This window comes from Lytechinus pictus, chromosome 19 (assembly GCF_037042905.1).
Source record: "Lytechinus pictus isolate F3 Inbred chromosome 19, Lp3.0, whole genome shotgun sequence".
NCBI classification, from domain to species: domain Eukaryota; kingdom Metazoa; phylum Echinodermata; class Echinoidea; order Temnopleuroida; family Toxopneustidae; genus Lytechinus; species Lytechinus pictus.
The window spans coordinates 9,915,279-9,987,367 of record NC_087263.1 but is presented as its reverse complement, the minus strand read 5'-3'; the positions used below and the strand labels follow the sequence as shown (position 1 = coordinate 9,987,367).

Sequence of the window (72,089 nt, the reverse complement as noted above, 5' to 3'; positions counted from 1 at the left end):
AAAATGGCTGACAAGTGTAAATTATGGTTTAGCCACTCATTCTGACTGTGGCTGACTGCTGCATAGCGTCCATAATACACCACTACAATAAATCAATGTGACTTATAACTGCATAGCGTCCATACACAGATTTTCATACCTGGGACTGTAGATAGATATGGCACTGACTGTATCACACAAAATTGTTTCACAATCCAAAATTGTAATCCATCCACATCCACTATTTTCCTGGGGCTCAGGCAAAATTATTCAATACAGTTGATCCCTAGCATATCCCGCATCTCGTCGCCAAATTTTGTTATGTTTTGAGGTTTATCCAGCCGAATAATGACACATTAAAGTCTCAAGTTTTGCTTAAATCAAAATGTCTGTTGACTCTTTATTGCTCCTTCATTGTACAGTCTCCCTGTGTGTGTTGTGCAATGTCCACTTATGCATGTGTATACATCATACAGATTCATACATGTTGCTAGTCTGTACATGCAGACCTTATTACACATTTATGTTATTCTTTACATTCAAACCTTCATATATAACACACAGGTAATAATCAATGTCAGATATATAATGATTACAAGATGATGGATAGTCTTTGAAATATGGGTTGCAGAATGAATATCAGTAAAACCCATCATGATGTGCAGTCTGAATTAACCCTAAAAGAGCGGTGGGCGGGGGGCAGCATTTTTTCGCGATAAATCCACAATGTGAAACATGGTGCCGCGTCATGTTTTTTTTTTTCAAGTTTCATGAGTTTTCAGACAAATTTGTGACACCGCGGTACCCGGTTGTGAAATTACGCAACGTTATGTAAGTACATGTCATAATTGCTTAAAAATGTGATTTCATGAACAAATCCAATGCAAATTCTATTTCTAGCCAAAATTCATAATTGTATCATACCGGTTAATATTTATTTTTACTGATTGAAATCAATTAATTTCATGTTGCTTATGATCAGAAAATCTTGTCAACAATATAAAAAAAGTATAAAAAACAACAAAATCTACAGATGAAAGGGATTTGATATCAATTAATTTTTACATGTCTGAAAAAATTACACTTCAATTGCTTGTTTATAGATTTCCAGCCAAATTCTGATTTTATGCATGAATAAGTAAAATTGGTTAATTAGAAATAAATTTAAATAATTTTAGAACACTCAAATTTACATTTTTTTCATCTGTGACAGGCATGTTGCATTTTGTCACAATTGCGCAATTAACGATCAAGATCTTGAGGGCCCCCACCCCCCTTCCGCCCATCTTTCCTGCCTCCAAAATACCCTGACAGTCTTATAAGGGTTAGATTAATTTTACATTAAGCAACCATAAAATTCTTACAATGGATTTCAGTGGCGTAATGAGCCAAATATTTAAGGGAGCTAAATATGGCTGATGGAACAAAAGTTCTCAAAAGATGCGAGGGAGCCAGCAAAATTGTTGAATTTTTAATACAGAAATTAAATTTTTGGAAAGATTTTTGACGTAATATTCAGAAAAAGATATACTATTTAGTCCTTTCCCGTTCTTTTTCTCTTTTTTTCTTGGTCGTGAAACATTGGGGGAGGGGGGGGGGCACAGCCCCCATCTATTTGGCAGTGATGGATTTAATACTTTTTGCATGTACAATGACAGTGCTCTCTCTCTCTCTCCCTCACACATCCTCACTACGTGTACATGTGTGTGCAAGATAAATTATGAGGAATGATTGCATAGCATATGAAGTGACATTTCTCAACCAGAGATACCTTTTATATTATTTACTGTTGCATGTTTGCATTTTTGTTTATTAACCCATCTTGACCACTTTACCCCCCCCCCCCCCCATGATAAAAACCTAGAAGTCAAACCATGTTTCCTTTTATTTTCGTTTGATATACATGCAATGTATACATGTGAGAAGAAAAATTACAGTGCCAAACATTTTTTGAAAATTTCAATCTAATTTATTCCTTCAGGTGAGGCTTTTTCCGCATTTCCTGAAAGACACAAGATAGTATCAGAAAGCCATGCCAAATTCAATGACTGAAGGGTTTGGAGAGCCAGACAAAGAGCCTAGAAATGTGATTTAACCCGTAAGTTAAACTTATTTATAATTCTGATTCACTTTGGCATGGAAAGTAAGTCACATAATAACAATTGAATGATTTTTGTCTTCTTGATTTGCTCTTTGTCAAGAATCCAGTCAAAATTTTAGAATTAAACTCTAAGTTTGAGGTGTTGATGATTTTTTTTTTCAGCTGCAAAAATAACAAACCAATATCAGTCATTGGTAGATTATTAATATTAATAAATAATTGGTGTGACTTGCTTTCTCTTGCCAAATTGGTACACGAATATTCTGCATTTCTATAATTATTGACCCCCACCACTACCACCTAAGATGCAACATGTCAAATTACTGTCAAATTCACTTCATCATGTTTTTAATTATTAATTTGTCAGTAAAGGAGTAAAATGACTCAGAAAGATTACCCGAAGAAGCTCACATAATTTTTTTTTACTGGTAGACCCTTTACATTCATTTGATGAATTGAGTTCATGCAAAATGAACTGAATGTAATGAGTACAAAATCCTGTTAATACACCTTACTAGATGAGGCTATTCTGGTAGATCATCCCAGGGGGTGCCTGAGGATCTTGTCCATTTGGAGAAATCTTGCAAAGTATCAAAAGGTGCCTCCACCCCTCCCCCCCCCCCGTCTATTAAGGGATAACAATGACAGTGAAATTAGGAATAACTTTGGTATCTTGCTTATATGCATTATAAATTAATTTCTTTTTCAGGTACTTCAATCACATGAACAGCAGCAGGAGCAAAAACAGCATCAACCACACAGGAGATGTAACGACAGCATTGACCAACAGCAACAACAACAGCAGTATCAACAAGTTCTGCAGGAGGTGCAAAAACCACACCGGCACCCTCAACAATATCAAGATGTCCAACAACCACTCTGGAAACGTTAACAGCAACCACAACTTCAGCAAGAGTTTCAACAAACACATCAGCAAAACTAACAGCAGCAGCAACAACAGCACTTATGAAATGAATCTAATTGAAACTCAAAAGCCAATGAGGCAACATCTTTTACAAAATAAGACATCATTTATTCATTCTTTTACAGGATAAAGAAAAGCTTTTTTGAAAGTGTAAATTTGCAGGAACACAATGTATGTTCCCTATGTATCTATTTATTAAAATAAATTTGACTTTAAAAAGAATGAATGATGATTCAATAAATATCTACTTTTTATTTGTCAATGAGTAAATATACATGTATTTTCTATTTAGAATGACGAAAAGCAATTTATCAAATCAAAATCATAAAAAAAATTGACTAATATGGCTCTTAGGGCCTCAAAATTGTTGGTATTTTGATGAAAAAGCTGTTTCTGCGTCAAATTTGCCGCAGAAATTGTCATTTGACGCAGCTCCTTGAGCTGCGTCAAATATTGCCGCTGAAATTGTCATTTGCCGCAGAAAGTATCTGCGGCAAAGTTTTATGAAACGGAAACTTGCCGCTGTTTTGAGATTTGCCACAGAAACACAGATTTGCCGCAGAAAATGGGAGTTGCCGCTGCGGCAAATGTTTTATGAAACGGGCCCCTGCTGTGTGTTCTGCGGAGCGAGAGCTGATTTTGTGAAATAGTGTAGTCTTATTCCAGGAACGAATAAATAACTAAGACAACAAAAAAAAGTAAAATTTTGATTTTTTTTTTTGTAGTTGAATAATATGGTTCCAAGATTAATCACCAAAATATTTGTTCATTCAATTCAATTTGGATTACATCCAATTAAGTGTACTGAGGCCTAGATTTGTAGGGTTTCCAGGGCTGCAGTTACCCCATATTTTCTCCAAAACGTAAACTGAAAGTTTGTGTGTGTCCATGTGCCTGTGTGTCTGTCTATGTGTATGTGTTTGTGTCTGTGTGTGTATGTGTTTGTGTATACATCTGTGTGTGTGCCATTATTGAGTGTGTGTGTGTGTTGGGGGTGTTTGTTCTGTTTGTATTATAAAGACGTGTGTTAAAATGAGATGTACTTATTTTCATGCTTTTAATGCTAACTTAATGGATTTTTATGTTTAGATAACATTACCTCATCCCATACCCTGTCTATGACTTTTTTTTTTCCAGCGGGGGGGGGGGGGGAATTGATATCATGATTTTGCATAAAACTGTTAATAAAACAACCTCAGTCGTGTGATTATATTCTTTCATGTAACTGACTAAAAGTGATGACCTGTTTTTTTATTAGATGACTTGAGGGTTTTGTGGGTAGTATTAACTTTACTTGAAGTTTTGGGTCACTTTATGGTTTTCATGTGTGTACATTGTCTAGATACATTTAATTTATCCCGGCATGTCCGACATCCACGTATCATACCTACTCATACTATTTTTTCCCATTTATTCATTTATTTATTTATTTATTTTTTATTCGGGGGGGGGGGGGGAGTTGATATTCAAAGACGCACATTCCTCGCCAGTAGTTCTGCAGCATGGAGACTTAACGCAGCAATGCCCACGCGATTTCGTGCGAATGGGACTGTGTGTTGTTATGACTCTCTTTGTGGATTTTCAGGAATAGATTACATTACCTTATATCCCTTAATATAATCGACTCAAAGTGATATGTTTTACTTAGCTGATTTGAGGTCAATAATGGTGGTGTTCATCTTACCTCAAGTTGTTATGACGCTCTTTGTGGATTTTCAGGAATAGATAACATTACGTTATTCCCATATTTTTTTTTTTTTTTTTTTGCAGGAGTTTCTGCATTTTATTCATAAATCAATGATAAATTAACATGTTCACATAATTGAATGAATACAATTTAAATGTGACAATTAAAGAGATACATTGTAAATAATACAGAAAAGACTGATAATTAAATCATACCTAAGCATGTGATAAAGTTCGGTAAAATACAGGGGCCAGCTATTATAAGCACAGAGGTGCTTGAAGCAATAGCAGCCAGGAGAGGGGGCTACATGAAAACCATCATAAATCATATTTGATAAATTGATCGTCACGAAATATAAGATTAAAAAATATATATATATTGGTAGAAAAAAATGGTAAAAAGAAGTGCAAGTGTGTGCATGTGGGCGAGTGCAGGTGAATCAAATTAGGTATACTTAGAAATAAGAAATTTTTTCAACGAAGCTTTAAACGAATAGAGAGATGTACATTGTTTAATATTCTGTGGCAATGCATTCCAAATATCTGGGCCATGGTGGCGTATTGTCTTATGAGCGAGTAATATTCTTGGGTTGGTTAAGTGAAGATCTATTGAATGTCGTGTTGGATATTTGTGAATGTCTTTGTTGTAAACAAAAAAATTGCGAAATGGAATCGGGATAATATTGGATGAAAATTTAAACATAAATATGGCCGTTTGATAAATGTTAATATCTTCAATTTTCAATGTCTTTAAGTTGTGAAATATTGGATCAGTATGTGCAATGAAATGTGAATGAGTACATATGCGGAGTGCTTTCTTTTGGAGACGGAAAATTGTTTCTATTTTTACCTTACTACTATACCCCCATACTAAGTTGCAGTAAGATAAGTGGGATAAAACGAACGAATTATAAAGCATAAATAATGATTTTTTGGAGAGATGATATTTTAATCTAAACAAAATTCCTATTCCTCTGGATGCCATCATGCAAATATTGTGAATGTGACTGTTCCACGTTAAATTTGAGTCAATCCATACACCTAAAAATTTGGTTTCTTGTTTTTCAATGATAGGTATGTCATCTATGTATATATTAAGGAACATATGTTTAGTTTGAATGTGTTTAAAATACATAAAATTTGTTTTGCTTATATTTAGGGAGAGTTTATTAGCTTTAAACCATTTTGATAATTTCTTTAATTCGAAATTAAGTGTCGGGACGAGTATATTTAAGTCTTTGTGGGAATAAAAGACATTTGTATCGTCTGCAAATAAAACGTAAGTTAATTCTCGAGATGCATTTACAATATCATTCATATAAATCAAAAATAGCAATGGACCTAAAATCGATCCTTGTGGTACTCCACATTTCATTGTACAAATATTGGATGTTTTTGATTTGAAAGAAACATAATGGCGTCGATTACTTAAGTAATCTTTGAACCAAGTGAAAACCACCCCCCTGATTCCATATCTCTTTAATTTACAAAGTAAAATGCGGTGATCCATTGTATCGAATGCTTTCGATAGATCCATAAAAATCCCAACAGTGTGTTCTTTTTTAGAGAGAGAATCAGATATTTTGTCGAATAATTGTAAAATAGCATAATCGGTTGAATGATTCTCTCTAAAACCATATTGATTTGGAATTAATATATTATTATTGTTAAAAAAGGAATACAATCGCTTGTAAACTATTTTTTCAAGAATTTTAGAGATACTTGGTAATAAAGATATTGGTCGGTAGTTGGAAGTAAGACATGGATCATCTTTCTTATATATTGGTATTATTTTTGCAATCTTAAGTGGATCGGGAACAATGCCATGATACAGAGAAAGGTTAAAAATATGCATGAGCGGTGAAGCTATAAAGTGAATTATTTGTTTTAATAAATAGACACTTATTCCATCATGCCCTGAAGATTTAGTCGGTTTCAAAAACCTAACAATTTCTAAGATCTCATGAGTATTAGTCGGATTAAAAAATAAAGAATTTTCCGGAAAGTCGTTTAAGTACTCAGAAAAGTCATTATCATTAGATACTATTTTTGAAGCTAAATTTGGACCGATATTATTGAAGAAATTATTAAAGGCATTAGCAACATCACTTGGGTTTCGCAAGTGTTGACCATTTTCTACGAAATTAATGTTATCATAGCTTTCTTTTTTCTTACCTAATATCTCATTTACAGATTTCCATAATGAATTTTTATTATCTTTGTTATTTTCAATTTTATCAGAAAAGTAAGATTTGCGAGCTAGGCGGATAACTGAAGTTAATTTGTTGCGAAATTTTTTATATTTATTTATGTTTTGAATTGTAGGCGATTTAATGGATATTTTATAAAGTCTATTCCGAGTAAATATGGATTTAATTATACCTTGTGTAACCCACGGTTGTTTGTTCTTCTTTTTGCTCGATTTAACTCTTAGTAATGGCACGTTTTTATCATAATAATAAAGAAGTTTATTTAAGAATATTACATAAGAGTCATTTGCATTTTGTTCTAGGTAAATATCATGCCAATCTTCTTCAGCCAAGTCTACCTTCAGGGATTCTATATTACGTTGGGTTTCATTTCGTCTGGTTATGTTTTCTTTGTCCCTAGGTTGGTGAGGGCGTTTATCATTTGGATACATTGCAAAAATAGGCAGATGGTCTGAAATATCATAGTATATTATTCCATTATCATTTTTATCATGTCCATATCTTAATATAATAGTTTTTTTCTTTATTTTTTTTTTTTTTGGGGGGGGGTGGAGCAGTTGGTATCTTACTTTAGCGTGAAACTGACCTAAAATATATAAAGTATATAAAGTAGGATATCCCTCATTAAAATCGACTCAAAGTGATGATATGTTTTAGTTTGATGACTTGAGGTCAATAATGGTGGTGTTCATCTTACCTCAAGTTATTATGGCTCACTTTGTGGATTTTCAGGACTAGATAAGATTACCTTATTCCAATATCCTGTCCATATCTTAATACAATTTTTTTTTGGGGGGGTAGAGCAGTTGGTATCTTACTTTAGCAGGAAGCTGAAAATAAAACAACCTCTGCCGTGTGACTATATACCTTATTAAAATAGAATCAAAGTAATGATATGTTTTATGTTGCCTACCTGAGGTCAATAAAGGTGGTATTTACCTTACCTGAAGTTATTATGGCTCACTTTGTGGATTTTCAGGACTAGATAAGATTACCTTGTTCCAATATCCTGTCCATATCTTAATATAATTTTTTTTTTGGGGGGTAGAGCAGTTGGTATCTTACTTAAGCAGGAAGCTGAAAATAAAACAACCTCTGCCGTGTGACTATATACCTTATTAAAATTGTATCAAAGTAATGATATGTTTTATGTTGCTTACCTGAGGTCAATAAAGGTGGTATTTACCTTACCTGAAGTTATTATGGCTCACTTTGTGGATTTTCAGGACTAGATAAGATTACCTTATTCCAATATCCTGTCCATATCTTAATATAATTTTTTTTTTTGGGGGGTAGAGCAGTTGGTATCTTACTTTAGCAGGAAGCTGAAAATAAAACAACCTCTGCCGTGTGACTATATACCTTATTAAAATGTGGTATTTACCTTACCTGAAGTTATTATGGCTCATTTTGTGGATTTTCAGGACTAGATAAGATTACCTTATTCTAATATCCTGTCCATACATACAAAAATGTATACATTAAGACATCCTGTCCATGTCTTAATGTATACATTTTTGTATGTATGGACAGGATATTAGAATAAGGTAATCTTATCTAGTCCTGAAAATTCACAAAGTGAGCCATAATAACTTCAGGTAAGGTAAATACCACCTTTATTGACCTCAGGTAAGCAACATAAAACATATCATAACTTTGATTCGATTTTAATAAGGTATATAGTCACACGGCAGAGGTTGTTTTATTTTCAGCTTCCTGCTTAAGTAAGATACCAACTGCTCTACCCCCAAAAAAAAATTATATTAAGATATGGACAGGATATTTGAATAAGGTAATCTTATCTAGTCCTGAAAATCCACAAAGTGAGCCATAATAACTTCAGGTAAGGTAAATACCACCTTTATTGACCTCAGGTAAGCAACATAAAACATATCATTACTTTGATTCAATTTTAATAAGGTATATAGTCACACGGAAGAGGTTGTTTTATTTTCAGCTTCCTGCTTAAGTAAGATACCAACTGCTCTACCCCCCCCCCAAAAAAAAAAAATATATTAAGATATGGACAGGATATTGGAATAAGGTAATCTTATCTAGTCCTGAAAATCCACAAAGTGAGCCATAATAACTTCAGGTAAGGTAAATACCACCTTTATTGACCTCAGGTAGGCAACATAAAACATATCATTACTTTGATTCAATTTTAATAAGGTATATAGTCACACGGCAGAGGTTGTTTTATTTTCAGCTTCCTGCTAAAGTAAGATACCAACTGCTCTACCCCCCCAAAAAAATTATATTAAGATATGGACAGGATATTGGAATAAGGTAATCTTATCTAGTCCTGAAAATCCACAAAGTGAGCCATAATAACTTCAGGTAAGGTAAATACCACCTTTATTGACCTCAGGTAAGCAACATAAAACATATCATTACTTTGATACAATTTTAATAAGGTATATAGTCACACGGCAGAGGTTGTTTTATTTTCAGCTTCCTGCTTAAGTAAGATACCAACTGCTCGACCCCCCCCCCCAAAAAAAAAAATATATATTAAGATATGGACAGGATATTGGAATAAGGTAATCTTATCTAGTCCTGAAAATCCACAAAGTGAGCCATAATAACTTCAGGTAAGGTAAATACCACCTTTATTGACCTCAGGTAAGCAACATAAAACATATCATTACTTTGATTCAATTTTAATAAGGTATATAGTCACACGGCAGAGGTTGTTTTATTTTCAGCTTCCTGCTAAAGTAAGAAACCAACTGCTCTACCCCCCCCAAAAAAAAAAAAACTATTATATTAAGATATGGACAGGATATTGGAATAAGGTAATCTTATCTAGTCCTGAAAATCCACAAAGTGAGCCATAATAACTTCAGGTAAGATGAACACCACCATTATTGACCTCAAGTCATCAAACTAAAACATATCATCACTTTGAGTCGATTTTAATGAGGGATATCTTACTTTAGATACTTTATATATTTTAGGTCAGTTTCACGCTAAAGTAAGATACCACCTGCTCCACCCCCCCCAAAAAAAATAAAAAAAATATATATATATATTATATCAAGATATGGACAGGATATGGGAATAACGTAATGTTATCTATTCCTGAAAATCCACAAAGAGAGTCATAACAACTTGAGGTAAGATGAACACCACCATTATTGACCTCAAATCAGCTAAGTAAAACATATCACTTTGAGTCGATTATATTAAGGGATATAAGGTAATGTAATCTATTCCTGAAAATCCACAAAGAGAGTCATAACAACACACAGTCCCATTCGCACGAAATCGCGTGGGCATTGCTGCGTTAAGTCTCCATGCTGCAGAACTACTGGCGAGGAATGTGCGTCTTTAATTATCTACCCCCCCCCCAAAAAAAAAAAAAAAAATGAATAAATAAATAAATGAATAAATGGGAAAAATAGTATGAGTAGGTATGATACGTGGATGTCGAACATGCCGGGATAAATGAAATGTCTCTAGACAATGTACACACATGAAAACCATAAAGTGACCCAAAACTTCAAGTAAAGTTAATACTACCCACAAAACCCTCAAGTCATCTAATAAAAAAACATGTCATCACTTTTAGTCAGTTACATGAAAGAATATAATCACACGACTGAGGTTGTTTTATTAACAGTTTTATGCAAAATCATGATATCAATTCCCCCAAACCCCCCCCCCCCCCCCCCCCCGCTGGAAAAAAAATAGTCATAGACAGGGTATGGGATGAGGTAATGTTATCTAAACATGAAAATCCATCAAGTTAGCATTAAAAGCATGAAAATAAGTACATCTCATTTTAACACATGTGTTAATAAAAAAACAGAACAAACACCCCCCCCCCACACACACACACACAAACTCAATGATGGCACACACACAGATGTATACACAAACACATACACACACAGACACAAACACATACACATATACAGACACACAGGCACATGCACACACACAAACTTTAAGTTTACGTTTTGGAGAAAATATGGGGTAACTGCAGCCCTGGAAACCCTACTAATCTAGGCCTCAGTACACTTAATTGGATGTAATCCAAATTGAATTGAATGAACAAATATTTTGGTGATTAATCTTGGAACCATATTATTCAACTACAAAAAAAAAATCAAAATTTTACTCTTTTTTTTTCTTAGTTATTTATTCATTCCTGGAATAAGACTACACTATTTCACAAAATCAGCTCTCGCTCGGCAGAACACACAGCAGGTCTATGAATGTACGTAGTGGCTGTTCTAATAAGCGATCACACCCCCCAACTGTGTTTCCCATCGTGAAAGCACTCCATTGCCGCCCATAGTACACTCTCCGAGCTCAAAAAAAAAAAGTTCTGAACATGACCCTGAGTCAATGACTTCAAGTCGGTTGACTCGGGGTCGACTTTCAGGTGTGTATCTCCATTGCTTATATATATATATGTGTACATATATATACATTTATGAAATAAATACTTATACCTAAGCATTCATTTTTTTATATTTTATTTATTATCGTTGTAATTATATACATATATTATAACTTATTTTTTATTCTTATTTCATTTTTCATTTATTAATTAATTTTTTATGGTTCTGTTCCTCGATGATATAAGTCTTATCAGATTTACAATGATTTTTTCAAAGGTCAAGTCCACTCCAGGAAATGCTGACTTGAATAATTAAAGAAAAATCAAACTAGCATAGTGCTGAAAATTGCATCAAAATCGGATGTAAAATAAACAAATTATGACATTTTGAAATTTCGCTTACTTTTCACAAAATAGTGATATGCACAACTACGTGAGTCAGTCGATGATGTCCATCACTTACAATTTCTTTTGTTTTTTATTGTTTGAATTATATGATATTTCATTTGTTTATAGATTTGAAAATAAGGACCAACTTGACTGAACCATTCAGTATTAAACAATGTAAATTCCACATGTTCAGGGAGGAATTAATCGTTGTATCACTTGACAATGAGGAGAAAATCAGAATATTTCATATTTCATATAATAAAATACAAAAGAAATAGTGAGTGGATGACGTCATAGTCTCCTCATTTCCATACCAGCCAGGATGTGCATATAACCGTTTTGTGAAATTAAGCGAAACTTTAAAATGTCATAACTTTCTTATTTTACATCCGATTTTGATGAAATTTCCATTGTTTTGCTTGTCGGATTTTCTCTTTTTATTCAAACCAACTTTTTGTTTGGGTGGACTTGTCCTTCAATGATTTCATTTTTCTTTATCCCCAACAAAACTCAAATATCAAACCATACTACTACATTATAATTACCTGGAGCAGTAATAGTCCCCATTCATGTTCGTGCTTTAAAAAAAATCTTTAAATAGGCATAACTATATCAATTCATTTATAAAAGAAGTCGGTTTCGCGGGTCGGTCCAGGGGAATTTCCTGACGTGCCTGATATGACCTGAACTATAATTATTGATGTGTTTGCTCATGAACCCAGATTCCCGTTATCCTCAAATCACATCAAACACACATATGTTGAATTACAACCAGTTAGAGTCAACGGGAGACGAGGGCGGGCGCGAAGTGTAATCGGACTGAAACGTGGACAAAGCAAATATAGTACCCCAACGCTGGATGAACATAGGACAAAAGCAATTTCCAAAGACCATTTGAGTGCTGTTGAAAGTAAGTATCACCAGTAGAGCCAATGAAAAATGGTCGTCAGAAGAAACGATTGCTGTTGATACTTGCCTATTTTGAATGAGATTTATTTATTTGAAGAAGAAAATTATAAGAATAATTACACATAGCCGATATATTGCCCATACTATGCCTCTCTTTCATAAAATGAAAAGTCTGAGAATGCCTGATTAATATATGCAATTTTCATGTACTGTTATAAAAAAATCTTACCAGGTACTCTGTTACAATATTTTCAATTGAATAAAATGTACATTAAACCGGGTATTCAGATAATTTTCACATTCCCTTAGCAAGAACATCAATTTCTTAAGACAATGTATTTTTGTGGGGTTCCAAAATTTGGAATTCTACACCGTTAGAGATAAAACTAAGTTCATCATGACTTTTTCAAAAGAAAAATGAAATTTTATTTACTTTGAAACTATTGACATGTGCATTAATTCTTATTCAGTAACATATATGTAGTGTATGTGTGAGTGAGGGTGAGCTGGTGTGTGTATTTGCGTGTGAGACGTAAATAAGGGTGTTTGTAAACTTGTGAATATGTGTTCATTATTGCATATATGCTTTACCCAAATTTTATCTTTTTGTTTATTTCTGTGATAATTTATTTAATGTACATGATTTGGTTTATTTGTTTAGCTTGGCTTTTAATAAGGCGCAGCCTTCCTGCCTCTCCCTTCGTCACTCTTGTTTATTTTTTGCTCCGAGTTCGCTTGCCTTTATCATGTTTATCAACATCTGTAGGATAACTAGGTATTTGTATCTTTATAATATGTAATTTTTAATGAAAGTATTGAATATTAGATGAACTGAACTGATCAGGAATAGTTTAAACAATGTGTACAGTTTTTATTGAATTCCACCTATTCTGAAAGAAACATATTGTAATAATTCGATTTATTTTAGTCTGTATCATTTAATGATATATTAATCAGTTTATTTTAGACCAATTATGTTTACCCTTTTAACGTTTTCCTATGATTATGAGAAATAACGTAGACAACAACTTTCAAATATTCCAAAAGAATGTGTTAAAAAAGGAATGTACCAGTCTGTTTTAACCCCATGTGACGAGCCGACGACAACTTGAGATAATGTGTTTCAAACAAGCGTTTCAATAATGCCATTCAGGTGTTTCAATAATAGGAACATTTTTTGGCGACAGTTTCTCGGAGCAACAAGATTCCAATTGGCTTGTCAGCGAACAGAGATAACCATAATTCTAGTGATATCAAAAGTTAATTATCTAGATTCACACAAGAACACGCATAAGTTACTATACAAAATATGTTCATAATTATACATCTTTCATAATAAGTGAGCTCTAAAATAGCGCATATTGTTGGAAAATGCTGAAATTTGTCAATTTTTGTAAGTATTTTTACAATTGTATGTCTTTTTTCACGAATCTTTGATATTATGTTGGCCTGCTAATATCAAAAGGTCTTTTCTTTTTGCTGTCTATAACTTATTTAAAATTTTCCAAACAAATTGATCCAAACCAATCAATGCTTTTAGCGATCGAAGGGTTAACATCTGCAAGACATATGGAATATAAACCCCCATGGAATGCTTTGTCAGCGATTGGGATGCTTTGTATTCCTATCGATTTTAAAATGTATTGTGTTCGAGATTCCCTACCTTTTTAACACGCCCTTGATTGGAATAATAATTTAAACAGACAGATGTCTCAATAACATTGAATCTATATTAACAGGTGTGAATTTAGTTTCATGAGAATAATGCACACACTTATGATCATTTGAGTCTTTCTCAGTATATGGTACACGCATTACAACTATAATTTATAATAATATAAAATCTGCATAATCCATGGCTTACTTCTACTACTACTACTACTATTACTACTACTACTACTACTACTATTACTACTACTACTAATACTACTACTAATACTACTACTACTACTACTACTACTACTACTACTACTACTACTACTACTACTACTACTACTACTACTTGCACTACTACTTGTATTACTACTACTATTATTTGAACTACTACTACTACTACTACTTGCACTACTACTTGTATTACTACTACTATTATTTGAACTACTATTAATGCTACTACTACTACTCCTACATTTATGGGGGCGTCTTGGTCTAATGGTTACCAATTTGTCTTTCAATGAGAGGGACGGTGGTTTGAATCTCAGCCACGGCGTGTTTTACTTCAACAAGAAATTTATCCACATTGTGCTGCACTCAACCCAGGTGGGGTAAATGGGTACCCGGCAGGATTAATTCCTTGAATGCACCAAGTGCCTTTAGCAGCTGGAGTTACAGCTGGGGTAATATAAAGCGCGCCATTGAATGGGCAACTATATAATCGGCGCCTCATAAACGCTATATATTATTATTTAATATTATTACTACTACTACTACTACTACTACGACTACCACCACCACTAATACTACTACTACTACTACTACTACTACTACTACTACTACTACTACCACCACTACCACCACCACCACTACTACTACTACTACCATTACTACTACTCCTAATACTCATAATACTACTACTAGGCATTCTACTACTGTTACTCTTACAACTACAACTGTTTTCAAGCCACGTAATTCCCAGGTCAATTGCAGTCCTTTAATTTTCTAAGTAGTGAAGAAGGGGGAGCTGAGAAAAGAAGAACATGGGAAAAACGGAATATAAAAGAGGGAGGACTATAAAGACGACGCTTGACTACATTCAGATTGGGGATGATGTCACCTAAATTTATTAACGAGTATAAGACGTCCTCTACACCTTTAAAATATCTTGGCGATTCTAGCCATTTTAACTATTCTGAGAAAATTATTTGTAAATCACCTATAACCCATAAAAGAATCTGAAATATTAGAAATTGTTAAAGGCATGAATTTATCTACACTCTAAAAAAAGGTTGACCCAATATTGGGTAAACTTGGAACATGCATGTTGGTTGGCTAAAAAGATATAGATTTTGTAAATTCTACGCAATGTCGCGTTGAAATTTACTTTTCAAACATGCATTTTGCCAAAATATGGGTTAAAAAATACCCTGCAAACATGCATGTTCCCTTTCCACCCAATATCAGGTAAAAATTTTCTCGGTCTTTTTAGAGTGTAGTAGTAATGGAATTGATGAAGTTAGTCCTTCTGTTGTGAAATCATGGCGTTATCAAGCCTTCATGCTTTATTTTCGATGTATCACTCACAATTCGAATAGTTCCTCCAGAAATAGAAAATAGCCAAAGTTACACCAGTATACAAAAAAAGTGATGTTCCCGACATATCAAACTATATACATGTATAGCAATATCTATTCTTCTTATTTTCTCTAAAATATTAGAAAGATGAGTCTAAAATAGAGTTCATGAATTTTTACTTACAAATAAGTTATTAAATGCAAATTAGTATGGCTTTTTTTAAAGAAAAAAATCTACTGAAATGGCACTAATTGACCTGCATGATTATATTGTTAATTCTTTAAATAATAAATTACATATTATTTGTATCTTCCTTGATCTGAGTAGAGCATTTGATTCAAAGGATCATTCAATTTTGTTACATAAATTAAATTCTTCTGGCATTAGAGGTCTCCCTTATTCTTGGTTTAAGCGTTGTTTACAAGACCGAACTCAAGTTATTTCATAATTATAATGATGTCATTTCAGAATCTCTCAAAATTTCAGTTGGAATTCCTCAAGGATTTATCGTTGGTCTATTGATTTTCCTTTGATTATTAATGATCTTTTAAATTAAAAAAATGAAATTCATATTGTGTGCTGATGAAACCAATATCTTGTATTCAACTGACAATACATTATCATTGTCAACTAGTTTGAATTATGAATTGTCAAAGGTATCTAAATGGTTTAATGCCAATAAACTTACATTAAATATAGACAATAATCAAATAATATATTATTTCATCCTTCAAAAGAAAAGCAAACAATAGCTTTTAAAATCAATAATACTCAAATTGAACGTGTTAATTGTAAAGAATTTCTTGGTATTTACATCGACCATGATTTATCTCGGAAAAGCTACCACCTCTTTTGTTCTTCTTCCCTTCTTATTTTCTTCCTTCTTTTCTTCCCCCCTCTCCTCTCACATTTTTTTTTCTCTCTCTCACTTCCTATCACCTTAATGTCTAGTTATATTGCTTTTCTAATCTTCCTGTCTGTCTATGTTTGTAGTGTGTTTTGTTTTGTTTCTTTTCCTTTTCTTTTTTGCTGTCTTGTCCTGTTCTGTCCTGTTTTGTTTTGTTTTGTGTGTGTGTGTGCCTTTTTTTTTTTAAAGTTTTAGTCCTGTCTTGTCCAAGTGGTTGTCTGTTCACACACTCCTGAACTCAGGGTTTGTTTCTTTATACAGCAGGGGTATGATATACTATTTGTTTGTTAATTGTAACATAGTGAGTAGCATAAAAAGCTTGACCCCACTAGTATTCTTTTTCATTGTACAAACCTTTTTAATTTACGATTTGAATGTCATTGATCAAAGATATACTTTAATTAACTATTTATTGCAGGGAACCCATACTAACAAGCTTTGATTTCCAGTAGGTTCCCTTTTTTCATTTCTGTATATAATATTTGTTTTGTTTTGCTTTTCATTGTAACTTTTGTTAAATTCTGGAATGAAAAATAATAAAATGCAATCGATGCAATCAATCACATATTGTTCAATCGCGGCACGATTTAATAATCATGAATACAGGAATATATGGTAGTATGTGCATAATGGCGTTATTGACATGTGCAGCCCTTAACCCCCCCCCCCCCCTTATCACACCTTGCCAACAGTTCTCAGGCATATACACCCGTTTTCATTGACCTACCTGTTCTTCCCCTCTCCTATAAGCCCCTCATTTTAGATGTCAATTGTCGAAGACCCTCATTTCAGGTTAAATTCTAGCTCCAAATTACCCGTTTTGCAGAGGGCGATCCTAAACCCCTCATTTCACAGCAATGCAGAGGCGTCGATCCTGGGGAGGCAGGGGGGCGATCTCCCCACCAATGAAAATATTGGGGGGCAAACATATCGTTTTGCCCCCCCCCCCAAATAATTCCGCATCCATGTCCAAAAATAAAATAAGATTGCAGTGTTACACAGAAATCAGCAAGCGAAATTGAAATACATAACTTGTTCTTCATTTAAAATCGTGCTCGAAATGTCCGTTTTTCGGATTGGAATATAAAAATTTTCAGCTCGCGCTTCGCGCTCGCATCATTTATGTACCAAAACCCATACTTTTCATGATTAAATCAGGTGAATAGAATGTCCCGTTTTCAGTTCTAAACCTCAAAAGAACTCCCGCTTCGATTTGCAATAAGCTTTCGTTGAATATATATCTTGTTCTTTATTAAAAACGTCCATTAACCTTTTTCAGATCGAAATATCAAAATTTTCAGCTCACGCTTCGCGCTCGCATCAATTGTTCTTTTAGATACCCATCCTAATCATTACTACCAAAAATGAATATGATATCAAGCTTTTATGTCAGAATATGAAGACATTTCCAGCTCGCTCTCGGTACTCGCATTATCTGTGTAGTGAGATATGTATCTTCCACATGAGTTAGTGCTACGAACAGTCCTAAACAGGTACCATTCCTGTTTTCAGGTCAGCATACTAAAAAATTTCAGCGCGCGCTTCGCGCTCGCATTAATTTGTTGGTGAAATATGTGTCCGAGTCTCTTTCTCATATATATATATATATATATATATATTTAGGCCTGTGTGTGTGTGTGTGGGTGGGTGAGTTTGTTTGGTGTGATCGAGCGCCTTTAGAACGATCCATGATTTTGCCCCCCCCCCAAATCTGAAAAATGGATCGACGCCCCTGCAGCAATGTCATATTCGCTGTACATTTTTTTAATTATATGCAGTGACAAATTTATTCTACACGTATATCCCACTCTAATTTAGATAGTATTTTTTTAATGAGATAATAATGATAATAATAATATGCAACATTTTATAGCGCTGCGTACTATTACCCCGGCTTTAGAGCCAAAAATTTGCCGGTCATATCATGGAACCGGCAATGGCGTCATGAGGCAAAAATTTTGAGGGGGCGATATGGTGTATCGGGCAAAAAATAAAAATGCGAGCAAGCAAAAATATTGACATTTTTATTACAAAAATCAAATTTTGTGATAAATTTTGACATAATGTTAAACAAGATAATATTATATTTCACGCTTCTATCTTATTTTGTATGCCACGGTGAATAGGATTTTTTTATGATTGTGCGCATCAGGGCGAAGCTCTGTATGCTCGAGGGGACCATGTATGGCGCGTGTGGCAAAAAAAAATTAACCTTTTCATGAGAATCTAACATGAAGATTGATTTTGACGTGATATATTAGGAAAATATAATACACTTTTCCTTTGCTCTTCTTTCTTTCCTCCTTTTTTTTTGTTTGGTTGTAGAACTTTTGGGGCCATGGTCATTCAAACTCATCCATACAACAGTGCTATGTGGGTTGGGTCCGGGGCGGAGCCCCGGAACCTCTTGATATTAAAGCCATTTTAAACCTTACAGATGGGCGGAGCCCCGGAACCTCTTGATATTAAAGCCATTTTAAACCTTACAGATGGCCACTAATTTTGATCAAATTGCGTGTATATAGCTTTCACACAATACATAAATTTAATGCAGTTGTGTTCCGTAATCATCCAAATATTTTGAGGGGACACACCATAGCAAATGTGGGGAAATTTGTAAAATGTCGCCAGCGAGCGAAGCGAGCCAGAAAGAAATATGGCCTTTTAAAATGAAATTCTAAATATGTGATAGATTTTTACATCATAGCAAATATCATGTCATATATTTTTTTTTCATTCATCTTATTTCGCTGCCTCCTTTATTTCCCCTTGGCTGTGGAACCACCCCCCTTACTTTTTCCAAATCAGAGTGCCCCCGGATTTTCCATTAAGGCTGCACCGAAAATGTTAACATAGATAAGGTATAGAAGAAGCAGAATTATGACAGTGATCTTTTAAATGTCCTTAATTATGTTGCATTAATCTAGAGCTCTTAGAGACCTCTGGTAAAGTAAGTTTAATTATTATTTTTTTTAATACGTAGAGTATAAGTGGGTGATTCTCATCGAACTCTCTAGTTTAACAACCCAATTGGACTTTTTATTTGGCTAAAGCGGTGTAGATGTAAAATGTAAAGAGAGTATTCAAACATTTTTAAGGAGATTGAAACTATTGAAACCAAGAAATACTTAAAACAGTAAAATCTAAGAGAAAATCTAAGATATTAACGAAAGTTTTGAGCATCTGAATGTTGAGATGAACAGTGCTATGGATCTCCTCCCATTGGCATTGCGACCAAGATGTGTGATGTCACATATAAACAAGTTCCCCATTACTTTAGTAAATATTTCACTTAAATCATCACTTTTATCAAGTCTATATATTTTAGACATTGTAGATAAAGTGTTCTTTCCATGAAAAAAATCCATAAAAATCCATATTTTATTGTGCGATATAAAATAAGGAAATACTTGTAGTCCGATAATTTGCTCTGCTTCTATGGGAGGACATGGAATACATATATCATGGAAGACTAGTAGTTGGTACCATTACAAAAGCATACCCCCCCAAAAAAATGAAAATCGTATATATTTCCAAATAAAAAATTATCCAATTTGAGAATCTCAATGGGGATCTCGAGATTCAAATGCTTTAAAATTTATTGCTTATCTTTTCGATCTCAAACGTTCATTGATCTTATTTTTTTTATTTCTTGTTTTCACACAAGGTAATTTGCTCCTCCAAGGGTAAATGCCAACGTTCAATACCAAGATATGTTGATTATAATTTCAGTTTATGATTTGAAGAATTGAAAGCTTTGATTTTTTTCATATCAAACCGAAATAGTTATCTTCAATGTACATGTATTTGTGCCAAAAGACAGCCAAAACCGTATGCACATCATTTATATTGTCCTCTCGTTACATTATTTTGGAACTTAGTTATGCAATTGATAATTGATTTTAATGTTCTCACTCTGCTAGAATCTGATTTATATGTTTCTGAGATTGGATCCTGCGTCAGATCCGTAAATACCGGTGTAGTATCCGGGGATGAGCTGCAAAAAATGAAATGAAGAAATAAAGAGAAATCAGTCACACATGCCATCGCCCTGTCATCATGGCACCCAAATAATTCATTAGAATAAACTAACTTTCTATAACGAACTGTATAATAAAAGGGGAATTTCTCCTTGGCTTGCTCGCAAATCATATTTGTAACCATGACACCAAACAACCCCTTACTCCACTTAATAATATAACTTAGTCAATGCGAATTATTTCTAGAAACAAGATAAATGGATACCAAATATCACTCATGTTTTCACATTTTACATTTTGTATGTTTTGGTTTTATTATTGTTCTGCTTGTTCGTATCATTTAGAACCTCGTAGTTGCCAGTAGTTATATTTTACCAACTCTTTCTCTAGTAGGCGTAATTAATAGGTGTCGTGGTCTAGTGGTCGCGACTCTCGTCTTTCAATTTGAAGGACGTAGGTTCGATTCCCAACCATGGCGTGTTTTCCATTAGCGAGAAATTAGCCCATTTTGTGCTGCACTCAACCTAGGTGAGGTGAGTGGGTACCCGGTAGGAAGAAATTCTTCGGATGCTTGAGCGTCTATATGGCGGCTCGGCTACAGTCGGGGTAATAATATTATGATACCAAATGTAAAGCTCAGTATAGTATAATACGGAGCTTTCTACCCGCACACCGAACATTAGCTACTACGAGTTAACTGGTGCGTATCGAGGTTGTGCAGACCTCATTCGTTCTCTCGCAGAAGCGCTTTCGATTTTCACTACGGGGCCCCACTGAACTAGAAATACGTATTTCTAGTTCAGTGCGGGGCCCTCGGCGATATCACGTGACTAAGTGTTCAGATCAGGTGACCAAATTTACATCGTATACGCTGAATCCATCCGAAATGGCGAACATCAGGCGCCGGCGCAGGCTAAACTGACACACAGCTAGATATATTTCTTAAAAATACTAACTTTTGTTAGGCCTAAGTAAGTTCAAGTAGTTCTTCTTCTTCTTCCTGTTACTGCAGGCAAGGCAAACTCCTCAATCGGGATATAATTGCTGCAGGCTAAGAAAATACTAAGCCTACAGTGCCAAGTATTTTCTTTAAAATACCCATAAACACAAAATTCAATCTTAACAGTGTTCATAAACGAAATACCTGCGTTGCACCGATAGCTAAAAGTATATTGGCTATAGGCTACTCAGCCGACGTGCTGCCCGGCAGCCACGGCGGCCAGCCTCGTCGATTTCCGCAGGGAAACGTGACTTACGCTATCATGGAAATGAAAACTTTCACTTCAATTTACATGATCTAAGAAACGATTTCATGAGAAATATGATCGCATGGTGATTGATTCATATCTAGAGCCCTCCCAACAAAATATTTTATGATGCAAAAAGTAGAAAAAAACAAAATAAACCAACCTAATCCGATTGTTTGGACAAGTAAAGATCGAAGAAATTGGACTCACGTTGTCGTTTTCACCGCAACGTGGAATCAGGGAAATTTCCCCCAACTCCCGTTGTCAGAATCGGGGGACGACGTGAGAGCAAGCTTTCGGGCATGCGCAGTGGCAAAATATGACGTCACTCGTAGTAGCTTGACGTTCGGTCTGGCGATAGAAAGCTCCCTATCAATAAAGTAGCTGCGCTACATAAATTGTCCATATAATCATTATTATTTCATAATTTTTCTGTATTGCCTCAAATGTAGCAGAAGACATTGAAATAGAAAATAGATGAAGTGATTGAGTGTGTGAGCATGAACCTCAGAAGAGAGTCCATGGTATGTGTGAGAGAGAGAGAGAGAGAGAGAGGAGGGGAGTGGATGAGAGAGAGAGATTTGAGTACAGTGAAATAGCGGTGTTTCTTGATGTCTAAATAACACTGAACGATGAGTGTCCCAACTTACAGGATTAGCATAAAATTATAAGACATAGAAGTCTTGTACTTCGACAACATTTTTTCAATCAAAATAACATAAATCATTTTGTATGAAAAGCTGCACAAAAGCTATCATCAGCGCTGGTAATAGAGTTTTCTTCCTGTTCATCTCATATCTTATTTGCTCAAATATTCGGAGTGTGACAATATACATTTTTTGAATTAGTCATGTGAGAAACACTTTTAAATGTAAATTTCAATTGAAAAAATGCGTTCCATTACCTCATCAAAAAGAAGTAGCGTAAACCCATCATTTTCTCATTGGCATTTCGTGGCGACAATATCAATTGTGTGATCTGAGAAAAAAAACTGTACTTTACAGGTTTTGGTAAATATAATAATAATACAACATGATAAAAAGTGTACAATATAATACTATCAAAAGTTATGGTTAGTCTTTTCACCGTTAGACTTTTGTATTATTATGCATAACCATTAGAAGCTGATAAGGAAGTGAAAAAAAACAAAGATTAGTTGTTAAAATCTTCTAATCGGTTTACTCGGTTATGGCAAAATGTGAATCATTCGACAGCTCTTTTATTTTAAAGTCAAATGAGCTACAGCCGTTTTGATGTTAATTAATTGCTTCAAATGCGTAGTTTTACTTTTCTTTTCAAATTTTTTACTCGGTCACCACATTCCCTCGTATACAGGTACTTTTTCAATTGGAAGGGTTGGCAATGAATTTAAAACCCCATTCTCTGCAATTGCCTATAATACCAATTATATGTTTAAAGTTTACTCAACTATAAACTATTGATTTAAAAATGTCCTTTCTGTGAATAGTTTCCTTCATTGTTAAACAAAGTGACAAGCCTTGGGTACATAGGAAATGCTTGTAAATACATTCTTGAACAGTTGGAGTGAGTAAGATATTTTTCATACGGTTGCTACTCTCCCTCGCATGACGACTGAAATTAATTCTTATCGGGCCGATGTCGGGAAAGACGGGCTGATATAAGAGACATCGATACCTAGCTGCCTGATGAATAGTTTCCCATCCCCATGTTGACCACGATAGGTCATTGTCCTTCTTTCGTTCGTGCCCGATGTCACATGTTTTTCAAGTCATCCGGAGCGGAGCAGACCCGAATAAAGCAAATGAAGATGGACGCAGGGCTCTCCATGTAGCTGCTGAAGAAGTACATCTACCTATCGTATATTTCCTCGTGAGGCAGGGAGCAGACGTGGATGCCCAATGTGATGTGGGTCAGACAGCTCTTCATGCTGCTATACACAATAATCAATGCCTCTCTTCATTACTTCTTACTGTGAAAGGAACAGATGTTTCCAAACGGGATATTTATGGAAGAACACCTTTACACATGGCAGCCGCATCTGGAAACATTCACATCTTTGACAACCTCGCAGATGAAACATGGGACATACATGAAGAAGATGACATGGGTCTAACAGTTCTCCATCATGTAGTGAGACATGGACATTCCAATGTTGTCAATCATCTCCTCAAGTAGAGGGCTGAGGATACTGATTTGGTCAAGCTTTTTATTTCCAGAGGCGGCGATGTGAACGAGGAAAACAGTATCGGAAAAAAAATCCTCTCCACGTAGCAGCTTCGAAGGGATATCTTGACATTACGAAATGTCTTATTCAAGAAGGATGTGATATGAATAACGAGGATCACGAATATTTCACACCAGTCCACATGGCAGTCTCAAATGGTCATTTGGATGTACTTGAGTATCTCATAACGCAGCAAGCCAAGATCACCAAGTATGATGGAAAAGATGTCCTGCACTTGGCAGCTATCCATGGTCACCTAGACATGCTCCGATACTTCATCAAGATGGGAGCTGATGTCAGTGAGCTAGATGACATTGGTCAAACTCCTCTCCATGTGGCAGCAGGTGGGGGTCACTTGGACATCGTGAAGTATCTCATTGAACAAGGATCGAAAATTGACAAACAGGATCATCGTGGTTACGCCCCTCTTCACATTGCAGCTGCAAAAGGTCAACTTAGAATCGTCAAATATCTTATAGATCAAAACTGCTCGAAGAAAGAATTCGATAACGCAGGTTTGACACCAATGGCTCTGGCAGCTAAACGTGGTCACTTGGATACCGTCAAGTATCTTGCGGATAGGAGAGTTGATGAAACGGCCTCACTCTATGGAGCAGTACTATCTGGTCATTTGGATATCGTCAGATTCTTCATGAATCGCATTTCACTTCATCTGGCAGCTTCCCATGATGACTTAGACAACTTGTGCTATCTCGTGCAACGAGGATTTTATATAAATAGCTGCGATGAGAAAGGCTGGACACCGTTGGAGTATGCAATTCAGAATAACAATTGTGAGGTCATAGAATATCTGCTTAAGAATGGAGCTAAAGCGAACCAATACAAATGAGAGACTCCACTCTACATGGCATCTAGACTTGGCCATTTAAATGCCGTAAATGTTATGATTTCAAGAGGGATATCAGTAAATGCAGAGAGTCACAGAGGAAAGATTCCTCTTCACGCTGCTGCTGCCGCCGGCAGAATTCAAGTCGTTGAAACGCTCATTCAGAACGGATCGAAATTGAACAAGAATGACATTGACGGATGGACGCCACTTCACGCAGCGGTCCAAAATGGCCACCTGGAAGTCATGAAATATCTCATGTGGAAAGAAGCGATAGACATCAAATATAGAGGAATTACTTCCCTCTACATTGCAGCTCAAAATGGTAACTTAGGTATAGTCGATCTTCTCCTTTCTAATGGCGCTGATGTGAATGAGAAAAATGGCACAGGGAGTATTCCTCTTCATGCTGCTGCAGCCAATGGTTCAATTGAGATCGTCAAAAAGCTCATCAATCGTAGATCAAACGTGGACAAAATGGCCGACAACGGTTGGACTTCATTACACGCGGCAGTCGACGGTGGCAGGTTGGATGTTGTACGATATATGATTTCAAATGGAGCTACGAAAACGAGGTTCCAAGGAATGACTGTTCTCTACATTGCTGCCCAGCTTGGTCACACCGACTTACTCGAGTACTTTGCCACCACAGAATGTGATGTAAATGACGGAACAGAAAGCGGCAAATCTCTTTTGGCTGCCTGTGATGATGGTGACATGGATTCTACGGAAATGATGGTCACCCAGGGTGCCTGTATTAATCAGGCTGACAAAAACAAATGGACACCACTTCATGCAGCGGCACAAGAAGGACACTTGCTGGTAGTTACCTACCTCGTAGAAAATGGAGCAAACATATATGCCAAAGATACAGATGGAATGACACCACTTCAAGCGGCAGAAGATGGAGGTCATGAAGATGTCAAACAATTTATCATTTGGTTGAGAGCAGAAATGCACAAGGAAGGGTATAATGATACAGAGAAGAACTTTCGATCTGACGGAAACTGCCAAGCGATGTTCAGAGACTCTTGGATCTCTGGCATTAACTTCGAGTTCTGCAACCAAATTCGCGTAACTCTCCCAAATGCTTCGATTTTGACGCAGGTAAGTATTCTACACGTTCTCTATTTTCAGCGTACTAGAACACAGAAAAATAATGGAATTGAAAGAATTTGAGATCATTGGATTTCAGTGAACGTGAAATCCTTTTAATCTTGTATTACATTCATTCTTTTTTACTGATAATACTAAATACAAGTCATTAATGTTAATACAGCGTTTTTAAAACAATAACTGCTGAGGGGGACAATGGTCTGAATTCTGAGTTTAAAATTCATCTTTACATGTAATCTAATTGCAACTATATTAGATAACTTCATAATCCCTTAGTAGTTTTAAAAGGCAACTACGACATACCTCACTTTAACATGGTCTTTTTGTATGTTTCACCCACATAATCCCTGGCAAACTGTAACGAGGTTACCAATTCCCGACATTATCAAGGCACCTATTCGCTGCATACGGTAAGAGTCTTTGGTTTGACTCTTTTTTATGTATAATACATGAATATCTTAGCTTATCTTACATGTCTCACGAATGTCTTAGTCTACACTTTTTTTAAAGATATGCACCTCAGAAAAAGAAAATCATCCCGATTTGTGTATAACCTATTCTATTTCATATAATGTTTCAGTGTGCCTCGTGTCTCCAAACCAAAAACGCAACTTCATGAGAGTGAGATGCCAGCTGCGGACGATTTTCCTGTCTCCAGCATGACCAATGAAAACGACGCGGTAAATCCAAAATCAGGAATAAAGCTAATCGTTTACAGGAGTGTCGGGAATAGGACAGCCACAAAGACAGCCACAAATTGATCCAGTGCAATTCGAAATCAAGGGCATGTCCTTACCATTTTTAAAAGTGTGCCCCTGTATATTTGAAACTCAAATTGCATGTAATTGCAAGTTTTAGGCAATTTTCTGCCCTAGCTGTGTTGGTTTATTCATGGAGTGTTGATAACTCCATGGTTTATTGTTAAGTTTCGTCTTGATTGAAATATTTCGACCGGAGAATTTGAATTATTTGATGTTCCTGTTAACATGGAGCAGTGAAATTCAATATCATTTTCTTTCACTTTGTTCAGATCTTTCAGAGCTTTGCAGGCTGAACTAATTTATATACCGTTTGATTTACCAGATCATATAGAAAAGAAGACGACGTGTGAAAAAAGTGTATTTTAAATATTGCTCCGAATTCACATGACTAATTCCTTTTTCTATCTTATACTCTTCTTGCAGAGTGAACATCGAAACAATACGAATTGTTTTTCTATCTTGACCCTCCTCAATCGGGTGATTCTCGCCTTAGCCTTCTTCTTTGCTTGTCCGATTCTTGTAGCAGGCAACTTAAGGCTCTCCGAACCGGTTACGTTGGAAGCAGGTACACGTGGCGTAGTCACATTCTATCTCGAGCGTCCAACCAGTACACTCCAGTTTTCTCTTTATTACACAATTCAGTTCGAATCAAAACGTCGTCCTTTCTGCATCGATGGACAATATGATATTGATGGCTTCAAAGATCCAGCTCAAGTCTCTAGATTCACTACCACTGTCGCAGACAAAGATACATCTGCCTGTGTGAATATGACAATAGATAACGTTGACACCGTAGATGAAGATCGGTACATACTCATCGGAGTGTGGCATAGTTTGGAAAACGTTCTGTATGATACTCAGAAGAAGGAGGTTGTTGTACAACGTCCCCCCGGTCCGGCAGATTGCTTCATCACTTTGAGTGATAGTGAGTATCCGTATGAAGTACATTGTTGGGCCAAGACCGGAAGTATACCAACTATACTGACGTGCTTCCAGAACGACCGGGATCTCGTCAAAGTGCATAACATTACACATAATGGGCACACCACCCGAGCTATCTTCCTCCTACCCGATACGACCCATTTCTCCTGCTGTTCACATGACATAACATCTACCGTAGGTGCTGCAACGTGCAACGACTTTGAGTGGCCCCCTGGTTATTCTGGTATTCCTAGCACAGAGAAGACAACCAGTAGGAGCAGGTCTGCCAGTGAACAACCCAATATGCCTGCTGATGCGACAGGTGTAACCTATGCAGAATCCCATGTAGGGTCTGGAGCTCGTAGATCATTAATTATTCCCTCACAAAGGCACTTTCTATACCTGTTCAAGTATCTTCTTGCCTTTGTGATCATGTGTTAGTCAGTAATGAACTCTTATGTCACTGCAGGACTTGATCCACTATCAGTACAGTCAGGAATAATCTAATAATTAAATAGCATTGGTTAACGTTCTCATAAAAGGAGAAAAAACTGAACTATTGAAACGATCCTGACCAAACAATCATTCAACAATTCGGTTCACCGGTAATTTGTCACGATGGGGCCCCTATTTGGTAGTTTCATATGTAGTTTGAAATATAAATTTAAGATCTTGAACAGTTGTCATGGTGATTTGTATGGTTCTCACTTAATTCTAACGTTGATATAGATTCATACGTGATCACTTTACCCCAATTAAATAGGGTTCCCAAGAAAATTAAAAAGTTAAAAGCTTATTACATTGCAGACATGCTATTCTGGTTTGATGTAAATCTTGTTAATTCGTCAACAGTTTCTTTTATATTGTTTGTTTTAGAAAATCGGATTGTGTATATTCTGCCTGAACCTGTTTTACAATTAACCGTTCAAGTCATTTTGGATTGTCCAGGATTATAAAGTGCATGTTTTGATAATTATCTTTGGAGTACATCACTGGATGAACGCGATTTAAATTTTCATATCAAAAACTTTTCGATTGAGTTTTGATATGTGCTTCCATATTATGCGATATTGTATTAGGCCTATATTTAATGGATATCATGAGTGCCCACACATCAGCTTATATCATGAATATGCTTTAAGTTTGCATTATATGTCACAAACCTGACGAATATGTCTTGTAAGTCAAATTTAAAGCGGAAATCAAGGAAGCCAAATGTCAGTGATATACAAGTTCAAAGAAAATTTAATCAACACATTATGGTGAATAGATATGCCGAGAAATAGATTTGTCAAAAGTATCATGCGTTTAATTTTTACTATCAATCAAAGGTAAAGAGTTTTCTGTATATACATGCTCAGTCATAGACTTACAATAACTTAATTGTATCATTGATTGTATATCTCCCTTTTTTATAATTTAGAAGGTGTAACTTAGTTTTAGACAACTATTTGTTTTGAAGTCGTGAAATCATATTGTCTTTTTACACTGGAAATTGCCTACCAGCATGTATAGGCAAATGTCGATAAGAGTACACGTACGCATTACAACTGTTAATACTGACAGAATGCTATATTTTATTTACTAATACATGATTACTAAGCAGTTATTTTCTACCACAAAAGCTGACACATATCGCTTTGTACACACGAAATACTTTACGACTTTATGTTTTTATTGTCTCGCCTGCATAGCAGAGCGAAACTATAGGCGCCGCTTTTCCGACGGCGACGGCGGCGGCGTCAACATCAAATCTTAACCTAAGGTTAAGTTTTTGAAATGACATCATAACTTAGAAAGTATATAGACCTAGTTCATGAAACTTGGACATAAGGTTAATCAAGTATTACTAAACATCCTGCCTGAGTTTCATGTCACATGACTAAGGTCAAAGGTCATTTAGGGTCAATGAACTTAGACCATGTTGGGAAAATTATTTTCAAAATCTTAACCGAAGGTTAAGTTTTTGAAATGACATCATAACTTAGAAAGTATATGGACCTAGTTCATGAAACTTAGGCATAAGGTTAATCAAGTATTAGTGAGCATCCTGCTCGAGTTTCAGGTCACGTGACCAAGGTCAAAGGTCATTTAGGGTCAAAGTATTAGTGAACATCCTGTACGAGTTTCAGGTCACATGACCATGATCAAAGGTCATTAAAGGTCAATGAACTTTGGCCGTGCTGGGGGTATTGAATTACCATCCTAACTCTGAAAGTTTATGGATCTAGTTCATAAAACTTGGGATATAAGAGTAATCAAGCATCACTGAACATCCCCTGTGAGTTTCAGGTCACAAACCAAGTCAAAGGTCAGTTAAGGTCAACAAACTTAGGCCATGTTGGGGTAATTGTTGAATTGCCATCATAACTTTGAAAGTTTATGGATAGAGTGAATGAAATGTGGAAATGGGTGTAGTTGACAGTCTTAAGTATCCGTTCAAATGTCATTTATGGTCAATGAACGTGGTATTATGTCATTATATGAATGGCGTTTTTGTGAATGATTATTTTATAGTAGTTTTCAAAGTTAGCATTGCTGCTATATCAAATTACGTAATGCAGGCGAGACTGCCAGAGGCGTTCCACTTGTTTAATTCTGTTTGTGGTCGCTGCACCGGATTGCTATAGTTACAGCACGATCTGAAGCAATTTACTGCATTTTGACGTTGTGACAGTGTGTAGTATACAAATAAATGTGAAGTTGATTATTCAAGGTTCAATAATGATCATTTGTAGGTGTGTGGACGAAATGTGTGTATCTTGGAGGTTGCCCATAACACACAGCTCTTTGCGAATTGCTGGATTTTACCTGGATAATTATATACTCTGCTTTTTATATTGCAAACATTGTTTTATTAGAACTTCTAGCTTCTTGTAGACAAACTTTGAGGAGTTTTTTTTCGTGGTTTGTGCGGGAAATTTGAGAATGACTATGCTGACTATGGATGCTGAAGAACCTGATACAGGTCTACATGCACACCATATTGCCAAAACTACATGCAGTCAGTGTCAAGACTTTTCCATGGTGATGGATTACAGATGGTATCTATGGAAAGTTTTCTTTTCAGTAACTTGATGCAAATGACATTAACAGCTGTACTTACATCATGGTATTGAAATTGATCATTGGTGTTCTTCTTTTATTAACCCTGATTGGATGTGAATGGAATACATTTCATTGTGGTGTTACTAACTCTACATCTGCTAAGTATTCACACTTTACTCAACCCTCATTGATAAAAAGAAAACTTAAGTTGAAATATTTGGGCAACCACATTCAATATTATTCAAACTCAACTGCAACATTCCAGATTTCCCTTACTATTTGTGGAGATATAGAACTTAACCCAGGACCATATGCATGTAACAACAATGAACATCTGGAACGACAAGAGCCTCGCAGACTAAACGTCAATAGTATTGGAGAGTTAAATACAACTGCCTACCCACTGAGAAGAAGTTACTACCATTCAGATCTTATTTACCATTCAAGTCAACCAGTAAATCTGAACTATGATCCAAAGGAAGACGGAAAACAATTAATTTAGACATAAATAGCATACCTGTCTTGATAAGAGAACGGAAAGAACAGAGAAAGAAATGTCATATACATGCAAATAATCTAAACACTGTTACATTGTTAAAAGAAAATGTTTTTGATTTACCCTGTATGCTTTTGAGTAATGTTCGCTCCCTAAATAACAAAACTGATGAAGTGAAGTTTGTTGCTAGGAATGAGAAAGTAGATTTAATCGCATTAACGGAAACATGGACAGATGAGAATATACCTCCCGATCACTTATCCATAGACGGTTATCAGTTAGTTTTACAATCTAGAATCGGCAGAAGGGGAGGAGGAGTAGCTTTGTACGCTAATGATCGTTTTCACCCACGTACGTTTCCTTGTAATATACCTGATGAAGTTGAAGCGATTTGGGTCGCTTTGAGACCAAGATCACTGCCACGTGAAATCTCATGTATTGTTATTTGTGTAATGTACTTTCCACCTCGCTGTCAATATCAAAATGAATATATCAGACATATTACTTCAACTATTGATATTGTACTTTTACAACATCCAAATGCTGGTATATTTATAGTAGGTGATATGAATGACCTAGATGTTCAGAGTATTATTAATCTTGAAAATTTTAATCAAATTGTAAATGTGCCAACTAGAGAGGATAATATACTAGATATAATTATTACAAATTGTGAAAAAAAAATCTTACCAGTGACTACACTTTCACCCCTTGGTAGAAGTGATCATAATTGTATTTTATTATCACCTTTGCCATCTATAACACGTTCAGCAAAGAAAGTTAAAAAAAGAATTGTACGTCCTATTCCTGATAGTAGATTACGATTATTTGGTCAGTGGGTCACACAAAATTCTTGGAGTGATGTGTTACAACCATCGGACCCTTCTGATAAGTGTTCTTTGTTGTCTAATTCTGTATTATCTAAATTGAATGAATTTCTACCTACCAAAGAAGTAGAACTAAATGACAATGATAAGGAATGGATGACTCCACAAATAAAAGATATGTTTATTCAAAGGGAAAGGGCCTTTCAAACAAAAAATAAAACGCTTTTTTGACGTTTACGAAATAAAATAAATAGAATGATAAGTCATAGAAAAAAATATTATTATAATACTCGTATATCACATCTCAAAACTACAAACCCAGGTGCTTGGTATAAACAAATTAAGATAATAACTAAAGGCCATGTAAACACCCCTGTTATAAGTGTAGAAGGTATTTCAGATAATGACCCTAAATGTTATATAAAAATAGCTGATGCTATCAATGAACCATTTATATCAGTAACTAAGGATCTAGAACCTCTTGACAAGAACAGATTGCCTGCATACTTGCCTTCAAATTCAAAATGCCCAGGAGTTCAACAATATGAAGTATACAATGCCCTTCGAAAGATAAAGAGCAATAAAGCAGGTTTGAAGGAAGACCTTCCACCTCGCATTTTACGTGAATTTTCTTATGAATTTAGTAAACCTGTAACATATATCTTAAATGCATCTTTTAATTTAGGTATTGTACCATGGCAGTGGAAAAACAGTCGACTTGTTCCTCTCCCAAAGTCACAACCCCCTACTCTTACTCAACTACGCCCAATTGCTCTAACAAGCCGTCTCTCTAAAATAGCAGAATCCTTTATTGTTAAATGGCTTTTGGAAGATGTTTCTCAATGTATTGATTTAAACCAATATGGCAACATTCCTGGATTATCAACATCGCATTATCTCATCAAATTATTACAAAGTATTTTAGAAAATTGTGAGAAACCCAAATCTATATCAACTATTATTTGTACTGATTTTTCCAAAGCGTTTGACAAGTTGGACCATAATATTTTGGTTAGAAAATTAATTGATTTTAGAGTTAGACCGTTTATCATTGATTGGATCATTAGTTTTTTAGAACAAAGATCTCAGTGCGTAAAATATCAGAATAACTTTTCAGAATATGTAACCACCCACGCCGGAGTGCCCCAAGGCACAAAATTAGGACCCATTTTATTTTTTTTTATGTTTAATGATGCTTGTCAAGAACAATTGTTGCCTTATTTCAAATACGTTGATGATCTCACGTTACTTGAAAACAGAAACTTACAAAAACTATCAATATTACAAAATGTATTAGATGATTTATTAGAATGGACAAACAGTAATCATATGACACTAAATCCTAGTAAGTGTATGGCAAAGAACATAACATTTATGAAAAATGCACCCTTATGTGAGTCTTTGCATATCGGCGAATCAGAACTGCCTTATGTTGATACCTTAAAGATTTTAGGAGTCTATATCCAACATAATTTAAAATGGGACTTCCATATAAATGAAATGTTAAAAAAGTGCAATAAAAAGCTATATATGTTTAGATTAGTGAAAAAATATAAATTATCAATTTCTGACTTAATACAAATATATATCGGATACATCCGCCCTGTCTTAGAATATTGTGTGCCTGTGTTTAATCGAAGTTTAACTTTAGATCATGTACAGAAACTAGAAAGAATCCAGAAAAGAGTTTGTAAAATTATCTTAGGCAAAAGTTATTCAACTTATGAAGATGCTTTAAAACGATGCAAACTGGTGACACTAAAAGATAGACGTGAACAATTATGCTCTGATTTTGCAGTATCTGTAAGCAAAAATCCACATTGTAAAAACTGGTTACCGGAAAGGAACGTTGTTGGCATGACTTTACACAATGAACAAAAGTATATGCAATGCAAATGCAGGACCTCCCGTTTTAAACATAGTGCAATACCGTATTTTCTTGATCTTCTTTATAACTCGTAAAGTGTGTATTTTCATTGTAATTTCATTGTATACTGGAATTTTTTTAATGTACCATTAGTTTTATCATTATTACATAATTGTTTTATGCTACATGTGCAATTGTTATACCTTTGTAAATACATACATGTCAGCTTTTTAGCTGCAGTATGTGTATGACTGCTTTTACTGGAAATAAATAAACCATGAAATGAAATGAAAATTGTAATATCAAATGTGTTTTTAAGTTCTTCTTTTTAGTACATTTTTTATGAATCATGCATACTATCAGCCATTTGCTTAGTGAATTTAACTCAATTTATTTCGATATAATTCTTTTCAGTCCGGAGTACCCCTTTAAAGAGGCAAATGTTTGTCATGGTGTATTAAGGAATTGGCATATTCGCAGCTCATTTGCGTCACATTCGCTGGAATGTATATGTATTTCAAAGAAATGTGACTAATAAGTGAAAACATTTGTATTTGCTGATAATTCACATTGCGTGTGGAAGACAGATATCTTTCAGCGTATGATCGAAGTAATATCGCATATGACATACATTTATATAATATCATACTTCATGAACTATTATCAGTACATATTGTTTTGTTTAAATGCGACGAATATTTTGTGGAGGAGGATGAAAACTAGATCATAGATGTATATGATCATGTATTTTCACTTTAGATATAGCAAATAATAGAAAAAAAATTCGCTAATAGCTTGCGAAATAAAATGTTAATGCTTTATTCACGTGATGCTAAATGCTGTACATCCATTCGTACATGAAGTCTTCTTTTTGTTGTTGTTGTTTTGAGAATAATATAACCTGTACACAATGCATGCATACTAAGAAATTCACGCCAACATATTATTTACCGTATGCGTCTTGATAGCCTTTTTTATATAAACACGGATCGTGCACAGTTGATATACTTCCCATCTTTCACATCGCGTTAAACTTTGATAAGCCTGCATAGGCCCATACGTGTGTAATATAAGAGTAAAATGTGCACATAATTTTGATGATTTAGTAGTATGAATTTATATGCAGATCGCTAGTTTGTTTGAAAACACTACACACCAGAGGGGTTTTTCACACAAAAAAGGAAATTTTGCAGTGACCTTTAAAAACAAGATATGTTGTGAAAGCTCTGCTTAATGTGTCCATAGACATATATATATATGAAATAGTATTTTCTGTGTTTCTAATGTGTATAGATGTATAATAAACAATCATGTTTCCATGGTAATATTTTGTCGTTAAACAAATATATTGATTGAATATGAGCACTTCATTTTCGATTGCTCTTGTATTCAAGTAATTGATTGTCACATTGTACTTAATTTTGATGTAGCGGATAAGGTATTTGTAGAGTAGTAAAGAGCATATATATTCTCAAATTAGTTACGATAAAGGGATCTCGAAATATTCGAATCAGAAAAGATATAGTTTGGGTTCGTTAATTTTTAAATTGGTATCAAATCAGTTAAAAATGAGTCTAATAACTTGTATTTTTATATTCGTGATGAAACGAGTAAATGTAAAAACTCGATTTTCTTTTCTTTTTATTGCATTTAGACATATACGAAAAACTAATTTGTAAATACACTCTTGATGTGACGTGCATGAAGTATACGAATCAATTGAGAATCGCTTACTTTCTTGTTTTGTTTATTGTATTGAGAAAAATATTTATTCAGTTGTTTTTTTATTAATTAAAAGGTTTGCTTGAAACCTTTCTTCAAAATTATCTTTCGATAAGTAATTATCTTTAAAAAAATATCAAGTTCCAGTCTGTATTTAGTCATTTCCATCCATGTTTCCATTAATTGATTTTTTTTTTTCAGACGCAGATTTGTATATAATGCGAAGCTTTCATTCTTTGTTTCAAAGACAATTCATTTGTTTATTGTTTTTGTGGAATCTTGGTGTGAACATTTGCGAAAGCTGAGAAAAATTGTAATAATCATATATGATATGTATGTTATAAATGTACTTAACACCACTCTCGTAGAGTGTGTAAAATAAACGGAGCAACGACTGTCAGCCTTTCTTATGACAAGAGTTTATATTTATGATATAGTACACAGCAAAAACTGCCTTGTTAACCGGTGTACATAGAGGACCACACCAGTTATTTTACACCGGTGTTAAATTGACAGTGTTATTTTAGCAACTATAGGTGTTATTGCAACACCTTTGGTTGCTACATGTACACTCTTTGGTGTTATATTCAATCTCTAGGGTGTAATTTTAACACCAGAGGGTGTGGTCCTCTATTAACACCCACTGGTGTCAGTTTTAACACTACAGTTTTTACAGTGTACTGTTATTAAGTTACATACATGTGCATAACTAATTATCAACATCAATTAATAATTGGTGAAATTTTATTCAATAAACAGTCATTTATGTGCAGGGACACGAACGATTCCCTGGTTTATGTAAACAAAAAAATATAAACTTCCTTGGTAAAGAGTGGCCCATCAATGTGAGCGGAATATTATTATGGTTTATATACTTGCCTGTACTTTATATTGTCTGCTATTTTCTCTTCCTATTGTCCATGATTTTAGTGGAAGCTGTTGTGAAAAGATGATATCACAACTATGATATCAGTCTAACAGAAGCCATGATTGCCTTGCAAAAGTCTCTAATATCAGTTTATGTTATCATTGGAGGAAAGGTATATAAACAGAAACTAAGTTTATAGTTTCTTTCATTAATCTTAATGTCGCGTACTATTATTAACTCTTGAAGATCGTCAATGGAAAATGATTTTTTTTCTCTCTTTCTCTTGTAAGTGTACATGGGGAGTATTATTGTTTTTTTTATTGTATAACAGCTGATTTCACTTGCATAATATTTTAATTGGTCACTTGTCGGTACACTTGTAAGGAGAGGTAAACGTATTTCTACTGATATTAGTATACAAGTAAAGTGAGCTGATGGTATGATTTTATTTGAGTGCCGCATATGTTCTTCTTTGAATGAGATAACCTTATTGCTTATTGTGTCCAATAAGAAATAGTAGTTTCGGTGTTTTTAATGTGTATATATGATAAACATTTGAGTTTCCGGGGTAATATTTTGTCACACAAGAAATATATTGATTGAATATGATCATTTCATTTTCGATTGCTCTTTTATTCAAGTAATTGATCGTCACATTGTACTTAATGCTTATGTTGCGGATTAAAGGTATTTGTAGGGTAGTAAAAAGCCTATACCGGTATGTATACTAAAATTAGCATCGATAAAGGGATATCGAAATATTCGAATAAAAAAAGATATAGTTTTGGTTTCTTAAGTTTTAAATGGGTATCAAATCTGTTTTTTTAAATGAGTCTAATAACTTGTACTTTTATATTCGTGATGAACGAGTATACTATGTAAATGCCTAGACTAGATTTTCTTTTGTTTTTATTGGATTAAGAAATAAACGGAAAACAATTTTGTAAATACACTCTTGATGTGACGTGCATGAAGTATACAAATCAATTGAGAATTGCTTACTTTCTTGTTTAATGAATTGAGAAAAATATTTTATTTACTTTTATTAATCAAAAGGTTTGCTTGAAATCTTTATTCAAAATTATCTTTCGATAAATAATGATCTTTAAAAGAAGAAAATCTGGTTCCAGTCTGTATTTAGTCATTTCCATCCATGTTTCCATTATTCGTGATGAAACGAGTATACTATGTAAATGCCAAACCTAGATTTTGATTTGTTTTTATTGGATTAAGAAATATACGAAAAACAATTTTGTAAATACACTCTTGATGTGACATGCATGTAGTAAACAAATCAATTGAGAATTGCTGACTTTCTTCTTTATTAAATTGAGAAAAATATTTCATTCAAAATTATCTTTCGATTAGTAATGATCATGAAAAAATATCAAGTTCTAGCCTGTATTTACTCATTTCCATTAATTGATTTTGTTCATACGCAGATTTGTACATAATGTGATGCTTTCATTCTTTGTTTTGAAGACAGTTAATTTGTTTATTGTTTTTGTGGAAATTATGGTGTGAACATTTGCAAAAGCTGCCAAAAAATTGTAATCCTCATCAGTGGCGGACCGTGACCCGGAGAAGACAAAGCATTGGAGGGGCATAGCATTGTTCACAAATAATACAGTGCCCCTCCAATGCTTTGTCTCCTCCGGGTCACGGACGGTCCTCCACTGATCCTCATTCATGATATGTGTGTTATAAATGAACTTAACACCACTCCACTCTCATAGGGTGTGTAAAGTAAACGGAGCAACTTCACTGGAGCAACGTTATGAATACTGTCATCCTTATGACAAGAGTCTGATACTGTTATTAAAGGTAAAGTCCACCCCAGGAATATACTTGAATGAATAAATAGAAAAAAATCAAACTAGCATAGTGCTGAAAATTTCATCAAAATCGGATGTAAAATAAGAATTAATGACATTTTAAAGTTTTCCTTATTTTTCACAAAACAGTGATATGCACAACTAGGTGAGTCAGTCGATGATGTCAATCACTCACTATTTCTTTTGTTTTGTATTGTTTGAATTATACAATATGTCATTTTTTATAGATTTGACAATAAGGACCAACTTGACTGAACCATATAGTATTAAACAATGCTAAATTCCACATTTTCAGGGAGGATTTAATCGTTGTATCACTTGACAATGAGGAGAAAATTAGAATATTTCATATAATAAAAAAACAAAAGAAATAGTGAGTAGATGACGTCATAGTCTCCTCATTTGCATACCAGCCAGGATGTGCATATAACTGTTTTGTGAAATTAAGCGAAACTTTAAAATGTCATAACTTTCTTATTTTACATCCGATTTCGATGAAATTTTCAGTGTTATGCTTGTTGGATTTTTCTCTTTTTATTCAAATCAACTTTTTGTTGGGGTGGACTTGTCCTTTAAGTTACATACATTTCTAATTATCAACATCACTGTTTTATTCAATAGACAGTTATGTTTGTGCAGGGACATGACCAATTCCCTGGTTTATGTAAAAACAAGGGGGGGGGTTAAGCTTCCTTGATATGGAGTGGCCTGCCAATGTGAGCCGAATAGTATGTAGTTTATTTACTTATACTTTATATTGTCTGCTATTTTCACTGACAATTGTCCATAATTTCATAGGAAATTGGTATGAAAGTGATCTATGAGATCTGTCTAACAGAAGCCATAATTGTTTTGTATATGTTTCTAATATCATTGTATATATTGGAGAAAAGGTATGTACACAGAAACGAAAATAAAAGTTCTTTTCACTAATTTCAGTGTCGCGACCTATTATTTACTTATTATCGTTATTATAAAGAGCTTCTTTCCAAAAGGGACTAAATCCATTTTCTTCAAATGTAATTATTTTCCCTACATCTAAACAATTTCAGTAGATTCATAGGATAGCACCAAGCTTCAGTTGAAAATCCCATGAAAAAAAAAAAAAAAAAAAATTGGCCAAGAAAATTTATTTTTAGCGATTGTGATAAAATTGATGTATTTACCTTTATTGCAGTGTTTCTATAAACATAACATGATACAACACATTTTACCCGATTATGTGAATATAATACCACATTTCGAAAAATAAATCGACGGATCTTCTTTTTTTATATTTGAATTTAAATTCTGTTGGATCTAATCCTTTTGGAACCGAAATATTTAAACTTCTGAAACAGTTGGTGTCATGTCTGCTGTAATAATGTCAATTTTTTAATGTCGGAACTCGATGCCAGGGGCCCGTCTTAAAAAGAGTTGCGATTAATCCGATCAATCGCAACTATGGAAAGCCAGCAAGTCAACATATAAAATGCATGTTTGCTCAAAAAATTCCTTATTAGAAGGTTCATCCATAAATTCATCGATTTCTTAACAATTTGGTGTTTTTCGTTTGTTTACAAAGGACATTTTGCAAATTTCCTGTAGAAAAAAAATTATGACGCTGATGGATTTCCATAGAGTTACGATTGATTGGATCAATTGTAACTCTTTGTAAGACGGGGCCCAGAAGTGATTCCTCACAAGTAAAAAGAAAGAGACATGCACCCCCTTAGCCCCTTTCACAATTGGTGTACGACTGCTTAAGCCCCTTTCACAATTGGTGGTACGACTGCTTACAACCGTTGCGATTCTGTGCAACATATATTGTGACCAAATGATCGCAAACGATCGCAATTGTGAAAGCTCCTTTTTTAAACACACACACACACACACCCTCTCCCTAACACCCACACACAAACACATAAACAAAACATTTTAATTGAAACTGTATTTACAACTTTCATAAAAACATTTATTAATTACATTATGACATGAGTAAAATTATTTACAAGAGTTGTGGAAGGATCACAGAGTAGTTACAAACTGTACCTCTAAATTACTGATCCTGATGTTACAATGTTATCCAGTCTAGATCCAGTCGATGTGTGTCTGTAAGGGGAGGGACAGGGCAAAATTTGAGCCCTCGTGGTAAAAGAGGGGATTTTGCTTATGTGAGTTTGGAGTTCGATAGAATGATTATGTAGTGGCTGGTGGTTTTGGTGCATTTGGGGGCGTGGTAGTGGGAGCAGTCGTTGGTGCGTTTTCTCTCGTCTGCAAACACAGAGTCATATTTTACACTTTAACCAATAATTCTAGAGAGAAGACTAGACGCCAAATTCGATGTCTGGGTCAAATAGCCACAGTACTGTACATAACGAATCTAGTCTCACTACTTCAGACGCTTTATTATGCACTTGTTCACGAATTGCGAAAAAACACCAAGGGACTGTGCAAGCAGACGACGTTTTCTAAATGAAAACTCTATTTATCATGCATTCTTTACTACGAATAAGCGGTGCATTTTTTGTACTGTTGCATAAAGGGTCGTTAAACAATGTCGCCTGGGCTTAACCGGCCAGATAAACGATTAATAGCCCTGCACTCAGCTCTGTGCATGAGTGAACATTACGCACGGCGCGCCCGCAATATCCCCAAATATATACCCCGATGACCAATTAAGAGTCAGTCAGTATCAAGGTTAATCAGTTCAGAGTTATGTGTCCGGAGAGTTAAGGTCAAGTCGAGTACGTGTTCAGCAGCAACATGCAGGACCTCCAGACCGTGCTGGACATCATGTACTACCGAGGGATATTAGACACCTTGGAGGGGCATTAATTCAGTAAGTGTCTCTCACTCTCACCTCATTTACTTAATAGTACCTTTGTTACCGTACCGTTGTGAGATTGGGTGCTAGTGGTGTTGAGGTGTTGTATGATGTTTGTGTGTTGATGTCTCGATGGAGTTTGTATTTTGTGTCATGTAGTGTGCTATTCATCTCCTAAATTTTGCCTGTGCATGTGGATGTCGTGACATTTTTGGTGCAGCTTTCGATCTTCTCTTTTCACTGATTCAATTTTGGGTTCAAGTGACTATATCTTTTGTTTAACCAATGTCTTTATCGAATTCTTGTAGTTGGCGAGATGCCTCTAATAGTGTGTGTTTTACTATAGACCAAAAGTTTCAGTCTCTGTTAAATTGGTTGTTCCGTTGAACTCTGTTGGCCCCACTCGCTAATTACAAGGGGAGAACAAAAAGTTTTTTTTTTTTGGTAGTTAAAAGACTTCTCCGAACAGACGGCTGCCAGATATCTAGTTTTGCTGCTGCTCAGTGTCAGGGCCAAATGAACAATTTTGGTACAATGACGGTCCTTTATGACAAACATTATTCTTCTTACATTTTTAGGGGGTCCTTCTTTTATGCTAGATTTTTACATGATAATTAAGGAAAATTCAACCTTCTCTCTTACCTTTCCTTATCTTGTTCGTAAAATTTTCTATTATTATTATTTCATTAGGGGTCGGGGTATGCGCCCCATAAAGCCCCCATCCCCATATTTACGCCACCGGAAACGAAAAAGTCTGTACTGCCACGGATTAACATTGTACAACGGCCAACGCCAGTTAGGATTCAAGCTTGCCAAAATATGAAATGAAAGGGGGCCCTCAACGTATTGTGTACAGGAACTCCTTATTTCATGAAATCGACACGTGCAAGAAATAATAATGAGACAGGAGTAGCTCTTCCAGGTAATGTTTCTTTTTATTCCGGCAAACTTTCCGCCATATTTATGACCTTGATGTCACGAACAAAAGTATAAATATTCTATTATCATCATTATGATCATCATTATCATAATGAGCAAAAGGATCAATATAACATCATCATCACTATAATCATCGTCAAAGTCATGGGTATCAGTTATCAGTATTATTCATAATCCATTTCAATTAGTGATTTCACTTATATCAGACAGCCCCCCCCCCCCCCCCCCGATCTTATCTAAAACACGATAATACTACTAATAATAGTCAGTTCTTTTATAGCGCATAACACATTATGAATAACGTCTCTACGCGCTTCCAAAGAACTTGGATACTATTACCCCAGCTGTAGCTCAAGCAGCCTTCAAGCGCTCAGTGCATTTTAAGGAATAAATTTCTGCCAGGTACCCATTCACCTTCACCTGGGTTGATTGCAGCAAAATATGGATAAATTTCTTGCTGAAGGAAACTACGCCTTGCCTGGGATTTGAAACCACGACCCTCTGTTTCAAAGTCCTGAGACTTTGATAAGCAATAAAGATAGGGTTCAAGTAGGGGAAGGCTTTGCTTGTTAGGAGTGTTCCGTCGCATGAAGGGGATGTAGGAATAAGGATGTCAGAGCCATTAATAGTATCGATAAAGTTCGACCAACCCTGTTTCAGTGAGTTACCACACAGCAAAAAACTGTGGTGTTAACCGGTGTACATAGAGGACCACACCAGTTATTTTTACACCGGTGTTAAATTGGTGGTGTTAGTTTTACACCTATAGGTATTATTACAACACCTATTGTAGCTACATTTACACTCTTTGGTGTTATGTTCAATCTCAGGGTGTGGTCCTCTATTAACACCAATTTGTGTCAGTTTTAACACCACAGTTTTTACAGTGCAACATGGCTTAATTTCTTTCGAATAGGGCTTGCCTAACAAAGCATCATGCGTCATGATGGTAACCCATTGAAACCGGATTGGCCAAGCTCTCTTTATCAATGACTCTGCATGATTGGAGAATACGTGGGAAGTAATCTATGAGGAGGCATATTATATAGTGCACAGCACATATCGACCATCTCTTTTGAAACCGACCATCTTTCGCGCATTAAGATTACTGTGTATTACAAGCGCTACGCGAGGGAGGGTTGGTGCAGTGACCATAGGAACGAGAAGAATTGATTTTACGAGAGAAAAAAAAGAGGGATTAAAGGGGTACTCTGGGCTGAAAATATTTACATCTAAATAAATAGAGTAAAATTCACCAGGCAAAATTTAAAAAATCATCAAAATCGGATAACAAAAAATGAAATTATTAAATTGTAAAGTTTAGCAATACTTTCTAAAAAAAAATATGAGCGTGGTCATGAACATTCATTTGGTTGGGCTGATGTTGTCACATCCCCACTTCCTTATTTTTAGGTTATTACATGAAATCATAATTGTTTCTTTTTTTCATTTGTGAATAATATGTCTGTCTTATAATGAAATAAGTTGCAGCAATAAATATCTTATCCACTAAATCAGTTGTCAATCCAATATTTCAAGTTCTTTGTAGAAACATTTCAATAAACCTAATTTTATATAAAATAATTCAAAGAACAAGTGGGGATATGACATCATCAGTTCGCTCATTGCATATTCATGAAGACATGCCTAGAAATGGTTCTCAGGAATAATGCAAGTTATCGAAATGCCATAGAATTTATCACAATTGTGATGACCAGAACCGACCCCACCGCAAAATAAACTCCTCAAAAAAAGTTTAGAAATCTGAGTTAGGCCATCAATTTCTCCCAACTCCTCATTTAACACAAAGCATATTCGGTATTATTCAAAAGATAATTTAATTGTTTTTAAAATGGTACCCTACATGATATGATTTTGTTTACATGGAGGTGCAGTTCCTTAAAATGAGGGACAAGATCAAAATTCAAAAGTTGCAAAATTACACAATTTTGAAAGTCACTGGGTTTTTTTTTCGTGGTGATGAGTGAGTTTCTCAGCGGTTTCTTTTGTTTTCATGCACCCTAGCATCAATATTGACATGGAATCAAACACACCTCTGCACCAGCAAACGCATGAAAAACAAACATGCATGGGTATTTCAAACCACTACTCAAACCATGTTCTCTCACAGATCTCCATGTTAATGTTGATGTTAAGGTGCATGAAAACAGCTACTTCCATAATAATTGTCATTTTGCAAATTTTGAATTTTGACCTTGCCCCACATTTCAAGACAAGTACCTCCATGTTAACTATAATCATATCAGGTAGGGTATAATTTTAAAGAGAAGTAAGATCTATTCATTATTATCAATCACACATTAATATTCACTAAAACCGAGGAGGGAATATCGATCAAAGTCAGATTTCCAAACTTTTTATGAGGAGTTTAGCTTCATACCAATAAATCAGTCAGGGAAATGGCTCAAGAAGAAATGTCCGTCGTATATTGTCGAATTATGTGCCGGTGCTCGCAATGGAAGTGATGAGACAATCATTTAGCATGGTGACATCATAAAACTGATTTGGAAGAGCCAAAGTATTAAACGAATTAGCAATTTACCGGGATGTCCAGGAAAGCGGGGGATATTCTGAACACGGTAGGGGAAGGCGGGGTAAGTTATGACACTTTTTGCTTTTTGCATGTTAGAATTGATATGATTAAAAATCTTGTAAAACTGTAAAAATAGGAGCCCTGTCTTCAAATTTAATGATTTCGAAATAACTTTTACCTATGTATAAATTTCTACCCCCGCACTGAAAGTCATTGTCACCTTTGAAAAAGGCGATGTCAAATGGCTCAATCTTGCCCGATCTGTGGGGTAAGTTGGGCCACAAAAACTATGTAAAAAATGTATGGGGGAAGAACTACATGTAGCATGTCAATTTTTTAAAGTCTTTTCACTTGCTAATTTTCTCTGTAAATACTGACATTCTCTAAAAGAAAAAGAACAGTCATGTAAATTTGCTACTTTTTGCCTGCATATCAATGGCTTTTTAAGTTTTTTTTAAATACATACATTACCATAAGAATTACTATGGCTCAACTTACCCCAGTCCGAACTTAATGCAATAAAGCACACATTTCTTATTCATTCATCATATGATCCATACCTATATATATATATATATATATATATATATATATATATATATATATATATATATATACATATATATATATACATGTATATACATATATATATATATATATATATATATACCGAGGTTTTCTACCTGACTTTTAAGAAAGCATGAATGACTGTGACGGAGCAAGCAACCAGGCGACCAACGGCTTGAGGTACTCTCCGAGAGACCTGGTAATGAGAATAAATGCCTTACCAAAGGGCACTAACGCACCACTTGGGAATAACCCGAGTCACCGGAATCCGAAAACCCTCGCTCTACCGACTGTGCTATCGCGCCTATATATATATGGATCATATGATGAATGAATAAGAAATGTGTTCTATGTTCTATGTATAGATGTATAGGCGTAAAATAATCCAGGCATTGACGTTAGACGTAGCTTTCAAGGTATCTCATTTAATGCTAGCCTTCGGCCAGTAGGGCCTTCATCAGGCCTACAGTATATGTATTGAAACAAACAAAATATAACAAAACCATACAAATAAAATCGTAATAACAACAAAGTAATTAAAGGGTAACAAAGGGTACAGAACAAGTATTACAGTAAAATATCAAAAAATAACAACAGGGGGATTGAGTACAGAACAGAAAAAAGAAATCTTCCGACTACGCACAGATTTATGGCCACAATGTTCACCAAAATACTTACTGAAGGGGACCCACCCGAATGCTGGAAAAACAGCAGAATAACTCTCTTACACAAAGGTGGCGACACTAAAAACCCTTCAAATTTTCGTATGATAGCTCTTACCTCCTGCGTAGGAAAGTTATATCACCAGATCCTAGCCAGCAGAACTATAAGTTATCTCCAAGCTAATAACCTAATCGATACCACAACCCAAAAGGCATTTCTTCCCGACGTTAGCGGATGTATAGAACACTCGAGATGCCTTACGGAGATCATCATGCCCGTAATAGGAAGAGAACAGTTCATGTAACATTTTTCGATCTCGCGGATGCGTTTGGATCTGTGAATCACGATTTGATATCTCATACCCTTGAACGAAATGGGATCCCACCTTCGATTATAAGATATGTTAAACTCTGTATGATGGACTTAATGGTTCAAGGACCGGGATGGAAATCATCTAGATTTCCTTTCAAAAAGGGAACTTTTCAGGGAGACCCATTTTCTCCAGTACTATATATCATGGTATTTGACCCTATAATAAGTTTCCTTAAAACTTTTGACGATTCGCATGGATATGAATTGAACGGGCATAAAATTATAACACTACCGTATGCCGACGATTTTATTCTTGTTACAAATCACAAAACAAAACACCAGAAGCTAATGAACGAAATCTAAAGAATTGCTAGATCAATGAATTTCTCTCTAAAACTACCTAAATGTAAATCGTTGTCAATAAGTAGTGGTTCAATGAAAGAGGTAGTCTTTCGAATTGATGGCACCCCCTTACTAAGGTTAAAGATTCTCCTGAGAAATTTCTTGGTACATGGGTCACAGGTTCGTCTCATGGGTGCATGAATATGATAAGAGATAAAATAAAAACAACCTTAAACAACATAGATTCTGCATGTATCCGTCCAGAGTACAAACTGAAAATATACACGAAATATTTTCTTTATGCAATTAAATTCCTGCTTTCTGTGCATGACCTCACTAAGACACAAAGATCCAGTCTTGACAAGTGCAGCTCAAGATTCTTAAAGGAGTGGCTGAATATGCCACAATGGGCAACACTTGCAATCGTTCACTGCCAACAAGGTTTGGATATTCCTACCATCTCCCAAGTCTATAGCGAATGTCATGCACAGACAGTAGCACATTGCCTTATACGTGCTGATGAAAGAGTCAAGGCCGCTATGACGGCATGTATAGTAAGAGAAGAATCTTACTCTAGGAAGTCGTATGGTAATACTGATGCTAGAGATATGGTAAATATTGCCATGAATACCACGCCTGATAGAAAATGGTCAAAAGTGAAATCGAATATCACATGTGCTGTTAAAAGTAAATATCAAGATATATGGACCGATAAGGTTGAGGAATTGCTGCTCCAAGGTAAATTCTTGGAGCTCATGAGGCTTGAGCAGGAAGATCTTACCTGGAAAGGTATTATATACGACCTACCATCCAAAGTTCTTAGTTTTGCAGTCAGGTCATCTATTGACTGTCTCCCTACTTTTAGGAACCTTCAAAGATGGGGTAAAAAACTATCGGCAAATTGTAAACTGTGCGGAAATAAACAGACCCTCCTGCATGTTCTAAATGGATGCAAAATCATGTTAGAACAAGGTCGATACACATGGAGACACAACAACATTTTGAATGCGATATACGAGTGTCTTCAGTCATCATTATCTGGAGATTACACTCTCCGAGTAGATCTTCCTGACAAAGCCAATCAACCCACAATTCCTATGAATATTTTACCGACTCCACTAAGACCCGATCTTGTTCTTTCATCTGTCCAAAATAAAGAAGTCATTGTTGTTGAGCTCACAGTTCCCTTCGAACAGAACATTGATTCACGTCATGTGAGCAAATGCAATAAATATGCACCTCTAACTAATGACATTGTTGACCAGGCATATTCATGCAAACTTTTCTGTATAGAAGTAGGTTCAAGAGGTTATGTGTCTAAGCAAAATAAAGTTAGAATCAAATCATTACTCAAAACGATGAAACTAGGGAAGACAAACCAAATGATGTTGAATAGGATAAGCAAGCTGAGCATCATGACTAGCTATTCTTTGTTCCTTGCAAAAGACCAACCAACTTGGACCGAGCCCCCATTGCTCAGTGTCCCGGAAAACAACCAAAGCTAGTCTACTTTATCTGCTCATACATAGAATGTGAATCATTCAAACAATATTTAATTAAATCAATGGATTATCTGTAATATGTATAACTTCCAAATGTCAATCAGGATAAACAACTTGAACTTTTTCTTTTTACATTTATTAGTCTGTCATATTTTAAAATATCATAATTGCAATAGTTCACATAATGGAAATATTTATCATAACAAGATTCTATGAATTTGAATAAGTACGTAACACTGTTTTAGTTGTGGCGATGCGTACCTGTGTTATGAATGTATACATATCTTCATCACAAAGTGATGGTTTCAATTTTGTATTTTCCTACTGTCTGGCCCCCTCTTAATCTCTGTTTCATTGAGACAGTCACCTTTCTTTTTCATTTAACATGCTTGTCACTTTCTGCATAGTCTACGTTATTCCATTTAGTCAAGTATATATTCAGCTTTCTTATGTAAAGTAAATTATGCGTTAACTCTTATGTATTGTACCTTATGAATTGTACCTGTTCAATCAATATCATGTATTATCACCCTGCCTATTGCCAGTGAAGGGGAGTTCGTCCCATCATCACTGGCAGAGGACTTGGGTTTATTGTAACTTCTCTATTTGATTATGAAATAAAGATGATTTATATATTACAGTAAGATAACAAAACATAACAACAGAGGGGGTAATAACTTAAACGAGATGGTGGAATACAATAGAAACGATTTCGTTACTAAACTGGATAGGGGTAAAGAGACGTAGCTATAAAACTATATGAATGTTGTGGCCTGTTGGGACGAGTAAGACTGTAAAATAAACAATGAAATGGGTCGAAAAGGTATGCAAAAGGTTCAATAATTTCCAAACGTATTATGCATGTATATATATGTATATATTACACAAGATCAGATATATTAAATACAGAAGTAGTTACCTAATATTCCAGTGCCGGAGAGAGTGTGTCGAAGGTGTAAATGTATGAGGTCGAGTGAATGTGAGTGTGTATGTGCGTGTTTGGGGGCAGGCAATGGGTTCCAATTGTCAACAGTGATTCCATTTGGGGCGAGGGTGCGTAGTAACACCAGATCAGAAATCTGCAATTACAACCCCACCACCAATCACAACACTACGATCATCCCCTATGTCCTCCACTTTAAACTCCCTCACCATTCTTTTAACGATGTTTCAATCATGGCAAGAGAACAGATAGACAACAAATACCGCTCAATTTATCTTACACCGAGAATCATACTGGATCGCCACTCTACGCACCCTTGCCCCAAATGGAATCAATGTTGACAATTAGAACCAATGACCCATTGCGTTCCCCCACACACGCACACACACACACACACATTCCCTTCACTTGACCTCTTACATTCACACTCTCTCCGGCACTGAGATATTAGGTAACTACTTCTGTATTTAATATATCTGATTTTGTGTAATATATACATATACAGTATATACATACATTAATATGTTTGGTAGTTATTGAACCTTTTTACATATCTTTTCGACCCATTTCATTGTTTTTTTTAACAGTTTTACTGGTACCAACAGGCCACAACATTCATATAGTTTTATAGCTACGTCTCTTTACCCCTATACAGTTTGGTATGCTTATTATCTTGATTACTTGATCATATCTGATTATTTGATTGATTGTTACGATTTCTTTGCTCTTTATGGATGTATGTTTATCGTGTTCATTATGTTTATTATGTTGCTTACCGCTCAAACATCAATATTAATTATACGTATATATTTCCCCGCGGATGACAATGTACCTTTTTAATGTCGAACTCTCAAACTATAACTTGTACCACCACTTACTTGAATGCTATGTAAAATATCAATAAAGTTATGTACTCAAATATGAAATATAGAATAATACTGAAACGAGTTGTTATTTTTACATGAAACATTATCCCCTATTTTATTCACAGTACTTACTACACAATACCAATTACCCCTCCAGATGCACAGAAACCCAAGTTAATCTCATTGCCGGTAAATACCTTGTCTTTCTACGCAACTTAAGTTACCAAATCGTTTCTATTGTACTCAACCATCTCGTTTAAGTCATTACCCCCTCTGTTGTTATGTTTTGTTATCTTACTGTAATCCTTCTGTTCTGTACTCAACCCCCTCTGTTGTTATTGTTTTGTTATCTTACTGTTATCCTTTTGTTCCGTACCCTTTGTTACCCTTTAATTACTTTGTTGTTATTACGATTTTATTTGTATGGCTTTGTTCTATTTTGTTTTTTTCAATACATTATAGGCCTGATGAAGGCCTACCGGCCGAAAGCTAATAAATGAGATACCGTGGAAGCTACGTCTAGCGTCAATGCCTGGATTATTTTACGCCTATATATATCCATACATAAATAAATAAACATATAAATATAGGATCTTCAGGGTCGTGTTTATTTCCAATTCGTCTCATACAAATTCATCCAATTGCCAACTCGTCTACTATCGTTCGGTCTACCATCATTTCGTCCACTCACCACATGATCTACTTTCATTTAGTCTAATGCCATTACGTCTAATAACCCGTTGGTCCAACAGCCATTTATTCATTATACTATTTGTGCGAAATGAATGAAAATGAAATGGATATTACACCTGGTTATGAAACGAGATGGTCATAGACAAAATCATTACTAAACGAAGTGTTGATTGGGCCCAATGGTTGTTATACGAAATGTTGATGGACGGAATGGCATTAGACTAAATGAAAGTAGACCGTGTGGTGGGTGGAAGAGTTGGCAGAAGATGAATTGGCAATTTACCGTGGTTTAGTGAATACGACTCTCGTCTTTCAATCCGAGGGTCGTGAAACCATAATTTATGTTACACATACATTGTCACAAATGTTATGTAAAATGTTTTTAAATCATTTAATAACTATATTTGTCAAAGAATCTCAATAGTGCACGTGTTCTTAAAGAGGTTCATCTGATTGGTAAAACTGAAATAAACAAATTTAATTTTCTTTTTGCAATCAACATACTTTTTACTTTGTGAGCTTTCACCTACTCGTTTCTGCCACTGAACTAGAGATACGTGGAATACGTGTCCCTATTCCCAACGTACACAAAGCCGTGCGGCAACGAAGAGCATCGGACTTCACGCTCGACTGAGCGCGCCGCCATTTTGCTAGGTCAATACTGGCTAGTCGACAAATGCTGCGTGAAGGCAGATGGGATAAAGGAACGCAAAGAAAGTGTTCCTTGTGCTGTTTAAAGTATCAGTTTGCTTTGTTACATCATGAAATATATGTTATTGAATACTTTCATAACTGAAAATGTTGATTTAGTCACATTTTTGTATTAAAGGGGAGTAAATATACAGACATGAAATCATAAAAACTCGACCCTTTTCACGCGCACACTATGACAAAGAAAGGCCCAACAACAAATTTGCTTTCTGGGTAGGCCTACAATTTGTCTGAACAATAAAGGCCTACAAGCTGGTTGCATTAAAAAAATATTTTTTAACGATTAGAAATCATGTTCCTTTTCTCTAGCTTTTTTTTTTTAACCTCCCTTCTCATTCAACTATTCATCTCATCTAATTTTCTCTGATTTTCCTCTTCTGTCCATCTCTCTTATCCTCCCTTTTCTCCATCCCTTCTATTTCTTCCATTTCTACTTTCATGCCCCTCTTTCTCTTATTTCTCCCCTTTATATCATCTCGATCTCCCTCTTTATTATTTTTCCTTTTTCTTTGGCTTCTTTCTCTCTGATTTTCCTCTTCTTTCTCATCTCTCTCTCTCTTACCTTCCCTTTCTATATATCCCCCTTATATCTCTCTTTTATTTCCCCATCTCCCTTATATCAAGCCCTCTTATCTCCCTCTCGTCTCGCCTTTCTCTCCTCACCTCTTTCTCATTCCTCGTCATTTCCCCCCTTTCTCTCCCTCTCTCTCTTTGATCTTCCTCTTCTTTCCATCTCTTCTCGTTGATCGTCTGTTTCTTTTTTTTCTCTCCGGCTGAATCTTTACCATTTTGCCTTTCTCATTTCAACTTTCTCTATATAAATTTTGAGTAAATATTCCCTTCCCTCCCTCTCATACTGTTCAATCACACATTCAGGGTGAAAAATTGGATAGAAGTTTGAGGAAACTTCGTGTGCTCAGCCATGAAATATCTACTAAGTACAGTGTATATAAAAATGGGCACAATATAATTTGAATTCTTATGAAATTTAATTTGGAAGAGCATGGATGTTGCACGACATGTGCTTATACATCAATACACCTTTACATAAAGGAAGGGGTGATGGATAAACAAATTCAACTCTAACAAGTTTACTAATTAGAGCAGAGATCAGAAAAACATAGCAATGGTAATTCCATTTAAAAAGTTGTGGCACTAAATTTCGCTTATTTTCACATACCAGATAATTATATGCATATCCTGGTCAGTATATATGAAATATTCCACATGTCAAAAATTGCACAAAAAGGCCACTACCTCTTGTCAAATATTTCCAGGGTGACCAGACGTCCCGTATTTCCCGGGATCGTCCCGTATTTTGCTCCTTTGTCCCGGCGTCCCGACAAACCCTTCCCGGGACGCGAAATTATTTTTCCCACCGAGTTCTGGACCAACATATGAATATTCATGACTTGCGTCTTCGGATTAAGAGTACGCATGCGCGTGGACTCGCCTCGACCAGTGCTGGTCGTAAGCATTCACGTTCAGTTGCTCAGAATGAATATTAGCATCGTCAAATTACCGGTACTCTTACATAGTTACATATGCCTTATATATATCAAATTCTTAAACACTTATCAAACTAGCTGCCATTAATGACAACAATATTCATACTTTAAACATAGCTAACTCTAAAGCACGATAACAAGGTTGATTTCTATTCCATTAGGATTTTCCTTGTATTATTTTCTTTGGCCAATAAGAATGTTTTAAGTCTTCATGATATTCTGAAAATATTTGGTAAACTTTAACACAGTCTTCAATTTTGTCATATCCAAATGGGTTATGTCAATGGCATGATGAGCCAGAAACTTTGAGGGGCCAAGCATGGCATATAGAGCAAAATTTCTGTCAAAAAAAAGAAGAAAGCGATTGAAGCGAGCGAGTGAACAAAATTTGTCCCCCTCTTTCTATAGGAAAAGCTAATTTTGCGATAGATTGTTTAAAAAATAATATCACATTTACTCCATCTTTTCCTTTCCCTCCCCCCCCCCTTATCTAAGTGTATTCTTGGTGGTGGAACGTCTTCTTCTCTCTATCTCTTTTCTAAATTGTATATTTGTTTTGGGTCAGATTGACAAAACAGAGGGGGAAAATGTTTACTTCTTTTTAATCATATATCGTTCAACAGTGAATTTCATTTCTCTACAGTTTCAAGGAAATAAACAACGTATATGTTTTTGTGTCAATATGGTTTCAAGAAATAATGATTAATACAAAAAAGTAATTGAATAATTAATTATTATTAATATTATCAACAGGTATTAATAATTAATGATTGATCAACTGTTTAAAAAAATAATTAAGATTTACCCTCTCCCAACTAAGGGTATGGGGTGCGCCCTATTTACTTTATATCCTTTTGAATATAACTTTATTTTGTTAGTATTCTTTATTCTGTTTTTTTAAGGTAAAATAAGTGTAGAAGATACAAGAAATGAGAATTGAAATTTAAAAGTGGTTGTAAGCAGAAAAAAAAATATGAAAGCTGACAAGAGTCCTAAAAATGACTCATTTTCAGTTTAAGCATTTAAAAATTTTAGCTTGCGTTTTGTGCTCTCTTGCCCCCCCCCCCCCCCCAAAAAAAAAAAATCCCTGTAGGATTTTTATTTCCAAATGAAATATGCCCTTTTTAGGTAGGGTAACTACTGAACTTCCCTTTTTTCCAAATTGGGAAGTTATATCACCAATTGTCATGGAACTATTTTGACTGGCGGAAGAATAATGGCCATTTTGCTGTCTCACGCGATGAATTTGTTTTTTTGTTGTTGTTGTTGCTATTGTTATTGTTGTTTGTATCAGTAAATATTTGCGCCACTCAGGAGCAGTCTTCATAAATGCTGAATTATTTTTAAAATGAGCACGTCGGGGTTCCCTTTTCTGATCAGATATAGAATGTCAGATATACAGTATATCCTATCCACTGGTATTAAAACATTTGACCCTCGAATTTCATTCTTTTATATATATATATATATATATAACGAGTCTATGGGAAATGTTTTAGGCTCTTGAGACCTACATCTAATAAGATTTTGTTATAAAAAAAAAATCCATAACTAAATAATAGTAGGGCCTACGCGACTATAAAACATATCCCTAAACCAATCAAAGGAAAAGGAAATCTGTATTTTGTGTACAAATACAATATTAATCTTAATGACATAAATATTAAAGTCATTTGCAAGGTAAATTCCACTTATAATATTATGAACGAATATAATGGTAATTGTATATATACACCATAACTTCTGGTAGACTGATATCATAGTTGTATAATCACCTTTTCGCTTTTCCATAATAGTTTACACTAAAATTGTGGATAATTGTAAGTGAATATAGCATAAAATATAAAGTATAAGTAAGTATATAAAAAAATAATATTCGGCTCGCATCTGTTGACAGGTCAACCACTACCGAATAAGCTTAAATGCTTAAGGGGATCATCATTAAGTATTGACTTATGTAAATAATGAGTTATGTATATAAGAACAATTCTAGCCTCCAAATCGAAGGGATCTAAAATAAACCCAGATGGACTGTACTTGGGGACCAATCGAATTCTGGATTAAGTTTGAATCATTCAGATTTATTTTTTTAATCTCAAAGGATTTAAATTCTCTCGAGGATTCACACCACATCCAAAATTCGCTTGGTCCCGAACTACAGACCATCTGGATTTATTTTAAATCCCTGCTATTTAGAGTGTAAATTGGTCATCTGGTTAATGAGTATGAAAAATAAAATTATTTATAACGTTTCCCTTGTTCATTTTACAGACCCTACGTAAGTAATGTTAAATATTAACAGCGACAGCATATCATAGCATATTTACCACGCGTGCAGAAAACTTTATTTTTTACAGCTCTTGCAAAATGTTCACAATATATATTCCTCTAAAACAATGTACAAAGTAATCAAAGCTCCGCATTATGTACACATCTGAGAATGAGAAAAAAGGAAATACAGATTGGAATCTGACCACTTATTACGATAATTATTTTATAGGTTTTACGCAAACCTTTCATTGATAATTACCAAAAAATTATTTCTAAATTCAGTAGTAGAATTACAGTTATAATGTTAGTTTTTTTTATAACATTTTTCACCAAAATTATGGACTTTTGTTAAGTAAAAGTAGCTGACAATATAAAGTATGATTCATTTTATAAACCAGAAAATGTTCAGCTCATACTGTACATTACGTTGACAGGCCACTTCCCACCAAGGAATGTTACATTTTACCGTCCTTGGACATACATAAAATGCTTAATAAGGGAATCATCACAAAGTATTGGTTCATGATGTATATATTGAGTTATGTAGGTAACTAGAACAATAATTGTTTATAAGGTCGTTTATAAGTAAAGGATAAATGTATTCATAACATTTGCCTCGTTCAGTTTGACACATCCTACTCAAGTGCATGTTAAGTATTAACAGAAACAGCACATCATATAAAGAATACATATGAAGATATTAATATTTTCACAGCTCTTACAAATTGTCACACTATAACTTCCTCTAAACTATGAAAACAATGAACAAATGAGTTGTCTTTAAAACAAAGAATGAAAGCTTCGAATTATGTACACATCTGAGTATGAAAACAAATCAGTAAATGGAAATGATAAAAGACAAGTTACAACCTCATCAGTTCTTTATGATCATTTCTTGTTGAAATATGATTTTGAATCGAGCAAGCCTATATTTAATACACTGTAAAAAAAAATTGTTGAAATTACTCAATAAAATTGTTTCAACAGATTGCCTTAATTTTTTTAAGTATTATGAATTTGGCAGTTTTAAGTAAACTTTACTCATTTTCTTTGCATCCATTAGTAGACTTGTTAACTGCAAAAAAAGGGGTGAACGCTGCATTTTTTTGTACAAATGTCCCACTTGGCACAAATGTTCCTTGACTCAAAAGAAATAGATTCATCCAAAGAGACACGCTGTATCCATGCAAATAAGCAAGTAATTTGCATAAATTTGCATATTATGTCGATATAGCGAAAACAAGTATTTAATAATATATATTTAACCAGAACTGCCCTAAATTGGAAATAAAGGCTTAGGGTAAGAAAGGGAAGAAAATTGTCATAAAATGATTGGGATATCCTTGTTTATTATTACCTAATTTACATAAATTATGCAAATTATAATTTAAAAAAGAGTATTTTTTCATGAATCCTGAATTGTTTTATAGCAATTAATACACAATGTCAACATTCTACATTAAAGAGAATATATTAGCGAAAACATCGATATGCTTCATGGCAGTATTAGTGTCTTAATTTGCTTAGAAAGAGGGCAAATATATCAAAATGTAAGACGTGATATTGCGCTAAAACGAGACCAAAACAACCTCTATGTCACAGTCACACTCACGAATCGGACAATAAAGCGATCAATGGTATGTCATTCGAGATAACACAATCCCAACATAATAGCTTCCATCGGCTTCTTGTATCGCTTTTGTTGGTGTGTCTGCCACACCGTAATCTATGGTATATACGGGCAAAATGCATTTCGGTATCGGTAAAACACCATTTGTTTTGTTTCTAATTTGTTTCTCTTGGAAAATTTACAGGAGACATTGCTTTGCAGGTTACTGCTTTAATAAAGCTCTGGCACATGAATCATGACGAATGTACCCCACCTCAATACATATTTTAACTTTATTAAAATATATATCTTTTGGAGACCCCGAAGTGGCAAATCTGCATTACCCCGCGGCATTCCCGCTACTTTACAAAACCAGTTTGACTTGTATTATCGACTTGGAAAAGACAGATGTATGAGACATCAGTTAACATGATTCCTGAATAATTTGTTTTTATTTAAGCCCACGGGAGCCCTCCGAATTTACCCCATCCCCTTTCCGTATTTCGGCACTAAATAAAAACAAATATCGTGTTTTAACGCCACCGGCAAGGCAAATTGCGTGTTTTTTTTTATAATAAAGCAACTTTTATATCTATATTTCAAATTTATTATTATTATTATTATTATTATTATTATTATTATTATTATTATTATTATTATTATTATTATTATTATTATTATTATTATTATTATTATTATTATTATTATTATTATTATTATTATTATTATTATTATTATTAGTATTGTTCAGCAGTTTGTAATAATGCTCTATAGCACAGTAAAGGCTATAACCCAACGGGAGTTTGCCTAGGATACCCTTTCCCCTTTTGGTTTTATGTATTCAAAAATAGTTTATTGTCTTTAGAACTCTTAAAAGATTACTTTTGTTTGTATTGATATCTTGGAATAAATTGAGAAGAAAATACTCTACAATTGACATGTAGAAGAGCTGTGGTACATTGAAGAACAGCCACACGTAAGCTCTGAAACACTCAAACCCCTTTATTGATTTCATTCTATGTTGATTTTAAATATTTTTAGAGCTCAATCGGAAGAAAGATACATTTCTGCTACACACAGTAAAGCCTCTTTACGTTCTCCTCTTGAAAAAAAGACATAGAAGGCATTGTTTTATATCGCATAAAATAATTTGTGTACATGACGGTTGCCTGTCGAAGTTGCCCAACCCTTTATTTTGTTTTGACAATATACATGTCCATTTAAAATATCGTCTCAATGAAGCCTTCATCTGGAAAAGGGCACTTATTACAGGTAGCATCTACATATTATAGAGGAGGCCCTGGCACTGGGAATCGGGGGCTGAAGCACCCGCAAGATTTTCCGGGGGGGGGATGTGCTGCGTGTATTATTCTCCATAGACAGCACCCCCTGGAATTCCGGCAGATGTAACCAAAAAAAGAAACGTTACTAAAATAGCCTTCATTTTGTAGTGCAATCCTTTTTGTTTATTTGCTTGTTAAAATGATGTAATTTTGAAAAACAAAAAAGGTTCAATGTAAAGTTTTGGTCCCAAGATATTTAACAAGCAAATAAACAAAAAGGATTGCACTAAAAAAAATAAAGGTTATTTTGGTAACTTTTTTTTTTCTTCGTTTTTTCAAGATTTCAAGATTTCAAGATTAGAAACAAATAAAACAAATGGTGTTTTACCGATAACGAAATGCATTTTGCCGTATATATCATACATTACGATGTGGCAGACACACCAACAAAAGCGATACGAGAAGCCGATGGAAGCTATTGTGTTGGGATTGTGTTATCTCGAATGACATACCATTGATCGCTTTATTGTCCGATTCGTGAGTGTGACTTTGACATAGAGGTTGTTTTGGTCTCGTTTTAGCGCAATATCACGTCTTACATTTTGATATATTTGCCCTCTTTCTAAGCAAATTAAGACACTAATACTGTCATGAAGCATATCGATGTTTTCGCTAATATATTCTCTTTAATGTAGAATGTTGCCATTGTGTATTAATTGCTGTTATTTATAAAACAGTTTAGGATTCATGAAAAAACACTCTGTTTTAAATTATAATTTGCATAATATATGTAAATTAGGTAATAAAAAACAAGGATATCCCAATCACTTTATGACAATTTTCTTCCCTTTCTTACCCTAAGTCTTTATTTCCAATTTTAGGGCAGTTCTGGTTAAAAATTTATTCTTAAATACTTGTTTTCACTATATCGACATAATATGCAAATTTATGCAAATTACTTGCTTATTTGCATAGATACAGCGTGTCTCTTTGGATGAATCTATTTCTTTTGACTCAAAGAACATTTATGCCAAGTGGGACATTTGTACTAAAAAATGCAGTGTTCAACCTCTTAACAAGTCTACTACATTTCACTCAAGAAAATTAAGTTACAATAACTTAATTCAATTTAGTAAAACAATCACTAAAATGTTTGAAAAATCAAATGGGGGAGTGGACTTTCGTTATTCGAAAGTCCGCTCCCCCATCGTCCCACTTTTACTTTAGTGGCATCATTTTCATCTTAGACATTTTTTATCCAAATATTAGACTTTGTGCATTTTCACTTACCTGTTACATATATATGTACTTACATTGATATTTATACGCGATCGTTTCATTCTTACAGATAAAACAGTGAGAACAATATAATCATTTTCCGAAAACCTAAAAAGACATCTGAAATTCTCTGCTAAATGACTATTTAATGATGCTCTTTCTTTGATTCAAGAAAATAATAAAATAGTTAGCACACCCTTATCCGAACAAAAAATCAAACACAAATAGATATGACAGTTATTAAAAAACTCCAAACATTTCCTTGCTGTAACATGTCTAATGAATATTCATGTTATTTACAGTATTATTTAAACAAGGCGTTAATTGAAAAATATAAGTACATTCAACAAGGATTTATAAGTAATAATCATCTTAGCCTAATAGAGTTAGATTTACTCAATCAAAGCAAGCCAGCAATAAGTGAATTTTCTTAAATGTATATTGAACCCAAATAAATCAAGTAAATTAAAAGACAAGTTAAAACTACTTTAAAAAATGAAAAATAATTACAAATTATAAATTCTACTTATATTCATTAAGTATTAACTACTGAATCATATTTTTTTTACAGTGTAATTGACAAAAATATATTTCTCCATTCAGGAAAGAAAACAAGAAAGAAAGCTATTCTTCAATTGTTTTTATTCTCCGTGCAATTCGTGCATTTCACATCTATTTAATGTATATGATGGAAATTAAATAAGATTCTTGAATCTTGAATCTAAACAAGTTGGTCTCTTACATTTTTCACAGTCACGTTCATTTCATCTATCAGCTTTCTTCAAAACAAGGAATCATAGCTTCCCACTATGTACATATCTGAGTATGGCGAATAAAATATGAGTAAATGGATGTGAGAAATATCGATTACAATGCGATAATTTTTTTATGATCATTTGAAGATAATTTTTAGGTAAGTTTTTAAATATTTAAAAGAAGCATTTGAGTGGCAATTGACAGATATACAGTATATTTTCCAATTAAGTAAATAAAACACGGCGAAAATAAGCAATTCTCAAACTATATTATTCCGCATGAAATTCGTACACGCCACATCTAAAATCTATTTACATCTAATTGTTGGTAAAATTAAATTTTGGCAGGTCTTGCAAATGCTCACACTTTGATTTCCTCTCAAACAATATCGAATATCAACTTTCTTCAAAACAAAGAATCAACTTCGCATCATGTAGACATCTGAGTATGACGATAAACACACAAATAAATTGAGGTGATAAATTCTGATTACAACGTGATCAATTTTATGATTATTTAAACATAAATTTGAGTAAAGTTTTTAAGCAAACCTTAACCTGGCAATTGACAAATATATATTTTCCAATTTAGTAAAGAAAACACGAAAATAAGCAATTCTCAAACAATATTATTCTACATGAAATTCGTGCACGCCACATCTAAAAAATATTTTACATTTAGTTTCCCGTATAATTCTTAATACAAGAATGAAAAAAATAATAATTCCGGAAAATCATGTTTTGGCGTTTACATGGTATACGAATATAAAAATGCAAGTAATACTAAAGAACAATTAATTTACGCTAATAAGCACAATTAGAGCTTTTCTTTTTCGAATATATCGAGAACCCTGTATCGTAACCAAATTGGATAGATATAGGCGTTTTACTACTCTACAAGAAGTTAATCTCCTACATCAAACAGTAAGTACAATCAGACAATCATTTACTTAAATATCGAGACAATCGAAAATCGAAAATTCACATTTTCATATATCGGCAAAATATTACCATGGATATTTGAATGGTTATTATTATATATATACACATACACATTAAAAACACTGAAATGACTATTACATTCACATATTTTTTTAGGCACAGCTTCAACAAAATTTACATACCATGCATGTACATGAGGATAAAATGTTATTTTTAAAGGTCTTGCAAATTCCCTCTTTTCCAAAACCCCTCTGGTGTGTAGTGTTTTCAAACAAAGTACCGATCTGGATATAAATTTGTACAAATAAATCATCAAAATTATATTCACATTTGATATATATATTACACACTTACAGGCCTATCAAAGTTTGACGCGAAGTGAAGCGAATTACTAGTATGCGAGAAAATAAGTATATCAAATATTTCCTTGAAAAGGAAAAATTCTGCGGCAGAATAAAGTTCTTTGTTGAAAAGGTTTTCATTACGCCTAAAAAATATCGATCTGAATATAAATTTTTAATTATCAAAATTACATTCACATTTGATATATATATATATATATATTACACACTTATAGGCCTATCAAAGTTTGACGCGAAGTGATTTATTATTATTATTATTATTATTATTTGTTTGGCGTCACCTGTGCCTGGGAGGCGAAAAGCAAACTGAATCACTATGACCCGCAGGTCTCTCCTCCCGATATAACTGATTGAGTGAATGCAGGTGGACCACTACACCGGGGTTTCCCCCTACTCTTATACGAATAGTGAAGTGGGTTCTTAACGTGCAAAGGTGGTTACTCTCCTCTACACGGGGCCTCAATTTAACGTCCTATCCGAGGGACGGAGTGTATTCCATTGTAACATAGCCTGCATCTATGAAACATGGGAGAGACGTTTACAGGTTTACACACAACGCAGTGGCTTCAGTCATCCGCCCGGGGTGGACTCGAACCCACGATCTTTGGTTCGACGGGCAGAGGCGTTACCGACTGAGCCAACACCGCTCTCTAAGCGAATTACTAGTATGTGAGAAAACAAGTATATCAAATATTTCCTTGAAAAGGAAAGATACCGCGGCAGAATATAGTTCTTTGTTGAAAAGGCTTTCATGACGCCTACGGTAATCCACCTGTTGGTGTATATCTTCATAGTATCTATACAATGTGTTTAGGACACGTTATTTTCAAACAAAACAGGAAGACTTCATGTACGAATTAATATACTGTATTTACATATATATAGCATCACGTGAATAAAACATTAAGTGTTTCAGCAAAATGTTTATAATTATGTTATATTTCATGTGACAATCCTACCATCACACTATACATCTATGTTCTAGGTTCCCTCCACCAAAATATTCGTTACATTTGAGCAAAACAAGGTACTCAATGAAGTATGAAATTAATAATATACATCATATGCGATAATGTCTTGGATTAAATACTAAAATATATTATCCGTCTTTCACACCAATTGTGAACTATCAGCAAACAAAACAAAGTTACATCTTGTTTAATAGTCAAATTTTTAACTATTTCTACTACGAGATACTACATTGCAGAGAATGTGATGCGATTGAGATGCGAATATGAAATTTCTCAACTCACCATAACAAACGTTTGCCTCCTCCAGACTGAAAATATTGCTAACTGAATAAATTGAGATAAATTCATGATCACTGAGCTAATCGCCGAAAATGTCATCAAATAATGAAAATATTGAATTTTAATGTGAAGCAATATTTTGTAAGAAAACAGGTATACGCACACCGCAATGCAATAGGAAAGCTGATAATGTCATGTCCCCACTTCCATTTTACTCATGTTATTACATGAAATACTAAGTACTTGATATTTCCATACCTGTGTGTATGATATGTCTATAAACAAAATAAGTTTCAACAATGACTAACTTACAAATTAAATCAGTACACTCTAAAATACGCAGTTGGCGAAAAGGTGGAAAGGGGCCGATCGAGGACAGTATTTTCCTTCCTTATAAGAAATGCTGTCACTCCATGGCTTTTTACAGGGTGATTTTCATTGTTTAATTCTTGGAGGAAAAAATGGGTGAATGAATATAATTTCATACAATAAAATACGAATGAAAGGGAATATGATATAATCCACTTGCTCATTGTATGAAGGCAAGCATGGGACTGTTTCATTGAAATAAAGTTAAGTTGAAACCTTTCCTGACTGAAGTCTGCAGTGACATAGCAATTGAGCAATTCATGACTAGCACATGATGAAAAGTGCAAAAAGATACAAGAACAGGTATATAAAGTGCCAATGTGATGGAATCATGGATGATCGACAAGCTCCAGACCCTACATTAGACTTTCTTTTGGTTTTAGGTATCGGATCTGTGCTGGGAATACCAGAATGACCAGGGGACCACTGAAAGTGACTGCACTTTGCAGCACCTACAGTGGATTTTATGCCATGTGAACAGCAGGAGAAATGTGTCGTATCGGGTAGGAAGAATATACCTCTGGTGGTGTGCCCATTATGTGTAATGCTATGTACTTCGAGATCCCGGTCGTTCTGGTAGCACGTAAATGTTGTTGGCATACTTCCAGTCTTGGCCCGACAATGTACTTCTTTTGGATGCTCACTATCACTCGAAGTGATGAAGCAATCTGCTGGACCGGGGGAACGCTGTACTATAACCTTCTTCTTCTGAGTATCATACAGAATGTTCTCCCCACTATGCCACACAGCCTCGAGTATGTACCGACCTTCGTCTCGGTAATCAACGTCATCTATTCTCATTTTCACACTGGGAGATGTATTTCTGTTTATAATAGTGGTGGTAAATCTTGATTCTTGAGAGGGATCTTTAAAGCCATCAGGATCATATTGTCCATCGATGCAGAATGGACGACGTTTCGATTCGAACTGAATCTTGTAATAAAGAGAAAACTGCAGTGTATTGGATGGTCGCTGGAGATGGAATGTAACTACGCCACGTGTACCTACTTCCAACGTAACCGGGTCGGTCAGCCTTAAGTTGCCTGCTACGAGTATTGGAAAAAAGGCAAAGTAGAAGACCAAAGCTAGAATAGCCCGATGGAGGACAGTCAGGGTCGAAAAACAATTATCAGTGTTTCGACGTTTGCTCTGTAAGAAAGATATGATAGTATACGAGAATTAGTCATGTCGTGGATTCGGAGGGCCATTTAAATTACACTTTTTTCGTACGTCGTCTTCTTTTCTAAATAATCTGGTACTTTGAAAGTCAAACGCTATATGATTTAGTTCATGGTAAAGAATCGAGAGACGTAAAAAAAATCAGAGAGAAAAAAGATAATGAACAATATTGATCCATGTTACTGATAAATCTGCAATAATGAAATGGAACAGGAACATAAGATAATTCAAAATCCTCGATCAAACTATTTCGATCAAGACAAAACTTAACACTAAACCAACACTGCTAAGGCAGATGATGCATAAATGCACCTTTTGTTCCAAATACAAAAACAGGGGCATAGATTTTGGGGGACATGCCCTTGATTTTTTAAAATTTGCATTGGATCCCAACGAACAAAGCAACATCCGAACCTCTGTGGCTGTTCCATTCCCGGTAGTCCTGTGAAGGGTTACCTTTATTCCCGGTTTTAGATCTCCTGCCTCGTTTTCATTGGTCATGCTGGTGACAGGAAAATCGTCCGTAGCTGGTACCCCACATCCATGTTGTGTTTTTTGTCTGGAGACACAAGACACACTGAAACATGATAAGAAACATAATATGTTTTGCACAGATTGGGATTATTTTCAATTTCTGAGGTGAATATCTTTAAAAGGATAGAAGGTATTCGTAAGAAATGTAAGATAAGGTGTTATAACTTCAAACCACAGGCTCTTACCGCGTAGAGCGAATAGTTGTCTTCAAAATGTCGGGGTAAGGTATCTCTCTCAGAGTTCGCAAGGGGTTCTGTTGGTAAAACATAAAAAGATCATGTTCAAGTATGGCATTGTGTAGTTGTATGTTAACCCTAAATAAACTGGGCTATTTCGACGCCCAAGAAGACTGGGGGCTGATTCACCCCCCCCCCCCTTGTGATCTCGACCGTCGATCGCGCGAGCGCAACGAAAATTGGCACGCGCGTTACCCATGGCATTATCTTCAAAACTTTAATATGAAATTTTGCGAAAAATCTAATGCTTCATTAATTATGCTAATTTATGCGTAAAATCATAAGTTTGCTTTAATTCACAAAGTAATGCCCCAAAATGGTAATTTTTGTTTCACATACTCTTTATAGGCATCTGATAAAAAAAAATATGTCAACATCACATTTATTTTCTTATGTACTTTATTGTTTGCTAAATATTTTATGTGTTTCTATGTTTTTCGATTTTTTGTTTATTTTTTTCAAATGAAATTGTATGGGACTTTATTTTGACCATAAACAAGATAAATTTAATTGATTTTAAGCATTAAAAGAAAAAAGAAAAACTATTTGCATTGGATTTGTACACAAATTCACGTTTTTGAGCAATTTTGGGTCTGCATACACTTACGAAATGTTGTATAATTTCGGAACCGCGTACCTGGGGGTCACGATTTTGGTCTCAAATGTTGCGCGAGACTTGAAAGAAAAAAAAAGTCAGCGAGCGACGCGGTAAAAAAAATTGCGCGGCGGATTTATCGCGAAAAAATGTCGAGGGGGGGGGGCTGAATCATCCCCCCCCCGTCTTCTTAGGGTTAAGACTAGGCCTAATGAATTATGCAATGAATATAATTATAATTAATTAATTACATTAGCTTACATGCAATGGCGGGGGAACTGATAGCGACATTATTTCATCTGTATAGATAAAATGTAGTAAGGGTTTTGCTAATAGGTTAAGTATTTATTGCTCTATTATGCATTGAACAGTGAATTTATCATTCAAATGGTTCTATATTACAAGAATACACTGCTCAGAATGCTGTATTTTGGTTAAGGAACCGAACTAGACGTAAATAGTTGAGGACTTGAAACGTGATATTTTTAATATTTTTCATCTGACTGCTAATTCAAATCTGCATTAAGAACATTTCATTCATATTGAAAACAAGTATTCAGTTTATCACTAAAAGAGACTAAATGTAATCAACAATTAAATATCAATATGTTTTCACGTCTTATGAAATCAATTTATCTCTAATGCCTTGTTTTCTTTACTTTACGGCCTACGTGTAGGGTGTAAAATAAACTTTATACAAGCGTGAAGTATACTTACTTCCGTAGAAATAGAAGCCTTCAGGACATTTGAGGACTTTGAATAGGAGGACTCGCTATTAATGCCAGGCAACCTGTTAGAAGCGGAGACTTCGGGCATCCAAGAACATGTGAATTCCTCTGGGGAGTTTCCTTCAGATCGAAAGCTCTTATCTGTATCATTATGCCGTTCATTGTGCATTTCTGATCCCAACTGATTTAGACATTGTTGGACATCTGCATGACCTGGATCTTCTGCTGCTTGAAGTGGTGTCATTCCATCTGTCTTCTTAGTATCTTTATGCCTTTCATCTTGCACCCTTCCTCTGAACCGAATGAAATGTTGTTGGACATCTTGATGACCTGTATCTTCTGCTACATGAAGTGGTGTCATCCCATCTGTCTTCTCTGTATCGTTATACCGTTTATCTTGCACGTCTGCTCTCAACCGAATGAAACATTGTTGGACATCTTGATGACCTGTATCTTCTGCTACTTGAAGTGGTGTCATTCCATCTGTCTTATCTGTATTTTTATGCTGTTCATCTTGCATCCCTCCTCTGAACTGAATGAGACGTTGTTGGACATCTTGATGACCTGTATCTTCTGCTACTTGAAGTGGTGTCATTCCATCTGTCTTATCTGTATTTTTATGCTGTTCATCTTGCATCCCTCCTCTGAACTGAATGAGACGTTGTTGGACATCTTGATGACCTGTATCTTCTGTTGCTTGTAGTGGTGTCATTCCATTTGCCTTCTGTGTATCGTTATGTCGTTCTTCTTGCATTTTTGCCCTCAACCTGATGATATATTGTTTGACATCTTCATGATCTCCATCTTCTGCTGCTTGAAGTGCTGTCATTCCATATGTATCTTTGGCATTTGTGTCTGCTCCATTTTTTATCAGGTAGGTAACTACTCGCAAATTTCCTTCTTGTGCCGCTGCGTGGACATGTGTCCATTTGTTTCTGTCAGACTGATTAATATAGGCACCATGGTTAACCAGCATTTCCACGGAATCCATTTCACCACTATAAGAGGGAGCCAAAAAAGGGGTTTTACCGCTATCTGTTCCGTCATTTACATCACACCCTGTGGTGGCAAAGTACTTTATTAAGTTTATGTGACCACGATGTTCAGCAATGTAGAGGAGAGTCATTCCTTTTAAACTCGTTTTGGTAGCTCCATGGGAAATCAGATATTGTACAACATCCAACCTGCCACTGTAGACTGCCGCGTGTAAGGGAGTCCAACCATTGTCGGCCATCTTGTTCACGTTTGATCCGTGATTGATGAGCATTTCGACGATCTTAAGTGAACCACTGGCTGCAGCAGCATGAAGAGGAATACACCCAGTGTCATCTTCTTCATTCAAATCAGAGCCATTAGAAAGGAAAAGATCAACTATATCTAAGTGACCACTTTGAGCTGCAGTGTAGAGAGAAGTCATTCCTCTATTTTTGATGTCTATCGCTCCTTTTCTCATGAGATATTCAACGACTTCCAGGTGGCCATTTTGGACCGCTGCGTGTAGTGGTGTGGAACCGTCGATGTCAGTCTTGTTCAAATCCGATCCGTTCTCAATGAGAATTTTAACCACTTGGATTCTGCCGGTGGCAGAAGCAGCGTGAAGAGGAATCTGTCCTCCGTGACTCTCCACATTTACTGAAATCCCTCTTGAAATCAGAACCTTTACTGCATCCAAGTGGCCAAGTCGAGATGCCATGTAGAGTGGACTCTCTTCATTACACTGGTTCGCTCCATTCGTAAGCAGATAGTCTATGACCTCACATTTGTCATTCTGGATTGCATATTCCAACGGTGTCCAGCCTTTCCCAAAGCAACTATTTATATCAAATCCTTTATGCAAGAGATGCCTTAGGGTATCCAAGTCCCCATGAGAAGATGCAGAACGAAGTAGAATGCGATATACGAAGAACTCGGCGATATCACGATGACCAGATCTAGATGCTACAGAGCATGCTGCCTTTTCATCAACCCTCCCATCCGCCAGGTACTTGACGGTATCTAAATGGCCATGTTTAGCTGCCAGAGATAATGGTGTTAAACCTGCATTATCGACTTCTTTCACAGAGCATTTTTGGCCTGTAAGATATTTGACGATTTCAAGATAACCTTTTGCAGCTGCAATGTGAAGGGGAGTGTAACCACGATGATCCCGTTTGTCAATTTTAGATCCTTCTTCAATTAGATATTTTACGATGTTCAAGTGACCCATACCTGTTGCCGCTGCGGAGATACATTGATCGTTGTGCATAACAGCATGAAGAGCCGTCTGACTCAGATCACATTCGGCATTCACGTCTGCTCCCTGAACCACGAGGAATTTTACGATATCCTGATGTCCTTCTTCAGCAGCTACATGGAGAGCCCTGCGTCCGTCTTCATTTGCTTTATTTGGGTCTTCTCCGCTTCCAACGAGGTTTATAACCTTTAAAAACTGACCTCGTTTAGCCGCTTTGTAGAGCGAAGTGCATCCTTTCTCATCTGTTTGGTCTATGTCACGGTTGGACGATCGTTCTGATGAGACCGAATAAAGAGATTCTACCTCTTTCTTCAAATCCTTAAGCTCCAAAGCAAGGCTTCTCCGTTTCTCTATAATGGAATCTCCATAAAAAATGATGTTCCCAGTGATGATCGGTGGGGACATCGGAGCGCTACCGCTGCCCTGAGACATATTGTCTACATCTCCGTTAGGTCGTTGCGATGTAGGGAGGTTACACAAAAAGTTATCTCCATTGGTTGCATGGGCATTGCTACCACTATGCATAGTATTCAAAACTCCTAACATGCCTAATATTGTTGTATATATGGGTTCCAGTAGGTTTTCATAAGTGATGCGTTGATTCCTTTTTGTCTGTAAAGAAAAGAATATGAAAACAATCTTTTTTCATCATCAATGCATTAATCATAATTTATATTGTGGCGAATGACTGGAATTACCCAGTGATATAATCTAACGAGCAAGTCTATCAGAATATTCAATACAATTGTTAAAATTGGTGGTAACAAAAATCATGCAAGCCGAAAAAAACTGAAATATCATTCATATCAGATGCTAAGTGTTTATGCAATGTTTCCTAAATGATTTTTTTTGGGGGGGGGGGTTCTGGTGGCTTGAAAAATATGCGAGGTCGGGCACAAACGAAAGAAGGAAAATGACATAACAGATTGGAAACTATTCCTTGACCATTTCCTGAAAACACCAGCCTGTTATCAGAAATGTCCATGTTAAACCTAATGTTCTTGGTCTAGTATCAATGTTTCCAATATCAAACCGTCCTCCCCGACCTCAACCCGATAATAAAATAATTTCAGTGTCATGCTCGGCGACGTAGCGATCATGAAAAAAAAACATATCTCATTCCACCTGTTTAAGAACGCCGTTTATATAAGCATTTTATCTCTATAAATCGCTTTACAAGTTAGATGAGAAGAATTTTGATTAAAAAGGCCAATTTATTTATATTTATTTCGTTTTATTTATTTTATACTGCAGGGTAGGCCTGTTCAGTTCTTAAAACTACTTTACAAAGGCGCCCTGCAGTTTAAAATACATGTCAAGATAACTATGAACAGCAACAACAACAACAAACATCAAAAATACAAAATACAAAATATCTAACATCAGAAACAATTAACACCAAAATATAGAGTGGGAAGTGATAATTAAAACATACATAGCATTGTAAATCAATGGAATATCATTTCGCTCTTTATCAATTCGTATGAAAGGCTTTGCATAATTTTAAAAAAAAACTAACAAGGAGGTACAAACTTGTAAATTTGAAGGAAGTGCATTAAATAATTTGGGTCCGACATATGCGAAAGATTTGTTTTTATGTTCAATTCTAGCTTTGGGAAGCTGAAGGGGGCATCGTAAAGAAAACCGTGTCCTGTATTTCACGGGCCGTTTACATACTAAAGGTTTTAAATAATTTGGAACTAAATCATTCATTATTTTATATACAAGAACACAATACTGATATTTTATACGCTGATCTACTGATTGCCACTTCAGTGACTGCAACAAAGAAATTTGTGATGTATTATAATCTTTTTTCAAAAGCATTCTGGCATATTTATTTTGAAGTTTTTGTATCTTATCTAAATGTACTTTAGCACTGCTTCCCCAAGATGTAATACAGTAATCAATGTAAGGTAAAATCATAGAAAAGTACAGCTTCTTCATGATATCAAAGGTATTTGCTTAAACTTCCAAAAGACAGCGTTCCTGACATTTAATGAAGTAAATGATCATGCAATTATACTAGCAAGGAAAGGGACCAAGCCTAAAGAAGTTGATTTTAAATATTAAGGGTCATGCGACTCAAGATTTTAAAGAAAGACTCTTGCATGGAATACATGTTTTAAAAACTGCATTTGATTTCGGAATCAAATATTTCTCCATCAACAAAATTCTCCCTGTTTAGGGCATGTGTATAAAGTATTCTTTTGTTTATCGCACATATACACGACTTTTAATGAGGGTACGAAATATCAGTAGCATATATCACAAAACAAATGCTCAAATAAGTTATGGAGATCTTCCATCTATCTCCACTTCCGTAATTAAACATTAAAGATAAGATGCACGGTCACTATTTCCGTAGTAAGAATGTACTTTTGTTGCGCTTCCATTAAAAACAATCACAGGACAAATACCTTAACTTTTTTAATTGCACATGTAGTGGAGCAAATAATCTTTTGAGTAATCTACCAACTCTCAGGTAAGATCGCAAAGCCTGGAGTGGCATTGTTGATTCATTCTCGGATGCGACCGATTAGTATTAGGCGTTAAAGTAACGATTAATAAAAAATTACATATCATAGATGGGTACATCCCGATAGACCGCGGGTCCGATAGACCGCGGGTCCGTCAGACCGCGGGTCCGATAGACCGCGGGTCCGATAGTCCGCGGGTCTGATAGACCGCGGGTCCGATTGTCCGCAGTGTGTGTAAAATTATGATCAGATATATAAAATGTCATCGAGAGGTCCAGAGGTCAAATGATACGAGGCCATGGGGTTTTATCAGGTGCGGATCCATGGGGGGCCGAGGGGGAACTGCCTCCCCCCCCCCCACCCCAGCTCAAAAAAGAGGGGGGAAGAGGGGAAAAGGGAGATAGTAAAAAAAAGAAAGAGGAAGATGGGAAAAGAAGAAAATAGAAAAGAGAGTAAGAAGGAGAGGAAGAGAAGAAAACGGGGAAAGGAAAGACAAAGAAAAGGGAGAAGAAAAGGGGAAAGAAGAGAAAAAAAGAGGAGGGAAAAGGAAAAGAAAAAAAGAAAGGAAAAGGAGGAAAAAGAAGAAAAAAAGAGGAAGGAAGAGAAGAATATTTAAATAGAGGAAGATGGGAAGAAAGATAAGGAGAGAGAGAGAGAGAGGGGGAGGAAGGAAGGGGAGGGAGAGAAGAAAAAAAGAGAAAAAGAGAAAAAAAGGGGGAAAGGAAAAAAAAAGGGAGAAGTAAAGGGGGAAAGAGAAAAAAGTGGGAGAGGGAAAAGAACGGAAAAAGGAAAAGGGGAAAAAGAAGAAGAAAAAAGAGCAAGGAAGAGAATAATATTTTTTTTTTAAAGGAAGATGGGAAGAAAGATAAAAAAGAGAGAGAGAGGAAGAGAGGAAAAGAGAAGAAAAGAGAGAGAGTAAGGGGGGAAGAGAGGAAAAACGAGAAAAGAGAGAGGGAAAGAAAAGACAGAAAAAAGAGAAGAAAAGGTGGAAAGAAAAGATGGGGGAAAAAGAGAAGAAAAGGGGGAAAGGAAGAGGGGGAAAGAAAGAGAGAAAGAAAGAGAAAGGAAGGAAGGGGAATGAGGATAAGAGAAAGAAGAGGAGAAGGGAAACGGAAGAGGGAGATTTTTACCCGGACGTCGATTTGATGG

General features: G+C 35.2%; 4 protein-coding genes across 5 annotated transcripts; 3 read left to right on the top strand and 1 right to left on the bottom strand.

The window, feature by feature from the left end:
- Positions 1-23,647: 23,647 nt before the first annotated feature.
- LOC135157669 (ankyrin repeat domain-containing protein 65-like) lies at positions 23,648-24,073 on the top strand. Its single transcript, XM_064114066.1, has one exon. It carries the CDS (start codon positions 23,648-23,650, stop codon positions 24,071-24,073), a length of 426 nt encoding a protein of 141 aa, XP_063970136.1.
- Positions 24,074-24,264: 191 nt separating this feature from the next.
- On the top strand, positions 24,265-24,972 carry LOC135157668 (ankyrin repeat and protein kinase domain-containing protein 1-like). Its single transcript, XM_064114065.1, has one exon. It carries the CDS (start codon positions 24,265-24,267, stop codon positions 24,970-24,972), a length of 708 nt encoding a protein of 235 aa, XP_063970135.1.
- A 22,180-nt stretch (positions 24,973-47,152) lies between these two features.
- On the top strand, positions 47,153-48,118 carry LOC135157667 (uncharacterized). Its single transcript, XM_064114063.1, has one exon. The coding sequence runs from the start codon at positions 47,153-47,155 to the stop codon at positions 48,116-48,118; it is 966 nt and encodes a 321-aa protein (XP_063970133.1).
- Positions 48,119-59,019: 10,901 nt separating this feature from the next.
- LOC135157638 (ankyrin-1-like) lies at positions 59,020-69,068 on the bottom strand. Of its 2 annotated transcripts, none has more exons than XM_064113999.1 (4): positions 66,217-69,068; positions 64,854-64,921; positions 64,549-64,711; positions 59,020-64,104 (listed from the first exon to the last, which is right to left on the bottom strand). In XM_064113999.1, the coding sequence occupies exons 1-4, from the start codon at positions 69,004-69,006 to the stop codon at positions 63,220-63,222; spliced, it is 3,906 nt and encodes a 1,301-aa protein (XP_063970069.1). In that variant the 5' UTR covers positions 69,007-69,068; the 3' UTR covers positions 59,020-63,219. The 2 variants fall into 2 exon arrangements, with proteins under 2 accessions (XP_063970069.1, XP_063970070.1); XM_064114000.1 differs by having other exon boundaries at positions 64,591-64,711.
- Positions 69,069-72,089: the final 3,021 nt, after the last annotated feature.

What these genes read in the sequence shown, in the direction of transcription:
- LOC135157667 (XM_064114063.1), top strand. Translation starts at nt 47,153, where the DNA reads ATGACGGCATGTATAGTAAGAGAAGAATCTTACTCTAGGAAGTCGTAT.
- LOC135157668 (XM_064114065.1), top strand. Translation starts at nt 24,265, where the DNA reads ATGGCAGTCTCAAATGGTCATTTGGATGTACTTGAGTATCTCATAACG.
- LOC135157638 (XM_064113999.1), bottom strand. Translation starts at nt 69,006, where the DNA reads ATGTTAGGAGTTTTGAATACTATGCATAGTGGTAGCAATGCCCATGCA. An exon ending in AGGCTTCTATTTCTACGGAA is followed by an intron (nt 64,922 to 66,216) that starts GTAAGTATACTT and finishes TTTTACCAACAG; the next exon opens with AACCCCTTGCGAACTCTGAG. An exon ending in GGAATGGAACAGCCACAGAG is followed by an intron (nt 64,105 to 64,548) that starts GTTCGGATGTTG and finishes TCTTTCTTACAG; the next exon opens with AGCAAACGTCGAAACACTGA.
- LOC135157669 (XM_064114066.1), top strand. Translation starts at nt 23,648, where the DNA reads ATGTCACATGTTTTTCAAGTCATCCGGAGCGGAGCAGACCCGAATAAA.